Source organism: Saccopteryx bilineata, chromosome 2 (assembly GCF_036850765.1).
Source record: "Saccopteryx bilineata isolate mSacBil1 chromosome 2, mSacBil1_pri_phased_curated, whole genome shotgun sequence".
Lineage (NCBI taxonomy): Eukaryota > Metazoa > Chordata > Mammalia > Chiroptera > Emballonuridae > Saccopteryx > Saccopteryx bilineata.
The window spans coordinates 87,354,310-87,426,398 of record NC_089491.1 but is presented as its reverse complement, the minus strand read 5'-3'; positions in this window follow the sequence as shown (position 1 = coordinate 87,426,398).

Genomic DNA, 72,089 nt, shown 5'->3' with positions numbered 1-72,089 from the left:
GGGAAAATAAAAATTCTATTTATGTTACCTATTACAATTGACCTCAGATTACTAGAACTCAGTGTTACCCAAACTCTTATATGAATCATCATTGACCTATAAAATATTAATCAGTGTTCTGTGGAGAAAAATAGTTTCTGTAATAAAGTAATTTTGAAAAATGTTTGATTAAAATATATTAAAATTATGTTTCTTCTTCCTAACTTTTTACTAAGATATATATAGGATAGATATCAGATCCTGATGGAAGACGAAGACATATTTCTACATGCATAACTGCCCAAGAACGAGTTCAATGATGTTTCAACCCTACTACTAAATTAGAGAATATAAACTCGTAAAAAGAGAAAATTGTGAATGCGTAACTCTGGCAATAGCTGTTGCTGTGCCAAGCCCCCACCCATTAAAGCTTCTATGCTGCACAATTCCACGGTGCTATAATTTCTGTGAGTGATTCTCTCATTCCCAACCCTCAGTCATTCACATAGATTACATTTCATATCACTTCCTGTTTTTATGTAATACACCCAATGGGGTTCAATGAGGTATGCTACCTTTTTAACTGCAAATCCAGTGAAGATGACATTTATGACTCTCTCAGAAAGCTTAAAATGTGCTCCCTGATGTCTGGGGACTCTTAAGATTACTTTTTGACTCCTATGAATGAAAATGAAAATGGCTCATGGTAGCAAGGTAGTGGAGACTGTAGTGTGGTTGACTTGTAGATTCAGAGTTTATTAGGGCAATGAATATATGAGTGTTCCTGCAGGTAGATGTGACTATGTAGGAGAGTCAGGGTGAGTCCAGGCTAAGTATAGCCACCTGGTTAAGCAGAACAACCTAGAAGATGAACACAATTATGGGATATTTACAAACTGGAAAAGATGTCATAATTTAGTTTATTAGGATCTAATAAACTTTCAGAAATATTGCCACCCAAAAAAAAAAAAAATGCCCATGAGACTAAGAGCTGTAAAATTTCCCAACTCGAAGAACGTAAGCCAGGATTTTTTTTGTTTGTTTGTTTTTAACTTCTTTCTTATGCCCTTATTAACCTTCCATTCAATCCTAAATCCCAATGGGGTCAGAACCTGGGGCAGGGGAGAGCAGGAGAACAGTAAGTTCAAGGATATGACTGTACCTTGTCTTTTGGTTTAAAGCAAGCTTGGGTTGGGCTTGGCCAAAAGATATGTGTTAAACTCACTGTTTTGATCAATTATTTTGGAAAGACAACCTGGTTATTTATTGAAACTCTGTTTTTGACTTAAAGTAACTCTAGAATTATCTGATTGTTATTTAATAGTAGTTAATAGAGAAGGATCATGAAATTTCTGAGGTTTTCATTTATTTTCATAAATTTTAAGGGACAAATAGCACTGTGTTTGCACTCTGATTACATCATGACTGAAGCATGCTTAACATTCTTTTTAAAAATTTTATTTATTGAATTTACAGAGAAGAGTTGGGGCAGTGTGAAGCAAGAAGTATCAACTATAGTTGCTTCTCGTTAGTTTATCATTGCTGTTTATTGTATGTGCCTTGACCGGGCAAGCCTAAAGATTTGAACCTGTGACATTAGCATTGTAGGTTAATGCTTATCCATTGTGCTACCACAGGCCAGGGAGCATTTGTGATATATAAAATTAAACAAATTTTTATGTTTGGGTTTGTTTTTAATGATGATGTTTTCAGGGCCATTTATATGCTACTCAGCTTGGGAATTCTTAAGACAAAGATAGTAAATGGTGTGCCCCAACTTATTTGGTCCTAGATTCATTTGTTTATACTATACCTACTTACATCGAAAAGAGTGTAATACTGCAAAGTACTGAATTTTGGAATCTCTGTAGCATGCTAATATGTAAAGAATGAGTAATAAGCAATGCTGATCAGAGATTATAGACCAAAATTGTGGATAGCCTCTTTTAGTATTTTCTAAAAAGTGATAGTAGAGGATAAGAATACACTGAAGGAATATTATGCCTTAAAAGAAATATGTTATATTATAAGATGGAAAAAATTCTGAAAGTCCAAACATATATACATCCTCAGAAATCCATAAAGATTCAAGCAAGCATAGTATATGAAACAAGCCTGCGGAGGAACTGAAGAGAGTCTGTGTGTGCAGAGAATGCATGGGCTAAGATGCAAATAACAATAGTGAATTGAGCCTGACCTGTGGTGGCGCAGTGGACAAAGCATCGACCTGGAAATGCTGAGGTCGCCGATTTAAAACCCTGGGCTTGCCTGGTCAAGGCACATATGGGAGTTGATGCTTCCAGCTCCTCCCCACCTTCTCTCTCTCTCTCTCTCTCTCTCTCTCTCTCTCCTTTCTCTCTCCCTCTCTGTCTCTCTCTCTCTCCTCTCTAAAATGAGTAAAAAAAAAGTAAAAAAAAAAGAAATCTTAAAATAGTGAATTGAGGCTTCAACCATCTGTCATTCACTGGAAATTTTATTCAAATACTTATAAAAAATACAAATTCTTAACATTTTAAATTCAGTCTCCCAGAAATGAGAGGGACAAAAACTAATCAGCTAGCATGGAATTAATTGTTTTGGGTAGAAAAAAAAATTGGTTGCTAACTTAAAACAAAGGGAACTTTAGGGAAAAGGAATAATGTCATTTTATAGTTTAAGTGGTACTGAAAGAATAATCTGCAGAGTAAAGAGGTGTACCTTAGGTTTTAGGAAGATAGTTTTTAAATATGAAATAAATCAGAAGCATGAGCCAATGGCATGATAGTCTAGAATAGACAATGCCTAAATAGTCTACGTCTTTCCTAAATTAGAAAGAAATTCTTATCTAACCCTCCAAAAAATGGGATAAACCTGAAGAAATCTGTTGGTGACTGAGGAAGTTCTCTAATGACTATGGATTTAAATGAATAATAAATAAAATATAAATAGGAAGCATAGCTGTCTAGATAGTATAATATTCATACATTGGCAAAACTAACAGAAGAAAGTACAGACAAGCTAAGGTAATTACAAAACTGAACATAAGCAGTCCTGTCCAGTTGGCTTAGGCATAGAGCCTCAGCCCAGCATGCAGAAGTCCCAAGTTCTATTCCTGGCCAGGGCACACAAGAGAAGCACCCATCTGCTTCTTCACACCTCCCCTTCTCCTTTCTCTCTGTCTCTCTTCCCCTCCCACAGCAAAGGCTCTATTGGAGCAAAGTTGGTCCGGGCACTGAGGATGGCTCCATGACCTCCACCTCAGGCACTAAAATGACCCTGGTTGCAATGGAGCAATGCCCAAGCTGAGCAGAGCATCACCCCCTAGGGGGCATGTCGGGTGGATCTGGGTTGGGCACATGCAAGAATCTGTCTCTGCCTCCCTGCTTCTCACTTCAGAAAAATACAAACAAAAACACTAGTAAAATATAACTCTTAAAATTATGATTAAAAGCATGAAAGCTGGTTCTGGCTAGTTGGCTCAGTGGAAGAGTATAAGCTTGATGTGTGAATATCCCAGGTTCAATTTCCAGTCAGGGCACACAGGAGTATCACCCATCTGCTTTTCCGCCCTTCCCATCTCTTTTCTCTCTTTTTTCCCCTCCTGTATCCATGGCTCAATTGAAGTGAGTTGGCCTTCAGGCATTGAGGATGGCTCCATGGCCGCTGCTTCAGGTGCTCCAAATGGCTTAATTGCTGAGCAACAGAGCAACATCCCAGATGGGCAGTGCATCGCCTCCAAGTGGGATTCTCAGGTGGATGGCATCAGGGTACATGTCTTTGCTCTTCTCCCTGGATAAAAAACAATTAAAAAATTTTTTTAAAAGCATGAAAGCTAAAGGGATCACATAATCCAAGATTTTACTGTGCTTTAATGAATGTACATGGGGCAATTTCCAAAATCTGTATAGATCTTATAAATTAATGATACCTGTAATATTATTAAAATATGAATATTCTATTTTGATAATTGTACTGGGTATTATCAGAAAATGTTCTTTTTTATTAAGTTATAGGAGGGGCGCAGAAAGACAGACTACTGCACAATCAGTAGAGTAAAAAAACCAATTTATCATATGGGAAAAAACATTTGTAAATCATATATCAGATAAGTGCTAATATCTAAAATCTATTTTTAGAATTCCTACAATTAAACAACTATGAAACAAATAATTCAATTAAAAATAAGCAAAGAATTTTGAATAGATGTTTCTCCAAATAAGATATACAAATGGCCAACAAGTACACTGAAAGATGTTCAACATCATTAATCATTAGGTAAATAGAAATAAAAATCACAATTAGATGCCTTCTCTTACCCATTACAATGACTATCATTAAAAAATAAAATAAAGTAAAAAATATTGGTGAATATTTGGAGTAATTAGAACCCTTCAGTAATCTTGGTGGGAATGTAATGTAAAATGATGCAGTCACTATGAAAAACAGTATAACAGTTCCTGAAAAAGTTACAAGTAGAATTACCGTGGGATCTGGCAAGTCCACTTCTGAGTATATTCTCAGAAGTATTGAAAGTAAAAGACTCATTAAGAAATACTTGAACAAATACATTTATTTTAGAATTATTCACATTAGCCAAAGGTAGAAGCAACCCAACATTTATCAAAAGAAAATAGATAAACATATGTAGTATATACAAACAATGGATTATTATTCAGCTTTAAATAGGTAGAAAATCCTGTTATGTGCTAAAACGTGGATGAATCTTGAGGATAATATGCTAAGTGAAATAAGGTACAAATGCTATATGATTCCACTTACATCAGATCCCTACAGTAGTGAAATTCAGAGACAGAAAGTAGAATGGTAGTGCCAGGGGATGAAGGGAAAGAATATAAGAAGGGAGAGACATTGTTTTATGGTGATACAGTTAAGTTTTGTAAGATAAAAAGCATTCTGGCAGTCAGTTACACAAAAGTGTGAATGTACTTAGCACTATGTACTTAAAATGAGTACTGAACTGTGTACTTAAAAATGGTTAAGATCCAAAGTTTATTTTATCCAACTTAAAAACAAAACTAACTTTAAAAGAAAAAAATAGAAAATAAATTGATGAAACCATCAAGTTCTTTGGAAAACCTGTCTCATAGTTTTCTTTTTTTAAAATCCTTCCTTGTTTTGAATTTGGAGCTTGACTCTAACTTGATATAGTTACTTGGCATTAAATGAGCATTCCCAGTTACTACAGCAGTTAATCCTTAAATCTAACAATATTCTAAAAATCCTCAACCTTCCCTAATATATTCATTATCTGTGAAGATTGATGGACTTGCTTGTGTTAGTTTTCTATTCCGTATAACAAATCATCACAGAATAGTAGATGTAATACAATATACATATATTATCTCACAGATTCTCTGTATAAAAATGTGAGCACAGCTTAGCTGGGTCCTCTTCAAGGCTGCAATCAAGATGTAAGCCAGGACTTGGTTCTCGTTTGGGGGATGAATGGGGATGGATGCACTTCCAAGATCACTCAGATTATTGGCAAAATTATTTTCCCTCTGACCATATAACTCGTATTAGCTTGCTTCTTCAAATTCAACAAGGTGAACAAGTTGGCTAGTAATATAGTGTCTTTACAGCATGACTTAACCAGAAGAGTGACATCTTATCACACTTGTCATATTCTATTGTTAGAAGTAAGTCACAGGTCTCCCTCACAATCAGGGGAAAAGATGATAAAAAAGCAAGAACACCAGCAGTTGAAGTTGTAAAGTCTGATCATCACATACTTCTAACCATATTTTTTCTCTCATTTATATTATTGACGTAGTATGCAGAGTATTTCTAAGAGTAACACCTCTTGGATTACTAGAAAATTAATGGTCTGCTGTCTTCTCTTTCAGCTTTTCACATCAGATGACACACTTCAATATTTAATATAAACTTATGTTAATGGGATGAATTCAAATGTTATCTTTGATACAATCATAAAATTTTTAAAGTATTAGTTAAAATATTTTCTTGTTATAACATATCATCAATTCTTTTTGAATAGATTGACACCCAAAGAAGTAGAAAGTTTTCTTTTTCTCTCTTTTACCAATCCAGTCCTGGCTAATATCTTTAAAACTGAAGAGAATTACCAACATCATAGTCACAAATACATCAGTCATGTATTAGGAAGTATTCCTAGTTCTTTGCAGTTTCATGTATTTGGTTCTGTGCTGAAATCTCGCAAACTTTTTCATGAGTAAAGTCCACTTCCTTTTACCATTTAATTCTGTTATATATATAGGTGTCTAAATAAATGCAGTCTGTTACCACTGTACAAAAATGTGTATTTATGACAACTTTAGTCAGCTCAGAAGTGATTTTCCTGTGTTTTCCCAAATACTTCCAGTAGTTCTCTGGGAAAAATTCAAATTGTTACATTTCTACTTTCCTACATATTCCTAACAAGCTTCTACTTCTGGACAATTTTAAATGCAATGAGTAAGGTTACCATCTACATAACTTCTTGCAGGTCTAACTCAGAAGATTAATTCTGATATATTTGCCTCTAACACAGAACATATTTTTAAAAAGAGATCCTCTCTGTTCCTAGTTAGAACATCACCAGAAACAGTGGCTTTTATTTGATTTTTTTAAATTTCCATTTGTTTTTGGCTCTTGGAGCAATGTCATGTTTTTTTTCAGTATATAAAAAAAAGTATATAGCAAGTTCTACACAAAACAAACTTGAAATGTAGGATAGGACAAAACCAAGGGTAGAGGGGAAAGGCAATAGTAAAAGAAGAAATGAGATGTTGCAAAAGGCAGAGGGTGTCCTGTCCCCTCTCCACCAGGGAACCACTCTAACACTTAGGTGGCAGTGCATCCCCTTTCATACACACAGGACTGATACTCTTTTTTGGGTAAGAAAATGTGGAGATGGGGAGAGTCTTTCTGGAAGCTTGGAAACCAAAGCTGGTCACTTAATTCTCTCTATACTCCCTTCCCCATCCAGAGGGAAAAAAGCAATTCAATATGATGGGGCAGTACACTGAAAGAAGGAGCGGTTCAACTTGATAGAGTGGGCCAAATTCCCTCTCTGTTTTATCCAGATTCCATTTAGAACTGTGTGCTGAAACCAGCATCCTAAACCCATGTGTTAGCCAAGGGAGAAAGGAACCATGCAAATTCTAGCAGGTAAAAGTCTTTATAAGGACTGGGTGGAGTTTCCCATTCTAAAGCAGTAGGGAAGAGTAGAATTTAGGCTGTTAAAGTCCTATTTTCCAGATGTATGGCCAGTAGCCGTGGCCATCATGGCCAGGCAAATGCAGATTCTCATTAGATTCAGTCAGATGGTAAAGAAACAGTGGAGCTGAAAACTGGTGGGCTATACCTTTTATTCTAGCCTTGCATCTGGCCAGTGAGTAAACACAAACACACAGGGCACCAAAACCCACTCATTCAGCACTCACAAAGCTACTGACACATCCAAGTTTTCCTAGAATTGAAGGCCCCCACCAGTCTTATTCCCCTCTGATTCCCCATCTCCTTCTCTCTGCACGAACTCTGCCAAACTCTGCACAAACTGGCTTCTCCTTCAGCACCCTGCCATCTTGGCTGCTTCCTCTCACTCTGCTAAACATGGTCTCCTTCCTTTCCTCCTCCCCCTCCTCCTCCCCCTCCTCCTCCCCCTCCTCCTCCCCCTCCTCCTCCCCCTCCTCCTCCCCCTCCTCCTCCCCCCCCCTCCTCCTCCCCCCCCTCCTCCTCCTCCTCCTCCTCCTCCTCCTTCTCGTCCTTCTCCTCCTTCTTCAACTTTTTGGCATGAAAACCCCTCCTCCAGCACACATTAGCATACTAAAGCCCCTTTCCAAACAGAAAGGTAATTAGCCATTACACCTGGGCAGCATCATTCATGTGGGCAGCACCATTTTTAACAATAAGAGTTAGCAAAATCAAATAACACAAATTTTAGAAGCTTATTTGCCCAACACAGTTATTTTCCCTGCTTCACCTCAGTTTTGGGAAAGGCATTAACAGAATTATCTCAGTTTTATGTCTTCAAGCTGTGTTCTGAAACAGGTGCTTTTAAAACATCCTCACACAAAATATAATAGGATTTTAAAGTAGAATTATGAAAGAAAACTCACTTTGTCATTTAAACAAATGATACTGAGAGCCAAACTCACACTAGAAATGATTCTGTTTTGTGTTCCCTTCACTCAGAAATTAGTGTGGTTTTATTTTCATACATAATAACTTAATGGACATTTCATCAATTTCTAATTCCCTTTTGTTTCTTCTAAAAAATATCTGATAAAATTTTCACATAAAGTTTCACTATAATGTTTACCTCAGGTGTTAATTCAACCTTTTCTTTTAATATATAGGTAAGGTTATGAAAGTTAACATTTAATTTCTATTACTAAATGATTAAAAATTGATTATGCTACATCCAGGCATGTTTTATTTCATCTAGGAATGAATGTGGATTACAGAAGTTGCATATTTTTTCATTTCTTTAACAGGTAAGGAGAGGAGCTTCTAAGATTTTATGAAATTTATACAAAATTGTATGACTATTTAGATAGTGAGCTGGTATTTGAATCCAAATCTATGTGACCGCTTGTCCAATGAAATTGGCTCAGATTAATGAGCAACAGGTCGAGAGGACAGGGCTGCAGCACGGGGCAACACGGCGGGAAGGAGGATGCAAACAGAGAACTGGCAAAGTGCTCCAAGTCCCTCCAGCCTAAGAGTTGTCACATCAAGATTATCGACCCTTTTCAGACAAAGCCCTGGTCATTTCACAGGCGTCACTGCATGAACTCAGCAACACATCCACTCTCTTCAACCCGTCTCCAGTCTATGTGGCAACTGACCACACAATATTCAAGGGGAGCAATTGGGAGACATGCCTGGTATATAAAATTTTAACAAGTTCAGACCAGCTCTTACTTCTGTGCTCTGTCTTAAGTGCTCCTGAATTGAAAGCCAATTTATTTAAAATTAACTTACTGTTTAAAACTAATTTGATATCCTAATACCTTGATCATCTAAGACACTATGATGGACAAAAGAAATATCTATAAAGACAACACCTATTTCTGATATAACTGACCAGCACTATGTAAAGGACAGGCTGGAAATTAAAAGAGAATGGAGTTGAGTGTTTCGTGTCCTAAGTCCTCAGGTACATTTAAAAATTTCAATTTCATATTTCATGGAAGATAAACAATTCCTAACGCATTGTGGAAAATGTGTACGTGGGTGTTCATAGACAGACAGGTGTGAAATTCCATTTCTAAGGATTTACTATTCAATAGAAATTTTATATATACTATAGCAATTAATTTCACGGTAATACTAAAACACATTTAATGTTAGCTCCATTTTATAAAAAATAATACTGAAGTTCAAGGAAGTTAAATTCATGTTACAGGCCACAAAGGTGGTAAGTAACACATCTCATTCCAAATTCTGTACTCTTTTTCTTAGAGGTTTTACCAGTTGTGGCGATCATATACTTAATATTAAAATCATAATTTAATACAAGTTTTTTTAAAAAAATGTAGCCTGATAAATCTATCTGAAACAATCTGTAAAATTAAATATTTATTTCCAAGGAGACTCTGTTTATTTAGATAAACAGAAGTATGTAATTTTGACTTAATTAAAATATGTTGTGCGAGTAGAGTATCATTTTTAGTCACTTATCATGTGTATTTTTTAATCAGTTCACATTGTGGAAACTGGGTTCCCGCCCTTTCACAGAGAATAGGAGCCTTACTTCCTTGATGCCTATATTTCAAATGCATGGCTTCTAGGTCTTAGGAAAACATTTCTGGTAGTAAAACTGGCAAGAGGTTGAGAAAATATTTACGTCTCAAAGGGACAAAACAAAACTTTACAGTAGAAAGTTTTCTAAAGTAAATTCCCTAAGAAAAGAGAGGCCAAAGATCTATAGTAAAGAAGAAACCTGTTTAAAGTTTAGTCATTCTGGGGGTAATACTAAAGACATCTTTGTGAGACTACTCCATAGACTTGAAAAAAAAATGTTCTTTTTCTGGCCATTCAATTTCTGAGCTCTCTCTCTATGCTCTCTAACTGCTCTCTATGTTTGCAGACTGGCTTGTTTTGTTTTGTTTTCTTTAATGAGCTCATCATTTTCCAGTAGTATCTAATAAGAAATCAAGTCATACATTCAACATTGCTTCAAATTTTCATCTTCCCTCTTTTATGTAACTATAAATAAAACTACCAAATGACCTGCTACAATTTACGATGGATTGTTCTCCCACCTGCCCCAAAGTGTCTTTTGCTGCCTGCTTAATCCCAATGAAAATATCATATATTATAGATTTTTATTTTATGTCATTACCCCATTGCCAATTTCTTCATAGATTTTGCTTCATAAAGATCTAATATATCAATAAAATCTCAATGTCATATAACACTAAACATTTTTCTTACCCGTGACCTGTGGGTCTCCTTGGGCTATGGGATCAGCAGAAGTATATTAAATGCCAGAGGAACCTTTCTCATGACAATTCTAAGGACACAAAAGAGGAACCCAAAAGCTTAAGCATACTGGAGACCTCTGCTGTCATCAGTTTACTAAGATTCCATACCAAAGCAAGTTGTATGGACAAGCCTAAAGTCAAGGCAAAAGGAAGTCACTCTCTCCACCATGGATAAGGGGCAAGGAAGTGAATAATGAACATAAACAAGGACTTAATCTACAGGAGCTTTTTAGTTTCATCTTTATTTTCAGTTCAATATTTAAATACAAGAAAAAGGTATATTTCACAAGGCTGCTGTGGGACTTATATAAAATAGCATGTGTGAAGCATCTAATAATATTGGCGGATGTAGAATTTACTGAAATGGTAGTTTGTTTTTTGTACTGTTAAATGTCATTCATCATGGAAAAATTGGATACTTTACATTTTGTTTTATTTATTTATTTTTCAAGTACACATTACTTTCAATATCACCTTGTACTGGTTTCAGGTGTGCAAACTGGTGGTTAAACAATCATATATTTTATGAAGAGCTCCCCCTATATTTCTAGTACCCACCTGACACCACACATAGTTATCACAATATTATTGACTACATTCTCCATGCTGTGTTTTGCGTCCCCATGGCTAATTTGTCATTGCCAATTTGTACTTCTTAATCCCTTCACCTCTTTCATCCAGTGCCCCAATCCCCCTAACTACTGCCAAACACAAGTTTGCTCCCTGTGTCTATTGATCTCTTTCAATTATGTTTGTTTGTTTATATTGTTCCTTAGATTCCACACGTAAGTGAGAACATGATATTCGTCTTTCTCTAACTCATATGTTTCACTGATCATAATATATTGAAAGTCTACCCATGCTGTTGCAAGTGGTACAATATCATTTTTATGGTCAATTCATATTCCATTACATATATGTACTATGCCTCGCCCAATGATGGACACTTAAGTTGCTTCCATGTCATGGCTTTGTAAATAATGCTACAATAAATAGTGTAATGTCAACCATCTCCACCTTCACCAGAATGCCCTGCTATCTGTGTATTCACTATGGGAAGGTGTCTCTTGAGATCTTATTCCTATTTTTTAATTGTGTTTCTTGGCTTGTTTTCTTTTTCTTTAATTTGTATTTATTAATTTAAAAAAAGAAGGGAGAAAGAAAGAGGGAGACAGGAACATGTGCCTATCCCTGTATGTACCATGACCAAGATTGAACAAGCAACCTCTGGTAGAATGGTTTATCAACTGAAATATCTGTCAAAAGAAACATTACTTGCTTTCTTATTGTTGAGGATTAAGATTTATAGGTATTAATATAAAATGTTTTATACACATTATATTATATATACTTTATAATACATAAAACTATATATAATGTATAATATAATATATAAAACTATATATAATGTATAATATAAATATTTGAATACCACTTCTTTTCCAGCTTTGTGTTTTATAACACTGCTGTAAACACTTTGTCTAAGACTGTGGCTTATCTTTATATAAGTTAGAAGACTGACATCCACAAAAATGTTTTCCTCTCAACTCTCTCTCCTGCTCTCCCTACAATCTAAGGGTTTCTTTCTCTTTCTGCAGAGAACACTTGGGAAGTCCCCACCTCAAGGACCTATGTTCTCTACTCAAGAGAGAGGGCAGGCAAGAAATATTTTGCTGATTTCACCAAGCAGCCACAAATTAAGTAGAGTCCACATGACCTGACTATGAAGGAGATGAGGGTCCTCTCCTTTGTCCCCTCTAAGCAGAGCCCCCTCACAGAAGCTGACTGGGCTGGCTATGTGGACTTGCTGCTGGCACAGGGTCAGGACTGGGGTCAGTGCTGGAGGTCCCTGAGCGGTGCTCAGGCTCCTTCGGCCTGTCCCAAAACCTGCAACCTGGTGCTCTGATTTCCGGGTACCTACTGTGTCGTTCTTTGTAAGGTCCCTTCTTCTCACACAAGCTCAAGTGGATCTTGCTTTTACAACCGAGAACTTTGTCTATATAGAGCACATTCAAAGTGATGTCTGTGAGTGGCTAAGTTTCCATACATCTACTTTCCTGACTGACAGGAAGGGTCTCCATGCATGGTTGTTTGGGGCCCAGGTCAGAATGAGCAGGCCTGTCTCCTCCAGGGTCCTGGAGAGCAGGGTGAGGCTGCAGCTCAGTCCAGTTATGAAAATGCAGGGCTGGTTTGAGCTAAGGGAAGGAGGGCAGGTGTATAAGATGTTAGCAGAATAAATGAGAAATTTCAGCGGGGTATGTCTCTCCCAGGTATATATTCATCTCCTTGAATCCCAGCTCTTCCTCTTCTTCCCCTATGGTCTCAGCCCCAGGCATTAGCACCCCTGCTTTGACAAACAAGGTTCAAGGTGGACAAGGAGTCCTTATATGCACCCAACACCTTAAAAGGTGTTTACACTAAACGAAAGATCATCACTTCTGAGGATCTGTCCTAAATAAGTAGATTTATGGAAGCAGATGTTCCCTTAAGCATGATGATGGGAATGAAACATAGGAAATGGCCCTGTTTCCACACAGAAAATGAGATTCACCTCCAAGGCTGGAGATAAACTTCGGCAGAGGGTGCCACCCACACTCCCTGTGGAAACATCCAGCCTCTACCTGGGCTGTGAGCTGCCTGGTTCACAAGGCTTCTGACCCACCTGCTCAGCCTGTTCCTCTTAAGGGCAGGGTCTTCCCACGTAAAACCCCCTTACACATACACATACACTCACATGCAAAACTCTCCCCCCCTCCACACACACACGCCACACGTAGGGGACATAGACCTGCCCAGGTGAGATCAGAGTGGTGGCCTGGCCTGAATAAAACCGCTCCTGGGTCTACATGTGTTACCTCTGGGTTCTGCCGAGAAAAGGGCCACAGGCATCTGGATTGAGTCTGGAGCCAGCGGCAGACATGGTGGAAAAAACCATCACAGCTGTTTTGCAAGGTGGCACGGCCTCGAGACAGGGGCAGACAGCAAGGGAACATATCAACTCTGCTGAAGTCTCTGGGCAAGTGAGCTGGGTAGTGGCTGCCTGATTACCAGGGTCCGAGTTCTGTTAAGCTCTATCATCATGACTTGACGTCACTGCCTGGATTCTCTACCCCAAGTCTCCTCAAACAGATGTAGTGAGCACACTGTACGCAGAAGTGAAAAATACCTCAGAAAAAAATTACTAGACAAATGTCCAAGATTCTACTGCCTTGTTGTCTTCTAGGAGTTTATGGTTATTGTCTTACATTTAAGACTTTAATCCATTTTGTGTTCATTGTTCTGTACAGTGTAACGAGGCAGTGTAATTCCTTCTTTTGCATGTATATGTACAATTTTCTCCCCACCGTTTATGAATACAATGTCTTTACCCTATCATATTTTCTTGCCTTTTTTTGTCAAGTATTAATTGACCATATAGATGTGAGTTCATTTCTGGGTTCTCCATTCTGTTCTATCGATTGATAAGTCTGTTCTTATGCTAGTACCAAGCTGTTTTGATTACTATAGGCTTGCAATATATTGATAGTTTGAGATCAGGAAGTGTAATACCTCCAACTTTGTTCTTTCTCCAGATTGCTGAGACTATTTGGGGTCTTTTGTGATTCCATTTAAATTTTTGGATTGAAATTTTTATTCCTGTGAAATACTCCATTTGTATTTTGATAGAAATTTTGTTGAATATATATATATATATATATATATATATATATATAGTTTGTGTTGTATATATATTATAACAATTTTAATTTTTCTTGTTTATGAGCATGATATGTGTTTCCATTTGTTTGTATCTTCTTCAATTTCTTTTTTCAGTTTCTTATTCAGTAATTTTCAAGTACAGGTATTTTAGCTCTTTGCATATATTTATTTCTAGGTAGTCATAGTACTTACTTAATTTAAAAATTAATTTTCAATTCTCCAGAAATTTAAAAATATTTTGCATTAGAGTGACATCAGTTAATAAAATTATATAGCTTTCGGGTGTTCAATTTTATTTTCCTTCCTGAGGCATTGTAAATGGGATTGTTTTCAAAATTTTCCTTTCTGAGAGTTCATTATTGGTGTATGAAAAAGTATTTGATTTCTCAATATAAATTTTGTATCTCATTATTTTTCTGAATTCATTCATCTGTTTCAGCAGGTTTTTTGGGAGACAATTTAGGGTTCTGTATACAACATCATGAGATCTGCAAATAATTACAGTCTTACTACTTTCTTTCCAGTTTGGATAACTTTTATTTCTTCATTTTGTCTAATGCTGTGTGTAGGACTTCCAGTACTATGTTGAATAAGAGTGGTAAAAGTAGACATTCCTACTTTGTTTCTGGTAAAAAAAGGGAATTTTATTTTTTTTTAGTTTTTCCCCACTTAGTGTAATGTTAACTGTGGATTTTTCACATATGAATTTTTAGTATGAAGAGGTGCAGGATTTTGTCAAATACTTTTTCTGTATCTATTGATATGATCGTGTGATTTAAAATTATTATTATTATTATTATTTTTTACCAAGAAAGAGAGGGACAGACACAGGAAAGGAGAGAGATGAGAAGCATCATGCATAGTTGTAGCACTTTAGTTGTTTACTGATTGCTTTCTCATATGTGCTTTGATGGGGTGGGGCTCCAGCCAAGCCAGCACCCCCCTTGCTCAAGACAGTGTCCTTGGACTTCAAATAAGCGACCATTGGGCTCAAGCTAGTGACCATGGGGTCATGTCTATATTCCCTCACTTAAGCCTATGACCCCGTGCTTAAGCTTGATGAGCCCACTCTCAAGCTGGTGGTTTTGGGGGTTTCAAACTTGGATCCTCAGCATCTTAAGCAGGTGTTCTATATACTGTGCCACTGCTTGGTCAGCTTGATTTTAATCCTCATTTTGCTTATGTAGTATATCACATTAATTGATTTTCAGATATTTAACCAACCTTGCATCCCAGGAATAAATTCCACTTAATAATTATGTATGACATTTTCAACGTACTGATTGATTCAGTTTGTCAATATTTTGTTGAAGATTCTTACATGTGTTATTTTCAGAGATATTCACCTCTAGTTTTCTTTTTTTTATAGTATATCTGGTTTCAGAATTAGAATAATGCTGGCCTTGTTAAATAAGCTTTTTAATCAAGAGAAGTTTTACCTCCTGAACATTTTGGAATAGTTTGAGAAGGGTAGGTGTTCTTCTTTCAATGTTTGGTTAAATTCACCTGTGAAGTTGTCAGTCTAGGACGTTTGTTTCCTGGCAGTTTTTCTATGACTGCTTCAATTTCATTAGTTGTAATCAATCTCTTCATATTTCTGGGGTTTTTTTTTTCATTCTGTTTCTAGACTGTGTTTCTTAAAAATTATCCATTTTCTTCAGATTGTCCAATCTGTGGCCTAAAGTTGTTATATTTTCTTATGATCCTTTGTATTTAGTTATGTTAGTTATTATTTCTCTTCTTTCATTTTAATTACATTTATTTGGATCTTCTCTCTTTTATTATTGAAGTATCTGGTTAAAGGTTTATCAATCCTGTTCATCTTTTCAAAGAATCAGCTCTTGGTTACAGTGATCTTTTGTATTTTTTTAACTCTATTCCATGTACTTCTGCTCTTATTTTCTTTCTTCTACTCACTTTGGGCTCTGTTTGTTTTTCTTGTTCTAGTTCCTTTACGTGTGAAGTTAGGTTGTTTATTTGAGAATTCTCTTTCTTCCTGAGACAGGCCTTCCAGCCCTCTCCCCAAATCCACACAACCCACTTTCTCCCTGCATGACACCAGTCTGCTGTCAGCCGCCCTCTCTCTAGTGGAGCTCAGGGTAAATGTCACAAACATGATTTTGTATGCTGGCCCTTCGAGAGGATAAGCACCCAAGACTTATCAAACTCCCTTCCCTCCCTGGTGGACTAAATTCCCACTGATTTTCAAAGGCAGATATCACATGAAATCCTCTTCCTGATTCTGGTGCTCCAGGGTGGGGAACCCTTACAAGTAAGGGGTTGTGACCACTCACTCCTCGGAGTATAGCAGTACCTTTGCAGGTAAGATATCCCTGCAGATACTTAACCAACACATGTGGGAGTAGGGTCAACCCTTTTCATGTCTCTACCCCTCCTACCAGTTACGATGTGGCTTTTATATAAATCCTTGGTTGTACCTTTCTGTTTTTCTAGTCTTCATTTGGTTACTCAAATTAATTTTTCTATAATTTAGTTGTCATTTCCATTTGGTCCTGGGAGGTGGTGAGTGTAACTTCAACCTACTGAATGTCATGTTGGATACCCCACCATCTGTGTATCTTCTGTTGTGAAATGTCTTTCCAAAACATTATGCCCATTCTTTAATTGAGTTGGGTTGCTTTGCTTGTTTTCTTATTATTGAAGTTTAAGAGTATAAATATGTATGTATTTGTATACCATTTTTTTTCAGATCTGTGTTTTGAAAACACTTTGTCTGAGTCTGTGGCTTACCTGGCAGCCTCAGATAAAGTGGACTCCACTTGACCTGACTTTGAGAGTGATAAAGGTTTTCTTTCTCATTCCCACTGAGAAGACCTTTACCCACCTCCTCACAGAGACTGAATGTGCTGAGTATGTGGGCTGGGACCTGGCACAGCGTTGGGGCAGGGTTCAGTTCTGGAGGACATAGAGGTGTGGTTTTTGTTCCCTGGCCTGCCACAAAGCCTGCAGCCTAATGCTTTGACCTCCCAGGACCTACTATGAGGCACCTTTTAAGGTCCTTTCTACTCATACAAGCTCAAGTAGTTCCTTCTTCTAGATAGAGCATATTCAAGGTGATTTCTGTGACTGGCTGAGCCTCCATATACCTGTTTTCCTGACTGAGAGGAAGGGGCTCTGTGCTTGGAGAGAGAAGGAGAAGCTCAGAATGTGTAGACCTGTATCTTCCTCTGTTCCAGATGGCAGGGCCAGGCAGGGATGTGGGTGTGTTAGATGCTGGGTAGGGAAAAAGCAGAATAGATGGGACCTTCCAGATGAACATGTCACTCCTAGGTAACTTCATATTCTCCAATTCCAGTCTCTCTTCTTCCTGCTTTCCCTGAGGTCTCAGCCCCAGGTCTTGGCACCTCTGCTTTCCCAAACAAGGCTCAAGGTGGACAAGATGACCTCAGACGTAGGGTAGTGTACACAACAACTTAACAATCATTTTTAGATTAGACCAAAAATCTCGACATCTGGAAACCCCCTTAAATAAATAAAGATTTATGGACCAGATGTTCCGTAGCACAATGATAGAAGTGAAACATTGCAAATGGTCCAGGTTTCACATCAAGGGCTAAGGAAATTCTTATATGCGGTCACAGAAAATGTCAATGAGGAAGAGGACTGAAGTAGTGCCCTTCCTCAAGGAAATGCAGTTCTGGAAGAGCACACACTTATGAATCCTCCCCTCCCAACACCCACAGGTGCGCATACACAAATACACACACATGAACAGCCATAATATGCACCCACGTATGCCCACCTAGGCACTGAAACATAGGTGCACACATGTGCACATGCTGACACTACATGCACATGCAAGGATAGGACTGAAGTGTTGAGCATACCCTGGCAGTACTCTCCTCTCTGGAAGGACTTTGTTCTTTACTTGATTCTGAATTTCTTTAAAGGATAATTGTTGTCCTATAATAAAAATTTATTTCTCTTGTCTTAAATCCTTTAAGAACAAAAACTAAGTAATGTACTTTCTTCTATAAATGAGTAATAAATGAAAAACATTGAACATATGACTTGAATATTTTGAGAACTATCAAAGTCATGCATGTTTTACAAAAAAATTTAGACATTACCTCATGGAAAAGATAAGAAATTTGCAAGTCTCACCTTAAAGGTGACCATAGTGACTGGTCTGATGAGTGTCTCTCAGGGTCCACCTGTCTCATTCTGTCTCTTTTGTCTCTGTTACACTCATACTGATTTTCATGTGTGTGTGTCTGTCTGTGGAAACACATGTATGTGATATAACAGCTGGGATCCTTAATGCAGAGAGTTGGTCCTCGTGTTCCACATAAGAAGATATCTGAGGTTTTTATATGTCAGCAAGTAGAGACTCTGGCTCCAATTCATAGATTGATGGTTGCCAAAAATGAGTAGAGTTGGGAAAGAAAGTGAAAGAGGTGAAGGGATTAAGAAGTACAAATTAGTACTTGCAAAATAGTCATAGGGATTAAAGTACAGGTTGAAAAATACAGTCAATAATATTGTAGTAACTATTTACGGTGCCAGGTGGTTACTTGAAATATGAGGTGGACCACTCTGTAAAGTGTATGACTGTCTAACCACTATGATGACCACCGGAAACTAATACAAAATAATATTGTATGTAAACTATAATTTAAAAATAAAAAATTTTAAAGTATAAAAAATTCAATTATTGTAATCACTGGTAATAAGGGAATGCTAATGAAACTAATAATGTAATATTATTACATGAATTTTATTAGGGATAGTCAAAAACTTTGACAGTATCAAGATTTTTCAAAACATAAATCAGAGGACATTATTGTCATATGTAAAGATATTAAAATGCTTTAAAAAACAATCTAAGACAGTACACTTTTGTTTCTAAATGTATTCTTTGTCCAGAGAAATTTTACATATTTAAACCAGACATAGGTATTAGGATATCTATAACGGTATTTTTTTATCAGGGAAAAATTTGAAACAACATAAATGTTTATGATGGGAAAATAAAGATATTGCTTTATAGTCACAGAACATATAATATCAGAAATAAAATGAAAGAATTACCATATGTTAAAATTTAGAAGTGTAAACTGAGATCGCTAAAATACAGTGCTGGAGAAGAAAAACAAGTCACACATTACTCTCATTTCTTAAAGATGTAAACTTTAAGAAAAACATCATTCAACAGGTCTTGGAATTATCTTCCTTGAAGAGATATTAGGTCAGTGTTTACACTGTAACTTGCATGTTAACTATTGTCACCATGAGATCTATGTAATTTCATACATTTATGGTCTTGTATATAATTTTAAAAAATACAAAATAATGAAGAAAATCTACTTTTCTGAGGAAGAATAAAGATACAACATCTTTTTCATTTCCTTGAGGGTGCAAAATTATATTTGACCTATATTTAGAAAAGATAAGTGAAGAATACTTGGCAAATGCTTGTACAAAGCTAAACAAACCATAAATGTGATTGTGTCATGTAGAATCATAACATCTTTAAAAATTTTAATACACTGTGAATCTCTAATAAGATTTTACTATCAGTTAGTAATAATACCAAGGAACACATAAAAGTATGTTAATCTATTTACCCACACAATTTTGGCTTTCTTGCTGAAGGCAACTTCTCCCAAGTTCCCATACACTTAACCGTCATCAGAAATTCATTATGACTTTCCAAGTGCAAGTATAATCTTTACTTTTAAGTATCAAGGGAGAAATGTCTACTCTAATTAAGAGAACATAAAAGACAGCTTTTTACTGTGTGAGTAAGCTGAACTCATTGCTATTTAAAAATCACAGGCATTTTATTAGCAGTCCCAACTTGCAAAAGAACTGTGCATCACAATTTTATTCATAAGACATTTGAGAGCTAGAATGCTCCTTATAAATAGCAAAAATAGACCTTAAAAGATGATTTGGTTTATAGATATTTTATAAAGGGTCATTTAACCAACAGAATTCCTGAATTTAAACTTTATATTCGAATTTATATTTCTCTATAGAAATGGCTAACTGTCTTTTTACCTCTTAGGTGTTTTTTTTTTAAAATTTCTGTTGAACTCTATTATTCCACAATTTAAAAAAAATACTAATTTCCAAAGATAAGTTTCTACACATCAAGAAATTTCTCATTGTGCTTTAAGAATCTACATGTTCTACTGGTCTCCTCTTCACACTTTTCAGAAACTATCTCCTGTATCTTTTTCCAATCCACATGGGCTCATCCACTACCAAGAATATGCTTTAGCCCAGGGAAGATGCACCATGACCTTGGTCTTCTGTTATTTGAAATCTCACTGTTATGCTAAACATTTAAAACAACACACTTGGCATTTAAAATGTGAGACATTCAAAACAGTATCAGAGAACTCAATAGGATTAACAAATGTCTGTCATCCAGAGTATTACTATCTTATGAAGACACTGTACTTATTGAATGTTTCACTTTATCAACTTTTAGAAGTGTCATTGACTAGACTAATTCACTGCATTGATAGGCTCTCTTATAAACAGCAAACATTTGGAGGCAAAGTTCTCACATGGTCTAGTAAAAACATGTTTTTAACCACCCAGTCTGAATGAGATCACAGTGATAGTGGTATATTTGCAGTAGTTTATTTAAAAAGTGGTATATTCAGTGGTATACTTAAAAATATGGTCTTGTATGCCGGGTGGATTCCAGTCGGGCGCATGCGGGAGTCTGTCTGACTGTCTCTCCCCGTTTCCAGCTTCAGAAAAAGAAAAAGAGAAGAAAAAAAAAAAGGTCTTGTATTTTAAATACAGTGTCTGATTTCATTCTCACAAAAAACATAATGAAATAAGTTCTACGACTAAGTCATTTTGTAAATTAAAAAAAAATCTAAGATTTAAAGAGTTTAACTAGTCAGACTAAGATTATTTGGGAAAAAATGTAACTGAGCTGGAATTGAACCATGTTTGGCAAAACCCAGAGCATGATTTCTTAACAACTAGGCTATAACATTTTTTTTATTACTCAATGCTACATTGACAAACAATAAATAAATTTCCCTCAGAAAAACAGCATATAGTTCAAAAGAGGCTTTGTTCAAAATTCTATTAATATTGAAACTACTACTAATTAATTTTACCTAGGCATTTATATTTATTGAGAAATTTACTCTTCATACTAAGTCATTTGATGATTTTTAAAAATTCACCTTCGTTCTTTGAAAAAGTCTTCACTAAAATTTTCTGACACACAAAAAAATTTTCTTGACTTGAAATGTATTCTGACATTCTAATGTTGTTTAATTAGGCAAATATCTTTGTCTTCATATTCATGGATATCCCCAGTGCCAGGAAAGTGCATAGCACATAAAATGTTCTAATAAGTGTTTGATGAATGAATAAATTATTTGATTATTCATGTCAGTGAGAAGTTTGATTATTTTAAGTATAATATAATAATAAAATAATTATGTTATTATGCCCTTCCCTATCCTAAACTTATGTAACAACTTTGTTTAAAACTTTATTTTTCTGTGATTTGTTTTATTTTTTAATAATAAATATATTATTACAAGCTATAGATAAATATCTAATCAGCTTTAGAGAATATAAACATATATTTCATAAGCATTTTAAAATTTTATCTAAATCAGAGAAAGAGTACTGACCAGAATTTTCTACATTTTTCCTGGACTGAAGGAAGTTTTTATATATATATATGTTTTTTTTTGTTTGTTTGTTTGTTTTTTTTACAGAGAGAGCGAGTCAGAGAGAAGGATAGATAGGAACAGACAGACAGGAACTGAGAGAGATGAAAAGCATCAATCATTAGTTTTTTGTTTGGACATTGTTCATTGATTGCTTTCTCATATGTGCCTTGACCGTGAGGCTAGAGCAGACTGAGTAACCCCTTGCTTGAGCCAGCGACCTTGGGTCCAAGCTGGTGAGCTTTTGCTCAAACTGGATGAGCCTGCGCTCAAGCTGGCGACCTCAGGGTCTCAAACCTGGGCGGTCTGCATCCCAGTCCGACGCTCTATACACTGCGCCACCGCCTGGTCAGGCCAATATTTTTTTAGATTCACCAGCTGGGTTTAATCATTTGCTCATCTAACTACAATTTTCAGAATTCTACCATTTAATTCAACTGGAACTAGTAATTTGGGCTCCTTAGAAGTACAAGTTTAGCTTTTACTATTTTCTCTCACACCATGAACCTCAATTTTCACTTAACGTTGGTTGTTCTCTTTTCCATTCTAAAGTCCATTTTCTTACGCATTAGAGAGAAAAGCAAAATATGGTATATTAGACACTCAGAGAGGTGGGGGATTGGGAGAGAACAAATGTTAGAAGAATAAAGAAAGGATACATAATGGGAGAAGAAAGAATGAGATTGAGGGCCTTGCTTATAATCTGGGTGATATAAGGAATATAAACTTGTTTATAAGAAGATTTTGCTCATATTTATGACTCCATCATTTTTCTATGGGACCTTGATTTTGCCAACATCTCAAAGATTAAAAGTGTCAGTTTCACTGTTTTACCAGTTTTTGTTAGGATCAAAGCAAGTAATAGCCAAATGTAAATTGTGTAATGGATTGCAAATATAAAACAAGCATAATTATTTTATTATGTTAGATTGACTGGATGTGAATTATGATTTTGCTATTTTATAGAATACGTATTTTGGCTTGTTTCCTGTATTTAAAGAACAAAGAAAAGGCTTTGTAGGCTAAATGGTAAAATCCATATGAAAGGTTCTTAAAAAGTCCTGCAAATGTTGAGTAGAGTCATGATCTAACTTGATTTTTTCAACCAATATGCAAGTATGCAGACAGTGTCATTACTGTTTTACATTAATCAAAACAATGCTTATTAGATATAAGTTAAGAAATGGAATTTGATGCTTTAACATTTTTACCAACCAAGGTAAATACAGTCTGTAAAATATAAATATTTTATACTACCATTTAAACACTGTCCTACAAAGGGAAAGTAAAGAGATTTTTCAGATATGGAAGCAACCTAAGTGCCCATCATTAGGCAAGGGGTGGTACATATATGTAATGAAATATTTCTTGACTATAAAAATTGATATATTACCATTTGTGACAGCATGGATGGACCGTCAGTATATAATGATCAATGAAATAAATCAGAGAAAGACAAATTCCATGTTTTCACTTATATGTGGAATCTAAGGAACAATATAAATGAACAAATATAATTGAAAGAGACCAATAGACACAGGGAGCAAACTTGTGTTCGGCAGGAATTAGGAGGGTTGGGGCACTGGATGAAAGAGGTGAAGGGATTAAGAAGCGCAAAATGGCAATGACAAATTAGCCATGGGGACGCAAAGTACAGCATGGAGAATGTAGTCAATAATATTGTGATAACTATGTGTGGTGTCAGGTGGGTACTAGAAATATAGGGGGAGCTCTTCATAAAATATATGATTGTCTAACCACTAGTTTGCACACATAAAACCAATATAAAGTAATATTGAAAGTAATGTGAAATTAAAAAATAAATGATGAATAAAACAAAATTTAAAGTATCTTTTTTCCTTGATGAATGACATTGAACTTAGTACAAAAAACAAACTACCATTTCAGTAAATTCTACATCTGCCAATATCATTATTAGATCCTTCACACATGCTATTTTATAAGTCCCACAGCAGCCCTGTAAAATATACCTTTTTATTGTGTTTAAATATTGAACTAAAAAAAAAAAAGATGAAACAGAAAACCTCTGTAGATTAAGTCATTGTTTATGTTCTTTATTCACTTCCTTGCCCCTTATCCATGGTGGAGAGAGTGACTTCCTTTTGTCTTGACTTTAGGCTTGTCCATACAACTTGCTTTGACACGGAATATTAGTGAATTGATGACAGCAGAGGTTCCAAAATGCTTAAGCTTTTGGTTTCCCCTTTTGTGCTTTTATAATTGTCATGAGAAAGTTTCTTCTGGCATTTTAACACCCTTCAGCTGATCCCACAGGCCAAGGAGACCCACAGATCATAGATAAGAAAAATGTTTAATGTCATAAGACGTTGAGATTTTATGTTAGATCTTTATAAAGCAAAATCTGACTATGAAGAAATTGGTAATGGGGTGTGTAAGGCCAGTGGTCATGGTCATTCTGTGTAGGTTCTCATTGGATTTGGAAAGAGGGTAAAGAAACTGTGGAGCCAGAAAATGGTGGGCCATTCTGTTTATTAAAATCTCATAATGTGGACCAGCAAACAGGCAGGGAAGACCGCTTCCATCTCACTCAGGTCTCCCAAGCTCCAACTCATTCTCTGGCTTTATGGGAGTCATAGGACCCCACAAACCTCAACAGTGCTCCCAAGCCCCTCAGTACTCTCTCTCTCTCTCTGTAGGCTCTGCAGCCAAAACCAGCTTGGAAAAAAAAACAACAACCCTCCAGCAAACAGTAGCAAACAACACCCCTCCCAAGCAGGAAGGTAATCTGCAATTTGCAATCTGCCACCCTGCGGAAGCACGGCAGCTTCCATAGACTATACACACATGGCACTGCCCCAATACAAGTGAGCAAATCTAAAAAGTACTTGTTTAAAACTTGTTTTCCCAATAGGGTGATAACACAAAACAATATACAAATCTGTAATATGTGATATTTTCATTGGAATTAGGCAGGCAGCAAAGAGATCCTTTTGGGCATATGGGAGAACAATCCATAGTAAATCATTACTGGTAATCTGGTAATATTTTACTTAAAAGAGGGAAAATAAAAATTTGAAGCAACTGTTGAATGTATAACTTTTTTTCTTATTAGATACTATCGGAAAGTGATGAGCTCATTAAAGAACAAAACAAAACAAACCTGGCCAGTTTGCAAGTAAAATTTAGAAAGCATAGGGAGAGAGCTCAGAAATTGAAATAACTAGAAAAAGGAAAGGTTTTCTTCAAGTCAATGGAGTAGTCTCACAAAGATGTCCTTAGTGTTACCCTCCGCATGACTAAACTTTAGACAGGTGCCTCCTGCTTGCACTAAGAATGTGAGATTTTGAGATATTAAAAGACATTCAACAGGAGGCTAACCAAGAAACTTGCTCAATGCCTTTTTCAAAGACAGCCAAGGAGAGTGATGCAAAGGAGAAAATCCTAGAGGTCAAGGACAGTAGAGAACAAAGGACTAAACTAAACTGAGTCTTAGTCACGGAACAGTTTATGCCCTGAGGTATGGTTTTTTTTGGCAATATTTGCTTAATAAAAGCTGAGAATTGTTATAGCCCAGTTAACTGCTACTTGCCTCCTCTTTTTTCCACTTTGAGTAAGAATGTTTTATTGTAGTTTTTTGGCCCTTATTCCACCATGAAATGGGTACACAGGAGCGAAGGGGTGTAGGCAGTTTATGTAACTCTACATACAGATCTTTAGGCACTACATATGGACCTGATCAAGCCTTATTACTTGTCAAATTGAAGTTTGGGTATGTTTTGGAGATTTGAATATTTTTGACATGGGAAAATGGAGCAAATATTTTTGACCAGAAGGAAGCCCAAGCTGTGTCAGCTGTAAAGATATCCCATGCCAATCTCTTGACTATGGGGAGGGTGAATGTGAGGCTGAATATGTGCAGATACAAATGAATTTCATTTTGGGGTGATAGCTGTCCCTGGTAGAGGAGCTCAGGGATATTTTGTTAGTTTCAGTTTAACATATGTTTTTCTTAATAATATCTAAATTTTAACTTTTGCACACTAAGCAACAGAATCCCCAAGAGAAAAAGTAAATATTTAAATGTGAATTATTAATAAGTGACTAAAAATGTTACTTTACTTGCATAACATGTTTTAATTAGGTCAAAATTACATACTAATTTGTAGATCTAAATAAAGTGGAGTCTCCTTGGAAATAGGCATTTAATTTTACAGATTGTTTCAGATAGATTTATCTGGTTGCATTTTTTTAAAGAAACTGGTATTAAAATACAATTTTAATATTGAGGATATAATTGCCACAACTGGTAAAACCTCTGAGGAAAAGAGTACAGAATTTGGAATGAGATGTGTTACCACTTCTGTGGCCTGTAACATGTATTTAACTTCCTTGAACCTCAGTATCATTTTTTTTTATAAAAAGAAGTTGATATTAATGCCCTGTAGTGTTATTGTAAAATTAATTGCTATATTATATGTAAAGTTTCTATTGCACAGTAAGTCCTTAGAAACGGAATTTTACACCTGTGCATCTATGAACACCCACATACACATTTTCCTCAATGCATCAGGAGTTGTTTATCTTCCATGAAATATAAAGTTGGAATTTTTAAATGTACCTGAGAACTTAGGACACAAAACACTCAACTCCATGCACTTTTAATTTCCAGCCTGTCCTTTACATAGTCCTGTTCAGTTATATCAGAACTAGGTGTTGTCTTTATGGGTGTTCCTTTTGTTCACCATAGTGTGTTAGATGATCAAGGTATTAGATTATCAAATTAGTTTAAAACCGCAAGTTAATTTTAAATAAAATGGCTTTCAATTCAGGAGCACTTAAGACAGAGCACAGAGGTAAGAGCTCTTGGTCTGGAGAGACTTGGAGCAATTTGCCAGTTCTATGTTTGCATCCTCTTTTCTGCAGTGCTGCTCTGTGGTGCAGCTCTGCCCTCTCATCCTGTTGCTCACCAATCTGCGCCAATCTCATTGGACTATGGGGTCAGATAGAGTTGGATTCAAATGCCAGCTCTGTTATACAATTTTGTATAAATTACTTAACATCTTAGAAGCTTCTCTCCTGACTTATTAAAGAAATGGAATAATATGCAGCTTCCGAAATCCACATATCTTCCTAGATGAAATAAAACATGCTCGTGGTGTAGCATGACCAATTTTTAGTAGTCATTCAATAGAAATTAGTTAAATTTTAGCTTTCATAGTCTCATGTATTAAAAGAAAAAGTCTCTTTAACATCCAAGGTAAAAATTATGTCAAACTTATTGTGAAAAAATTTTCAGTTTCTGGAAGTAATAAGCAAAAGAGAATCAGGAATGGATGACATTTCCATTACTTTATTTTGTATGAAAATAGAACCAGTTTAATTTCTGAGTGAAGGGAACACACTTCTGAGACTATGACCCGCAGTATCATTTGTTTGGATGAAACAGTTTCCTTCCATAATTCTGCTTTAAAATCTTATTATAATTTGTGTGAAGATATTTTAAAAGCACTTGTTTCAGGCCCTGGCCGGTTGGCTCAGCGGTAGAGCGTTGGCCTGGTGTGCAGGAGTCCCGGGTTCGATTCCCGGCCAGGGAACACAGGAGAGGCGCCCATCTGCTTCTCCACCCTTCCCCCTCTCCTTCCTCTGTTCTCTGTCTTCTCTCTTCCCCTCCTGCAGCCGAGGCTCCATTGGAGCAAAGATGACCTGGGCGCTGAGGATGGCTCTGTGGCCTCTGCCTCAGGTGCTAGAATGGCTCTGGATGCAACAGACCAATGCCCCAGGTGAGCAGAGCATCGCCCCCTGGTGGGCATGCCGGTGGATCCAGGTCGGGCGCATGCGGGAGTCTGTCTGACTGCCTCCCCATTTCCAGCTTCGGAAAAATGAAAAAAAAAAAAAAAAAAGCACTTGTTTCAGGACACAGCTTGAAGAGAGACAGAAAACTGAGATAATATTGTTAACACCTCCCCCGAAGCTGAGGGAGAGGCAGGGGAAAATAATTGGAAACCAGGACTTTAGCAGCCTGAATCCCCTTCTCCACAACTGCTTCAGAATGGGAAACTCCACCTATTCTTTGTAGAGACTTACTTCTAGGATTTGCATGGTTCCTTTCCCCCTTGGCTAGCAGATGGACTTAGGGTGTTGTTTTCAAGCACACAGTTCTAAATGGGAACTGGATAAGACCCAACTTCTTAGAGAATTATCTAGAAACACAGAGAGGGAATTTGCCCCACTCTGTCAGGTGGAACCATTCCTTCTTTCACTGTACCGCCCTATCATATTGAATTGCTTTTTTTCCCTCTGGATGGGGAAGGGAGTATAGAGAGAATAAAGTGACCAGCTTTGGTTTCCAAGCTTCCAGAAAGACTCTCCCCATCTCCACATTTTCTTATCCAAAAAAGAGTATCAGTCCTGTGTGTGTATGAAAAGGGATGCACTGCCATCTAAATGTTAGAGTGTTTTCCTGGTAGAGAGGGGACAGGACACCTTCTGCCTTTTGGCCATATCTCATTTCTTCTTCTTTTTTTTTGGGGGGGGGGTATTTTTCTGAAGTGAGAAGCGGGGAGGCAGACCACCGACAGACTCCCGCATGCGCCTGACTGAGATCCACCCAGCATGCCCACTTGGGGGTGATGCTCTGCCCACCTGGGCCATTGCTCCGATGCCACAAGAGCCATTCTAGCACCTGAGGTAGAGGACATGGAGCCATCCTCAGCGCCCGGGCCACCTTTGCTCCAATGGAGCCTTGGCTGCGGAAGTGGAAGAGAGAGATAGAGAGAAAGAACAGGGAGAAGGGTGGAGTGGAGAAGCAGATGGGCACTTCTCCTCTGTGTCCTGGCCAGAAATCAAACCGGAAACTTCCACACGCCAGGCCAATGCTCTACCGCTGAGCCAGCCGACCAGGGCTCATTTCTTCTTTTGCTATATTGCCTTGCTCCGCTACCCTTAATTTTTTCTATTCTACATTTCAAGTTTCTGTTTTGTGTTGAACTTGCTGCTTTTTTACATATTGGATAAATAAATGACATTACCTCAAGAGTCAAAAATAAATGGGAATTAAAAGATTAAATAAAAACCACTGTTTCTGGTGATGATGTTGTAACTAGGAACAGATAGGGTCCCTTTTTAAAAATATGTTCTGTGTTAGAGAGAGAATATATCACAATTAATCTTCTGAGTTTGAGCTGCAAGAAGGTATGTACAGTAGATAGTTATCTTTCCCATTGATTTTAATTTTGTCCAGAAATATAAAGTTGTTGTAAATATGTATGAAAGTAGAAATGTTAAGATTTGAATTTTTTCCCAGAAAACTACTGAAAGTATTTGAGAAAACAGAGGAAAATTTCTTCTGATCTGATCAAAATTTTTATAAACACAAATTTTTGTAGAGTGGTAACAAACTGCATTTATTTAGACACTTATAAGAAAGGAATTAAATGGTAAAATAAAGTGGACTTTACTCATGAAAAAGTTCATGAGATTTCAGCACAGCACCAAAGAGATGAAATTACAAAGAATTAGGAAGACTTCCTACTGACACATGACTAATCTATTTGTGACTATGGTGATGGGGCTTCTCTTCAGTTGTAAAAATGTTAGCCAGGACTGGATTGGCAGAAGAAGGAAAAAGAAAAACTTCCTAATCCTTTGAGTGTCAATCTTTTCAAAAGAATTAATGATATGTTATAACAAAAAAAAATTAACTAAGATTGTTAAAAATTCATGATTATTTCAAAGATAACATTTGAATTCAGGCCATTAACATAAATTTATATTAAATATTAAAGTGTGTCATCTGATGTAAAAAGCTGAAAAGGAGAACAGCAGACCATTAATTTTCTAACAATCCAAGACGTGTTACTCTTAGGAATATTCTACACACTATGGTAATAATATCAATGAGAGAAAAATATGGTTAGAGATATGTGATGTTCAAAACTCACAACTCCACCTGATGGTGTCTTGCCTTTTTATCATCCTCTCCCGTGATTGTGAGGGAGACCTGTGACTTGCTTCTATCAAAAGAATAGAGCAAGTGTAATAAGATGTCACTCTTCTGATTAAGTCAGCTACATAACACACTATACTAGCCAACTTGCTTGCCTTGTTGAATTTGAAAAAGTAAACGAATATGAGTTGTATGGTCACAAGAAAAGGAATTTTGCCAGCAATCTGAGTGATCTTAGAAGTGCATCTTTCCCCATTCATCCCCCAAATGAGAACCAAGTCCTGGCTTACATCTTGATTGCAGCCTTGAAGAGGACCCAGCTGAGCTATGCCCTGATTTCTGGAACAAAGAATCTGTGAGTTAATACATGTATATTGTATTACATCTACCATTCTGTGATGATTTGTTACAAGAAATAGGAAACTAATATAGGCAAATTCATCAGTCTTTACAGATAATGAATATATTGAGGAAGGTAGAAGTTTTTGGAGGATTGTTATATTTAAGAATTACTAATACTTTTTTATCTGCTGTAGTAACTGAGAATGCTAACTTAATGCCAAATAACTATTTCATTAAATTCAGGCTCCAAATTTAAAACAAGGAAGGATAAAAAGAAAAATAAAACCATGAGACAGGTTTTCCAAAGAACTTGATGGTTTCACCAATTTGTTTTCTATTTTTTTCTTTTAAAGTTAGTTTTGTTTTTAATTGGGGTAAAATAAACTTCACGTCTTAACCATTTTTAAGTACACAGTGCAGTACTCATTTTAATTACATAGTGCTAAGTGCATTCACACTGTTGTGCAACTGACCTCCAGAACCCTTTTTGTCTTACAAAACTTAAACTCTATCACCATGAACCAATGTCTCTCTCTTCCTTCTTATATTCCCTTCATCCCCTGGCACTACCATTCTACTTTCTGTCTCTGAATTTCATTACTGTAAAGATCTGATATAAGTGGAATCATATAGCACTTATCTTTTTGTGACTGACTTACTTCACTTAGCATAATTTCCTCAAGATTCATCCACATTGTAGCACATAACAGGATTTTCTTTCTATTTAAAGCTGAATAATAATCCATTGTTTGTATATACCACATATGTTTATCTATTTTCTTTTGATAAACACTGGGTTTCTTCTACCTTTTGGCTATTGTGAATAATTCTAAAATAAATATAGTGTTCAAATATTTCTTAATAAATCTTTTATTTTCAATACTTTTGTGAATATATCCAGAAATGGACTTGCTAGATCACATGGTAATTCTAGTTGTAATTCTTTGAGAACTGCTATAGTGTTTTTCATAGTGACTGCACCATTTCACATTCCCATCAAGAATACACAAGGTTTCTAATTTCTTCAAATTGTCACCAACATTTTTTCTTTTATTTTATATTTTTATTTTCACCATTGTAATGGGTTTATAGAAAGTATTTAATTGTATCGCTGGCCGCATCCTCCACCACAAATAAAAAATAAAAAAAATAAAAAAGTGAAGTATTTAATTGTGACTTTGATTTCCATTTACCTAATGAGTAGTGATGTTGAACATCTTTCTATGTACTTGTTGGCCATTTTTGCATCTTGTTTGAAGGAACATCTATTCAAAATTTTTTGCTTATTTTTAATTGAGTTGTTTTTTTGCAGCTATTTAATTATAGGATTTCTAAAAATAGATTTTAGATATTTTCCCTTATCAGATATATAATTAATAAATGTTTTCTTTCATTTGGTAAATTGGCTTTTTTTTTTTTTTTTCATTTTTCTGAAGCTGGAAACAGGGAGAGACAGTCAGACAGACTCCCGCATGCGCCCGTCCGGGATCCACCCGGCACGCCCACCAGGGGCGACGCTCTGCCCACCAGGGGGCGATGCTCTGCCCATCCTGGGCGTCGCCATGTTGCGACCAGAGCCACTCTAGCGCCTGGGGCAGAGGCCACAGAGCCATCCCCAGCACCCGGGCCATCTTTGCTCCAATGGAGCCTTGGCTGTGGGAGGGGAAGAGAGAGACAGAGAGGGAAAGCGCGGCGGAGGGGTGGAGAAGCAAATGGGCGCTTCTCCTATGTGCCCTGGCTGGGAATCGAACCTGGGTCCTCCGCACGCTAGGCCGACGCTCTACCGCTGAGCCAACCAGCCAGGGCAGTAAATTGGCTTTTTACTCTACTGATTGTGTTCTTTGATGCACAACAGTATATTTGATGTAGATCAATTATTTATTTTTTGTTTGAATTGTTCTAGCTCTCTCTAATCACATTAGTAGTCTTGAGTGTTCTACTCAAGAAGTTCAACACAGAAGTAATGATTATGACAAAGTAAGTTTTAATATGTAAAAAGAGAAAGAATGCTGTAACTGAGCTTGGAAAAATAGATAGATGATAAATAAATGATGTATAGATAGATAGATAGATAGATAGATAGACAGATAGATGATAGAATACCAGGGGCCAAGATATTAAGCTTGAATAAGAAAAACTGTGCCCTTAAAAAGTATAGCCAATCAATTCTCATTCCTGGTTTTATTTATTTACTTGAATTTAAAATATTTGTTAAGATACAGAGGTGTTGTCTTTTTTTCCCCCTATTCTCTGAAATCTAAGAGCCTGATTTTTCAAGTTATCCTGCTACAATTTTTATTTATGATGCATGGATTGTTAATCAAGCACATAATAGAATCATAATTCCTACTATACTTTATTCAATATTACAAGCTATTTCTGTCTTTCCAAGGTGTAATTTTATTGAGGAAGCAAATAATGCTTCAAGATTTAAGTAATATCTATTGCTTAGTTCTTCTTTCTATTCACATATGGCTAGGCCTTCCAGTTGTCAGAAAGGCATGCCTTCATTCCTTTCTTCATGGGCTAAAAAGTGAATGCAGAAAGAGACTGTCAAATTATGCAGAAAAAAGAGTTATGGAGGATGTCTGACCCATTTACACGGGATACTACAGCAGGCTTTATACAACTTTTGTTATCAATATAAGCATTATTATCACACAATGAGATAGAAGAAAATAATTTTATCCGATGGAGTTATAAGCTCCAGTCCTTTTTTTTTTTTTTTTACTGGTTTATGTATTTACTGTACTATACTTTTAATCATTATTTTAGAGTGTACTCTTCCTATTTATAAAAGAATACTTGCTGTAAACAGTATGCCTTGTTCCACAGGCAGCAGTTTCACACATCTTATTAATCTAATCTTTGCCTTTCAGGTATATTTATGTAACTTTCTAGCAAATACACTGCTCAAACCCCATCAAAGCTCAGTGAAGGAAGATGGGCCTTATTTACAGTTTTCTGGAAGAAGATAGCAATTTACCTCCTAATTTTGGGGCTGACATATAGCTGGAGCTGGCCTATGGGAATATCTGAGCTCTTTCTTTGGGAGTATCATGCTAAAAAGCAAAGAACTTCCTAAGTATAAGAGACCATGTTGCCAGTTTTCAGGACAGATATTAACTATAGCAAAAGAGCCAGTACACAACATAGTAAATGATTTCACTGGTGAGGAGTTTATGCAAAGTAACTGTTTGGAAAACAATTAACTAGGAATTTTATATCAGGATTGGTATGATATTTGGCATAAAGACCATAACTACCTCTGAAGAAAATGACTTTCAAGAATATAGAGGAAGCTGATATTTCTAAAAAATATTTATAATCAGAACCAATATATTGGGGTACTAAAACAACAAAACCTCACTTTGTGACCTCAAGTAATTTTTTCCCTGGATTTCTGTTTTCTTATCTCTAAAACTGATGCTAAATAAATTAGTTAATTTTCTAGTTCTATTCTGTTTTGAAAATTTATTCAAAATCAATGGAAAAGCAGGTCACTGGTTGCCTGTATTAATTCATTATATTACACACCTCAACATATTATTACTGGAACAGGCTGGGATTCCTGTTGTCATCACACTTTTTTGCCAATTTCATGAGAGACAACAAATGAGTAGGTATAAGAGCATCTTTAAATCAAAATGAAACAACTTGAGAAGGCAGCGGACTCCTGTCCAGAAGAACTCCCTTAACACTTCCCAGATGCTTGCAGTTTTTATAAGGTGTTAGTGATAGTGTAAGCAGGGAAATGAAGTCTGTGCAGTTAGTCATATAACAATGTGTGGAAGGCAGGAGTCCAGATTACAGGGATGCCTCCCCAGAATGTCCTTCTGACCCTGGTACAGGTCTCTTTGGTATCCTTGATGTTGGTCCCAATGGCTGGGGTCTGGTGCTTCTGTGAACTTTCTGTAAGGAAACTTTCTGCAACAGAACTTTCTGCAAGAGTACTTTCTGTATTTCATAGGCAACAAAGTAAAGATGAAGGTGTGTGAACTAAGCTTCTAGTTATTAATCCCTTACAGGAAATTTTGTGACTAAGTCCTTACAAGAAATTATTGTAATTTAGCCCCTTATATAATCTCCTATTCGTAACGAAAAATTTACTATTATTGAAGCCAAATTTCTAACAACTAAAAAGTTACTATTATTGAAGCCAAATTTCTAACTTATGGGTTCCCATATCAATATGTTTTCTCTTATTTAAAATTCAAAGCATATTATAAATAAAAAAGATAATCATCATAACATCCTGCATATTGAATGTGGTATACATAAGTGTGGAAATGAGAGTATTACAGAAGGTAAGCTCCTCAAGTCTACATTTTACATAAGGCAAATTTCTGGCTATTTAAGGTTTTAACTCAAGAATTATGCATGACATGATTATGTTAATATTACAAAATTCTATGCTTTTGTATATTTTATTTGGGGTCTGATAAAATCTGCAACTCATATTCTGCATGCAATAATTCTATAAACTCTACTTTTTTCAAGGTCTTTAACAACAATCTTGACTACAACAGCAAAATATTTGAATTAAAATGTGTGATTTGTGAGTGGTCAGTATGGTAATGAAGTAAGGGTGGAGTGATATATGGTCTGTGTTATAATAAATGCAACTTTTGGTTTACTAGATAACCATTCCTCACCAAGAATCGAACTTATGTAGGAGTCATGACTTTTGAAAGCCAAAAATACAGAAATTCAGAGAAATGAGTCTTTTTTTTTTTTTTTAATAAATTTTTATTAATGGTAATGGGATGACATTAATAAATCAGGGTACATATATTCAAAGAAAACATGTCTAGGTTATTTTGTCATCAAATTATGTTGCAAACCCCTCGCCCAAAGTCAGATTGTCCTCCATCACCCTCTATCTAGTTCTCTGTGCCCCTCCCCCTCCCCCTAACTCTCTCCCTCCCTCCCTCCCATGTCCTCCCTCCCCCCCCACCCTTGGTAACCACCACACTCTTGTCCATGTCTCTTAGTCTCATTTTTATGTTCCACCAATGTATGGAATCATGTAGTTCTTGTTTTTTTCTGATTTGCTTATTTCACTCCTTATAATGTTATCAAGATCCCACCATTTTGCTGTAAATGATCTGATGTCATCATTTCTTATGGCTGAGTAGTATTCCATAGTGTATATGTGCCACATCTTCTTTATCCAGTCTTCTATTGAAGGGCTTTTTGGTTGTTTCCATGTCTTGGCCACTGTGAACAGTGCTGCAATGAACATGGGGCTACATGTGTCTTCACGTATCAATGTTTCTGAGGTTTTGGGGTATATACCCAGTAGAGGGATTGCTGGGTCATAAGGTAGTTCTATTTGCAGTTTTTTGAGGAACCACCATACTTTCCTCCATAATGGTTGTACTACTTTACAGTCCCACCAACAGTGAATGAGGGTTCCTTTTTCTCCACAGCCTCTCCAACATTTGCTATTACCCGTCTTGTTGATAATAGCTAATCTAACAGGGGTGAGGTGGTATCTCATTGTAGTTTTGATTTGCATTTCTCTAATAACTAATGAAGCTGAGCATCTTTTCATATATCTGTTGGCCATTTGTATCTCTTCCTGGGAGAAGTGTCTGTTCATGTCCTCTTCCCATTTTTTTATTGGATTGCTTGTTTGTTTGTTGTTGAGTTTTATGAGTTCTTTGTAAATTTTGTATATTAGGCCCTTATCTGAGCTGTCGTTTGAAAATATCAGTTCCCATATAGTTGGCTGTCTGTTTATTTTGATATCAGTTTCTCTTGCTGAGCAAAAACTTTTAATTCTGATGTAGTCCCATTCATTTATCTTTGCCTTCACTTCTCTTGCCATTGGAGTCAAGTTCATAAAATGTTCTTTAAAACCCAGGTCCATGATTTTAGTACCTATGTCGTCTTCTATGTACTTTATTGTTTCAGGTCTTATATTTAGGTCTTTGATCCATTTTGAATTAATTTTAGTACACGGGGACAGGCTGTAGTCGAGTTTCATTCTTTTGCATGTGGCTTTCCAGTTTTCCCAACACCATTTGTTGAAGAGGCTTTCTTTTCTCCATTGTGTGTTGTTGGCCCCTTTATCAAAGATTATTTGACCATATATATGTGGTTTTATTTCTGGGCTTTCTATTCTGTTCCATTGGTCTGAGTGTCTATTTTTCTGCCAATACCATGCTGTTTTGATTATCGTGGCCCTATAATATAGTTTAAAGTCAGGTATTGTAATGCCCCCAGCTTCATTCTTTTTCCTTAGGATTGTTTTGGCTATTCGGGGTTTTTTATAGTTCCATATAAATCTGATGATTTTTTGTTCCATTTCTTTAAAAAATGTCATAGGGATTTTGATGGGAATTGCATTAAATTTGTATATTGCTTTGGGTAATATGGCCATTTTGATTATATTTATTCTTCCTATCCAAGAACAAGGAATATTTTTCCATCTCATTGTATCTTTTTCGATTTCCCTTAACAATGCTTTGTAATTTTCATTATATAGGTCCTTTACGTTCTTTGTTATGTTTATTCCTAGGTATTTTATTTTTTTTGTTGCAATCGTGAAGGGGATTATTTTTTTGAGTTCGTTTTCTAATATTTCATTGTTGGCATATAGAAAGGCTATGGACTTTTGTATGTTAATTTTGTATCCTGCGACCTTACTGTATTGGTTTATTGTTTCTAATAATCTTTTTGTGGAGTCCTTCGGGTTTTCGATGTATAGGATCATATCATCAGCAAAAAGTGATAGCTTTACTTCTTCTTTTCCGATATGGATGCCTTTTATTTCTTTGTCTTGTCTGATTGCTCTGGCCAGAACTTCTAGCACCACGTTGAATAAGAGTGGAGAGAGTGGACAACCCTGTCTTGTTCCTGATTTAAGGTAGAAAGTCCTCAGTTTTATGCCGTTTAATAGGATGTTGGCTGATGGTTTATCATATATGGCCTTTATCATGTTGAGATATTTTCCTTCTATACCCATTTTGTTGAGAGTCTTAAACATAAAATTGTGTTGTATTTTATCAAAAGCCTTTTCTGCATCTATTGATAAGATCATGTGGTTTTTGTTCTTTGTTTTGTTGATATGGTGTATTACGTTAACCGTTTTGCGTATGTTGAACCATCCTTGAGATTCTGGGATGAATCCCACTTGATCATGATGTATTATTTTTTTAATATGTTGTTGTATTCGGTTTGCCAGTATTTTGTTTAGTATTTTAGCATCTGTATTCATTAGAGATATTGGTCTGTAGTTTTCTTTCTTTGTGCCATCCTTGCCAGGTTTTGGTATGAGGGTTATGTTGGCCTCATAAAATGTGTTTGGAAGTATTGCTTCTTCTTCAATTTTTTGGAAGACTTTGAGTAGAATAGGAACCAAGTCTTCTTTGAATGTTTGATAGAATTCACTAGTATAACCGTCTGGGCCTGGACTTTTATTTTGGGGGAGATTTTTAATAGTTTTTTCTATTTCCTCCCTGCTGATTGGTCTGTTTAGGCTTTCTGCTTCTTCATGACTCAGTCTAGGAAGGTCGTATTGTTCTAGGAATTTATCCATTTCTTCTAGATTGTTGTATTTGGTGGCATATAATTTTTCATAGTATTCTACAATAATTCTTTGTATTTCTATGATGTCTGTGGTGATCTCTCCTCTTTCATTTTGGATTTTATTTATTTGAGTCCTGTGTCTTTTTTCCTTGGTGAGTCTTGCCAAGGGTTTGTCAATTTTGTTGATCTTTTCAAAGAACCAGCTCCTTGTTTTATTAATTTTTTTCTATAGTTTTTCTGTTCTCTATTTCATTTATTTCTGCTCTGATTTTTATTATCTCCTTTCTTCGGCTGGTTTTGGGTTGTCTTTGTTCTTCTTTTTCTAGTTCCTTAAGGTGTGAAGTTAAGTGGTTTACTTCGGCTCTCTCTTGTTTGTTCATATAGGCCTGAAGTGATATGAACTTTCCTCTTATTACTGCTTTTGCTGCATCCCAGAGATTCTGATATGTCGTATTTTCATTTTCATTTGTCTGTATATATCTTTTGATTTCTGCACTTATTTCTTCTTTGACCCATTCATTTTTTAGAAGTATGTTGTTTAGTTTCCACATTTTTGTGGGTTTTTCCCCCTCTTTTTTGCAGTTGAATTCTAGTTTCAAGGCTTTATGATCAGAAAATATGCTTGGTACAATTTCAATTTTTCTAAATTTGCTGATATTGTCTTTGTGGCCCAACATATGGTCAATTCTTGAGAATGTTCCATGTACACTAGAGAAAAATGTATACTCTGTCGCTTTGGGATGAAGTGTCCTGTAGATGTCTGTCATATCCAGGTGTTCTAGTATTTCGTTTAAGGCCACTATATCTTTATTGATTCTCTGTTTGGATGACCGATCTAGAGCCGTCAGCGGTGTATTGAGGTCTCCAAGTATGATTGTATTTTTGTTAGTTTTTGTTTTAAGGTCAATAAGTAGCTGTCTTATATATTTTGGTGCTCCTTGGTTTGGTGCATATATATTAAGGATTGTTGTCTTCTTGATTCAACTTCCCCTTAATCATTATGAAATGACCATTTTTGTCTCTGAGTACTTTTTCTGTCTTGTAGTCAGCATTATTAGATATGAGTATTGCTACACCTGCTTTTTTTTGGGTGTTGTTTGCTTGGAGTATTGTTTTCCAGCCTTTCACTTTGAATTTGTTTTTATCCTTGTTGCTTAGATGTGTTTCTTGTAGGCAGCATATAGTTGGATTTTCTTTTTTAATCCATTCTGCTACTCTGTGTCTTTTTATTGGTAAGTTTAATCCATTTACATTTAGTGTAATTATTGACACTTGTGGGTTCCCTACTGCCATTTTATAAATTGCTTTCTGTTAGTTTTGTATCTAGTTTGATTCTTCTCTTTTGTTTTTCTATCATTTGTTTTTGTTTGTTTGTGTTCCATACTTCTTTCCTCTGTTGCTACCTTTTTTAAGTCAAGTGTTTTTGTGGTGGTTTTTTTAAGGGTGGTTACCATTAATTAATGAAAAGGGTACCTACCATATTCATTGTAGTACCCTATCTTATAAGTATTTCTGCACTTCATCATCCTTTGCTACTGTTAATCTCCATCCTCTCCCCCCTTTTTTTCCTTTGTTGTCACAGTTTAAGTTTGGTTTTATTGTGTTCTTGGTGGAGCTGTTATTTGTGGTGTTGTTTTCTTTTGTTCTTTGAATCTGGTTGGAAAACCCCCCTTAGTATTTCCTGGAGTGGGGGCTTTCTGTTGATAAATTCTCTCATCTTTTCTGTATTTGTGAATGTTTTTATATTTCCTTCATACTTGAAGGATAGCTTTGATGGGTATAGTATTCTTGGCTGAAAGTTCCTCTCTTTCAGGGCTTTAAATATTGGGGTCCACTCTCTTCTAGCTTGTAGAGTTTCTGCTGAGAAATCTGATGATAATCTAATAGGCCTTCCTTTATATGTTGTACTCTTCTTTTCCCTGGCTGCCTTGAGAATTTTTTCTTTGTCATTGGTTTGTGTCATCTTTATTATGATGTGCCTTGGAGTGGGTTTGTTGGGGTTAAGAAAACTTGGTGTTCTGTTTGCTTCTTGAATTTGAGGCTTTAGTTCCTTCCACAGGCTTGGGAAGTTCTCGTCTATTATTTGTTTGAGTATATTCTCCATTCCATTTTCTTTCTCTTCTCCCTCTGATATACCTATTATTCTTATGTTATTCTTTCTGATGGAGTCAGACAATTCCTGTAGGGCTTTCTCATTTTTTATTATTCTTGAGTCTCTTTCTTCTTCTCTCTGTTGTGCCTCAAGTTGTTTGTCTTCTATTTCACTAATCCTATCTTCAATCTGGGCTGTTCTGTTAGCTAAGCTTGTTACCTCGTTTTTCAGCTCGTGAATTGAGTTTTTCATTTCTGTTTGATTTGTTTTTATAGTTTCAATTTCCTTGGTAATATATTCTTTGTGTTCATTGAGTTGTTTTCTGATCTCCCTATATTGCCTTTCTGTGTTTTCTTGTATATCTCTGAGTATTTTTAAGATTTCTATTTTAAATTCTCTGTCGTTTAGCTCCAAGGCTTCCAATATGTTAAGTCTTTTCTCCATAGATTTTTCCACATCTATTTGTGTTACCTCTCTTTCTTTTGTATCCATAATATTCGATTTCCTCTTTCTTATCGGCATCTGAGGGTGGTCTTATTGATAGCACTAATTAGAATTAATAAAGAGTAAAAAGAAAAAAAAAAAAAAGGGTAGAACACCCCACAAAAAAAAACAGTAATAATTTATTATTTCCCCCTTTTTTCTCTCTTCTCTTTCCCTCCTCTCCCCTCCTCAGGGAAATATCGTGCCTATAATGGAGGGCCTGATTTGGGGTGAAGAGTTCAAGGGGCAAAAAAAGGGAGTAGGGACCTACTAAATGCAAAAAAAAAAAAAAAAAAAAAAAAAGGAAGAAAATCTTAGACAAGCATAAGATGATTTGCTTGTAAGTGATGGTCAACTAAGAGATATAATGAGAGGGATAAGAGGGAATCAGAAAAAAGGACCAAAAAAGAATAATAAAGAAGAAAAAATAAAAATAATATGTAAAAATCTGTTGTATTAAGTGGAGCGAAGACTAAATACAATGGAGACCTTGGGTTGGGAGGACCCAAAATGCCACAAAAATAAACAAACAAGAGAAAAAAAAATAAAAACAAAAGCAAAAAAGAGAAATAAAACCAAAAAAAAGCCTTGAGTCCCAAATTAACTAATTTGTTCGTGATTGAGGATTATATGGGAGGAAAGTAAAATGAGAAAAGAAAAAATGAATAGAAAGGAAAAAATAAGAAAAAGAGAAAAACTAAGGAAGAAATAAAATAGGAGGAGAAAAAAACAAAATAAAGCAAGACAAAAAAAAAAAAAAACAAAAGAGGAGAGAGTGAGAGTTAAGTGTTTTGGAGTATAACCTTAAAGGAGGGTGAGGATGAAGAAGAAAAATAAAATGCAACACTCATGGGTAGTGTAGTTCAAGAAAGGGGAAGCATAAGATGGGCAGAGAATAGAAGGACCGAGGTAGAGGAAATAAAGGCAAAAAGATAGAAGAAACAAGCAACAACAACAACAACAAAAAAAAATTAGTGGATCAAGTTGTAAAGTCTGTGGGTTTTTCTTGATTTTGAGAGGTTAACTTCTTCCTTTTTCTTTTCTCTCCCTCTTCCTAGTCGGTGACTCTGTACCCCAGGCTCTGCCCCTGTGTCACTCTTAGGTAGGGATTTGCAGTTGATGGGATTCTATGGCAATGTCATATAATTGGCTTTAGTCTTGCTGATAGTAAAGGCTTGTTGGCGTTTGCAGGGTCCAACGATGAGAGAGTTTGCTTTCCTGGATTCTCTCTCCTAGTCCCCCCTTTCTGAATTAGCAGCCTGGTGATCCAGCTATAAGGCTGCAACTGCTTCTGCCTGGGGAGTAAGAGGCTCAAAGAGCTGGGAAATCCCCACTCTATCCCCACTCAGTGCAAGGCTTTGGGAAAGGCTCTGAGAGTCAGGGCCTCCAGTGTAATCAGGCGGGGGTGGGAGTCAATTGTTGTCAAGGTGACTGTTCAGCGCCTATCATTTAGTTGGACCTCTCAACCCAGGCTTTCCACACTTTGTAGCCTGTTTTTGCAGGGAAGAAGAGGCACTAGTCTCTGCTTACGACTAGTGTAGTATAGACCTTATTATCTGCCAAGTCCTTCTTGTTAGCGTTTATCCCTGAATATGGAGGCTCTATCAATCAGAAGTTGCCCCCGCCCCTTTAGCGAGAGGCACTAAAAAATATCACGCCTCTTGTCTTGGATCGCTGAACTGAGAGAGATCTTATCAATTAGAACCGAGGGTGCGCAGATTTTATGGGTTAAGCTAATTTCAGTGATTGGGTCGCAGCTGTGTTTCCGAAGGTATTTTAGGCTGCCTGCGCACGCCCCTCCCCCAACGCTTGATTGTTAGCTTGAATGGCTGGGTGAGGTGCCCCGCCCACGGAGAGAATCTCCCAAGCCTCTCCCGATCGCCCCGCCGCTGGCGGCTGGACCGCACCAGGCGCAGGATAATGGAGCCCCCTGGGTGTGCGGGCCAGCAGGGTGCCCTGGGCGCGTGGAATGCCCAAGGCACGCGCGCCAATGGGGCGCTCAGGGCACCGGTGGCCGGCGACCCCCACTCGCAGTGTGCGGGCCGCTGGGAACGTCAGCAGTGCTCAACCGGACCGGGCGCGCGCGCGGCTCGTGGAGGCGGTTCGCGGGGGTTCGCGGCAGCTCGCGGGCTCGCGGCAGCTCACGGTCGGCCGCTCGCGGCGGCTTGCGGTTCCCAAGTATATGGGCTGACTCACCGCGGGCGCACTCCCTGGCGGCTTGAATGAGCGTCGCTGCGGTAGCTTCCTCCACACCCTCGTCTCTCAGATTCAAGTGATAACAGTCCTTTTGCTTTCAGTTTGTGTGGAACTCCGGAATGCTCCGAGGATAAATTTTTCTGTTTCTAGTTGATAAATTTGTTGTGATTTAGGGGAGAGCTGTCGGACGCGCTTCTCACGGCGCCATTTCCGTGACGTCACTCCAAATGAGTCTTTTTGATTGCACTTTTTAGCACTCATGTTGGCCCACAAGATTCCTAAAAATGTTGTGTACTAAGCACAATGTATGATAATATTGAAATCTTTTTTTTTATCCCTCTAACATTTCTTTTCTTTCTAGCTTTTCTTTCCCATTACTAGGTGTGCCGAGTTATTCATCAAATACTTATAAATTACAAATTATTGTACTGGTTATGTTATGAATAATTAAAGAGTGCGCTGGTAGAAACAAGTATAATGTTCAGAATTTTTCACTCAACTTTTACAGGCAATCTTACTATTAATTAATTCTAGAATTATGCAGACATTAGGAAGGTACATAATTATGGTAGTAATTTTCTATAATATTATAATGTCATATAAATGTTAGAATTGCTCTTCTGGAAAAAGAAAGCTATAAGTTTCCATTTAATCATCATTGAACGAATGATCCCAATTGCTCTCTCAAAATTCCTCCTTCAGAAATTAGCTAGGAAACACTGTGTACTACATAGCAACAAAAGTTTTTACATAAAGTGATTTGGATTAAAACACCTGCTTGTAAATAAGAGAAATAATACAAGAGATTTACAATGTATACTTTTTTTTTTATAATAATTTTATTTTTTTAATGGGGTAACATCAATAAATCAGGATACATATATTCAAAGATAACAAGTCCAGGTTATCTTGTCATTCAATTATGTTGCATATCCATCACCCAAAGTCAGATTGTCCTCTGTCACCTTCTATCTTGTTTTCTTTGTGCCCCTCCCCCTCCCCCTTTCCCTCTCCCATTCCCCCCTCCTCCCCCCCCCCCCCGTAACCACCACACTCTTATCAATGTCTCTTAGTTTCACTTTTAAGTCCCACCTATGTATGGAATAATGCAGTTCCTGTTTTTTTCTGATTTACTTATTTCACTTCGTATCATGTTATCAAGATCCCACCATTTACAATGTATTCTTGATGAAGAGAAGAGAGGAGATAAATCTGGGGATATGTTATACTTTGCATTATGTCATATACATGTAAATGGAAGGTCAAGGATTTGTTATTTTAAATGAATTCATTGGGAGGGATGTTTTGTATTATAGATAAGAATGGCCTTATTTTTTAAGTTTATATTTCCATACATCTTTTGATTAAAATATAGCACACTTGTATGAGATCTAAATGGAAAATTTGAGAAGAGTTTATATTTAGAGCACTGATGAATTAATCATTCATTCATTCATTTATATATTTCATATTTACATACCTGTATCTAGCATCTGTTCTATTCAAAATAGACCAGATCTTACTGCAAGAACAACTTCCAACTTACTAACTTCAAACAAAAACTGGCTTAGTTCTTACACAAGTTACACACTTGTGACAAGATGACTAGGACCTCTGCTCACTATCATGTCACCTTCCTTCTTCAACCCAGGCTGATGAACCAGTCACTGGCTGGACCATGCCAGACAATGGTAGAACAGAAAGACAGTATGCATTGTCTCTTAAAGCTTCCACCCAGAATCAATACATGTCACTGTGACACACATTATATTGGTCAATGCAAGGCACATTATGTGAGTTTAAAGTGCAATATGAGACATACAATAAACCTAACTGTCTATCCACATGTTTAAGCATTATTTTCTGTCCCTAAATTAGGCAGCCCATAAAACAAACAAAAATACTTTTGTTAACTTATTTCTGAAAAAAACTGTCCTTGAGAGATATGAGTGCTAATCAAAGATTCTATTGATCAAAACTCACATGTTACTGTCAACACTGGCTTCACAAACTTCCCTTTGTTTTGTTCACCAGCACAAAGATAGTATGTCATAAACTGTTTCTGGTCTCCATGAATTCCCATTTTGCAAGACACACCTTAAAATCAACAAGCATAGGCCCTAAAATACTAAAAAAATTTGCACCGATTCCCCTCTTCTGATAGAGTAATAAGACTCTCAGACCATTTCTTTCTTTCTTTCTCTCCTTCTTTCTCTTTCTTTCTTTCTTTCTTTCTTTCTTTCTTTCTTTCTTTCTTTCTTTCTTTCTTTCTTTCTTTCTTTCTTTCTTTCTTTCCTTCCTTCCTTCCTTCCTTCCTTCCTTCCTTCCTTCCTTCCTTCCTTCCTTCCTTTCTTCCTTCCTTCTTTTTCTCTTTCTTTCTCTTTCTTCCTTCCTTCCTTCCTTCCTTCCTTCCTTCCTTCCTTCCTTCCTTCCTTCCTTCTTTCTTTTTCTCTTTCTTTCTCTTTCTTTCTTTCTCTCTTTCTTTCTTTCTTTCTTTCTTTCTTTCTTTCTTTCTTTCTTTCTTTCTTTCTTTCTTTCTCTCTCTCTCTCTCTCTCTCTCTCTTTCTTTCTTTCTTTCTTTCTTTCTTTCTTTCTTTCTTTCTTCTTTCTTTTTATTTTAAGCGAGAGGCAGGAAGGCAGAGAGACAGACTCCCACATGCACCCCATACGGCATTCACCTGGCATGCCCACTAAGAGGAGATGCTCTGCCCTTCTCATGCTGCTTCTCCATTGCTCAGCACCTGAGCCCATTTAGCACGTGTGGTGAAGCCAAGGGACCATCCTCAGTGCTCAGGACCAACTCACTCAAACCATTCGAGCCATGGCTGCAGGAAGGGAAGAGAGAGTGAGAGAAGGAGGAGGGGGAGGGATGGAGAAGCAGATGGGTGCTTCTCCTGTGTGCCCTGACTGAATGCAAATCGAACCCAAAACTTCCACATGCCAGGCCAATGCTCTACAGCTGAGCCAACAAGCCAGGGCCAGTATTTTTTTTATTTATTGCAGTTAGTCAAAAAACTTTGCTTTGCTTGATCACTAAGTTTTTCTTTTTCTTTTCTTTTATTGGGGGAGGGGGGTAAACATTTGACATATGCCTACTTTAAACACGGAAAGAGATAGGAAACCAAGTACTACTGAACAGCACTAATAGAAATCATAGAATTTAAATGTCAGGTGTTGTGACAGATATTTGACATATAGAGTTGAATAACATTTGAGCCTTGGCATATGATGGTTGCTTCATAACGTTTGTTAAATGAATGAATGAAATATAAAAAGGAAGGGAAACATATATAAATCTTATAAAGATGATTATAGTAGTTAGCTTGATAAATAAAAAGGGTACATCAAACTTACTGCTATGTAACTAAATTCTTTAAGTGGATTTTCTTTTTTTATTTATTTTTTATTACTTTAATGGGGTGACATTAATCAATCAGGGTACATAGGTTCAGAGAAAACATCTCCAGGTTATTTTGACATTTGATTATGTTGCATACTCATCACTCAAAGTCAATAGTCTTCCATCACCATCTATCTGGTTTTCTTTCCTGCTCCTCCTCTCCCTCTACCCCCTTTCTTCCCCTCCCCACCCCCGGTAACCACCACACTCTTGTCCATGTCCCTGAGTCTCATTTTTATGTCCCACCTATGTATGGAATCATATAGTTCTTAGTTTTTTCTGATTTACTTATTTCACTCAGTATAATATTATCAAGGTCCATCCATGTTGTTTTAAATGATCTGATGTCATCATTTCTTATGGCTGAGTAGTATTTCATAGTATATATGTATCACATCCTCTTTATCCAATCATCTATTGAAGGGCTTTTTGGTTGTTTCCATGTCTTGGCCACTGTGAACAATGCTGCAATGAACATGGGGCTACATTTGTCTTTACATACCAGTGTTTTTGAGGTAAGGGAGTATATTCCCAGTCGAGGGATTGCTGAGTCATATGGTAGTTCTATTTTTAATTTTTTAGGAACCACCATACTTTCTTCCATAATGGTTACACTACTTTACATTTTCACTAACAGTAGATAAGCGTTCCTTTTTCTCCACAGCCTCTCCAACACTTGTTATTATTTGCCTTGTTGATAATAGCTAATCTAACAAGTGTGAGGTGGTATCTCATTGTAGTTTTGATTTGCATTTCTCTAATAGCTAATGAAGATGAGCATCTTTTCATATATCTGTTGGCCATGAAAAGTGTCTGTTCATGTCCTTTTCTCATTTTTTTATTGGATTGTTTGCTTGTTTGTAGTTGAATTTTATGAGTTCTTTGTATATTTTGGATATTAGGCCCTTATCTGAGCTGTTGTTTGAAAATATCATCTCTCATTTAGTTGGCTGTTTTGTTGTCAGTTTCTTTTGCTATGCAAAGGCTACTTAGTATAATGTAGTCCCATTCATTTGTCTTTGCCTTCACTTCTCTTGCATTTGGAGTCAAATTCATAAAGTGCTCTTTGTAACCAAGGTAAATGAGTTTAGTACCTATGTTCTCTCCTATGTAATTTATTGTTTCGGGTCTTTTTTTAAAATTTATTCATTTTAGAGAGGAGAGGGAGAGAGAGAGAGAGAGAGAGAGAGAGAGAGAGAGAGAGAGAGGAGAGACAGAGAGAGAGAAGGGGAGAGGAGCTGGAAGCATCAACTCCCATATGTGCCTTGACCAGGCAAGCCCAGGGTTTCGAACCGGCGACCTCAGCATTTCCAGGTAGAAGCTTTGTCCACTCACCACAGGTCAGGCCATGTTTCGGGTCTTATATTTAGGTCTTTGATCCATTTTGAATTAATTAATTAATTTTAGTACAAGGGGACAAGCTGTAGTCGAGTTTCATTCTTTTGCATGTGGTTTTCCAGTTTTCCCAGCACCATTTGTTGAAAAGGCTTTCTTTTCTCCATTGTGTGTTGTTGGCCCCTTTATCAAAAATTATTTGACCATATACATGTGGTTTTATTTCTGGGCTTTTTATTCTGTTCCATTGGTCTGAGTGTCTATTTTTCTGCCAATACCATGCTGTTTTGATTGTTGTGGCTCTATAATATAATTTGAATCCAGGTATTGTAATGCTTCCGGTTTCATTCTCTTCCCTTAGGATTGCTCTGGCTATTCGGGGTTTTTTATAGTTCCATATAAACCTGATGATTTTTTGTTCCATTTCTTTAAAAAATGACATTGGAATTTTGATGGGAATTGCATTAAATTTGTATATCACTTTGGGTAATATAGTCATTTTGACTATATTTATTCTTCCTATGCAAGAACAAGAAATATTTTTTTATGTCATTATATCTTTTTCGATTTTCCTTAACAATGTTTTGTAGTTTTCATTATATAGGTTCTTTACATTCTTTGTTATGTTTATTTCTAGGTATTTTATTTTTTTTTGTAGCAACCATGAAGGAGATTTTTTTTTAGCTTGTTTTCTGATGTTCTATTGTTGGTGTATAGGAAGACAATGGACTTTTGTATATTAATTTTGTATCTTGTGACCTTACTGTATTAGTTTATTGTTTCTAGTAGTCTTTTTGTCTTTTTGTGGAGTTTTTGATGTACAAGAACATATCATCTGCAAAAAGTGAAACCTTTACTTTTTCTTTCCCAATATGAATGCCTTTTATTTCCTTCTCTTGTCTCTTTTCTCTGGCTAGAACTTCCAGCACTACGTTGAGTAAGAATGGAGAGAGTAGAAAACCTTGTCTTGTTCCTGATTTTAGAGGAAAAGTCCTCAGTTTTATGCCATTTAGTATGATGCTAGTTGATGGTTTATCATAGATGGCATTTATTATGTTGAGATATTTTCCTTCTATACCCATTTTGTTAAGTGTTTTAAACATAAAATGATGCTGTATTTTATCGAATGCCTTTTCTGCATCTATTGATAAGATCATATGTTTTTTCTTCTTTGATTTGTTGATATGGTGTATTACGTTAACCATTTTATGTATGTTGAACCATCCTCGTGATTCTGGGATGAATCCCACTTGATCATAATGATTTTTTTAAATGTGTTGTTGTATTCAATTTGCTAGTATTTTGTTTAGTATTTTAGCATCTGTATTAATTAGAGATATTGGTCTGTAGTTTTCTTTTCTTGTGTTATCCTTGCCAGGTTTTGGTATGAGGGTTATGATGGCCTCATAAAATATGTTTGGCAGTATTGCTCTTTCTTCAATTTTTTTGGAAGTCTTTGAGTAGAATAGGAACCAAGTCTTCTTTGAATGTTTTATAGAATTCACTAATATAGCCTTCTGGCCCTGGACTTTTATTTTTGGGGAGGTTTTTGATAGTTTTTTCTATTTCCTCCCTACTTATGGGTCTTGAAGAAGCTTTCTGCTTCATCATGATTCAATCTAGGAAGATTATATTGTTCTATGAATTTATCCATTTCTTCTATATTGTTAAATTTGGTGGCATGTAGTTTTTCATAGTATTCTACAATAATTCTTTGTATATCTATGATATCTGTGATGATTTCTCCTCTTTATTTTGGATTTTCTTTATGAGTCCTTTCTCTTTTTTTCTTGGTGAGTCTTGCCAAGGGTTTGTCAATTTTGTTGATCTTTTCAAAGAACCAGCTCCTTGTTTTATTAATTTTTTCTATAGTTTTTCTGTTCTCTATTTTCTTTATTTGCGCTCTGATTTTTATTATTTCCTTTCTTCTGCTAGTTTTGGGTTGTCTTTGTTTTTCTTTTTCTAGTTCCTTAAGATGTGAAGTTAAGTGGTTTACTTGGGCTCTCTCTTGTTTGTTCATATAGGACTGTAGTGATATGAACTTCCCTCTTATTACTGCTTTTTCTGCATCCCAGAGATTCTGATATGTTGTATTGTTATTTTCGTTTGCCTATATGTATCTTTTGATCTCTGTGCTTATTTCTTCTTTGAACCACTCAATTTTTAAAAGTATGTTGTTTAGTTTCCACATTTTTGTGGTTTTTTTTACCTCTTTTTTGCAATTTAAGTCTAGTTTCAAGGCTTCATGATCAGAAAATAGGCTTGGTATAATTTCAGTCTTTCTTAATTTGCTGATGTTATTTTTGTGGCCCAACATACAGTCAATTCTTGAGAATGTTCCATGTACTCTAGAGAAAAATGTATATTCTTGCACTTTGTGATGAAATGTCCTGTATATGTCTATCATATCCAATTGTTCTAGTGTTTCATTTAAGGCCAATATTTCTTTATTGATTCTCTGTTTGGATGACTAATCTAGAGCCATCAGCAGTGTATTGAAATCTCCAAGTATGATTGTATTATTGTCGGTTTTTGTTTTTAGGTCAGACAGTAGCTGTCTTATATATTTTGGTGCTCCTTGGTTTGGTGCATATATATATATTAAGAAGTGTTATGTCTTCTTGATTCAATGTCCCCTTCATCATTATGAAATGACCGTTTTTGTCTGTGATTACCTTTGCTGTCTTGTAGTCAGCATTGTTAGATATGGATATTGCTACACCTGCTTTTTTTTTTTTTGATGTTATTTGCTTGGCGTATTGTTTTCCAGCCTTTCACTTTGAATTTTATTTTATCCTTGTAGCTTAGATGTGTTTCTTGTAGGCAGCATACAGTTGAATTTTTAATCCATTCTGCTACTCTGAGTCTTTTTATTGTTGAGTTCAATTCATTTATATTTAGTATAATTATTGACATTTGAGGGATTATTATTGCCATTTTATATATTGCTTTCTTAGAGTTTTGTGTCTTCTTTGATTTTTCTCTTTTATTTTTCTATCATTTTTTTTTGGTTTGGTTGTAATCCATACTTTTCTCTGTAACTTCATTTTTCAAATCATGTACCCTACAAAGAGGTGGCAGTTTCTCCTCCATATTGTTTGAAACAAAGAACTTCATAAGAACTTCAGAACTCAAAAAGAACACCTGGTACATACAAGAATAACATATTTGACTGTTTCTTAAATTTCCTTCTCTTCCATATCTATAAATCCATAAAAACATTATTTTTTTCATATTCTAACACATAATGCAGTATAGATATATGATACAATAAAGATTTTTAAATGAATGAATGTCAACCCCATTTATTTTTGTGGCGTGTGTTATGCTCACTATGTGCAAAAGTATCTGCTGTGTTAGAGACCCAAAGATGAATATCATATAATCACATGAAGCATCTTTGTAAAAAAGAAAGTCTGAATCAGAGGGAAAACCACCATGGATTCTGGAATGTTTGGATTAGCTGAGCCTGCCAATAACCTAAAGAAGCTAAGTATGTTCCTAAAGAAATAGTTCTATAACAAGCAACATGATATAATGGAGTGAGATCTGAACTTAGATTGTGTTTACAATACCAGCTCCTTCACTTGATTCTGTGTGTGATTTTTGCCAAGTTTCTGTCTATCCCAATTTGGTTTCTTAACATACAAAATGAGAGATAATATATGTCATGTGTGTTATGAACATGGAAATACATAATAATTGGAAAGAACTTAGTACCATCTGTATTTAAACCTAGGAAAGTAATTTTGAGTCCCCCTCTCCTGCATCTTCACCTCTTTACCTCTTCAACTCTTGTTTGTGGTCCTTTAACATCCTCTGACATTTTACATCCTGCAGTGAATTAATTATAATCCTCTATTGATTTGTCTACTTTTCTTTGCAACTTTTTGAACAAAGGATTATTTTTTTATCTTTAACATTTCAGACATTTAATGCAGAGTCTGATACATAGTCGATAGTAAATGTTAAAAAAATGGAAGAATATAAAAATATGTAGATGAATTAATGAGTGAATGAATGAATGAATAAAATGTGAAATTTAATCCTTGTCAACAAAATGCTCTGCTGGATCATCAATGTAAGAGTCATGGGCTCCTTTTATCTGTGTAGCTTTCTTGAGGCTAAACATGTAACTGATGTGCAGCAAAGGGTAAAAATTATCTCTAGAGCAGTTTTCCAAAGTTTCCTTGATGATAATTACTTGGGTCCTTATTAAACATACAGCTTTTTGTACCTTTTCCTTAAAGATTATAATTTCTGAGTCTGGAATGCCACTAAGGAACTGTTGCAGTGACAATAAACTACTTGGAGACCAGATGACATGCTTTCAGGGGTAGAAGGGAAGCAACAGCCCCAGTCAGCATACCGAAGAACTGAAGCCCTGTCCCCAGCCTTACTTAGATATTTATTATCCAATACAAATAACTCAAGGAAGCAGATAGCAGAAGTTTTCACAGGTGAAGTAAAGGACAAGGATCATGCTGACCTTAATCTCTGTACTAAGAGCCTAAATATTTTGTTGGTAAATCTTATCCTGCTGTTTTTCTGTTTCCAGCATGCACTATTTTCAGTTCAGAGTCAGAGAGCCCCCTGGACTCTCATACACTCTGAGCTTTTGCCTTAGAGTGCCTCACTGTCTCTGTCATCCTAACTCTGCATATCTTCATAGCATATTCCTACAAGGAACTTGTATTTCTAACAGACACTCCTAGGTAATATGTAACTTATGAAAATTTGGCAAACCCTTATCTAAAAGATAATGTAATAATAGTGACAACAAATGTAATATAGCACATATTAGCCTAAATTCTTTTATTCCAGTAATTTATTAATTTATAGATATTGACTCCCTTAATCTTTACAACAACCCTAATAAGAAGTTATTATTTCTACCTTGCATATGAGTAACGCTGGTGCATTGAGAGGTTAATGAACTAATTCCAGTCACAGAATTATATATATAAAGGCTGGGATTAGAAATCTAGAAATTTTATTTCAGAGTCTGTATTCTCAATATTTTATTACTCTGTCACGAACAATAAAAACTTTATATTTTTACAATGGTACACAATTTAAAAATGTGTTATTTTTACTACTTCTGAGAGCAAGCAATGCTCACAATGATCCTTTAAGGGAATTACCAGAGTAAGGTCACTTTGGGGTATGAATTTACAGTACAGAATGGGCAATCACTGACCAGACTCTTCAGGAAGCTACTGTATTAGTTTCCTATTGCTGCTGTGACAAATCACCACAAGCTTAGCGGCTAAAATCTTACAAATTTATTCTTTTATAGTTCTGGAGGTAGAATTTAAAAATGAATCTTAGGAGGCTACAATCAAGGTGTTTGCAGGGCTGATTCTTTCTGGATGCTCCGGAGTAGAATTCATTCCTCACCTCCTCTATCTTCTAGAGGCTGCTAGCATATCTTGGCTTACGGGTGCAGCTCTTTGACCTCTGCTTCCATTGTCATATTGCTTTATCCTCTTTTGTACATCCTCACTCCCTCTTATAAAAACTGTTATGATTACATTGAGTACACCCAAACAATCTAGAATAATCCTCCCATTTAAACATCCTTAACTTAAATCACCTCTGACAAGTTCCTTTTGCCACGTAGGGTGACATATGCACAAGTTCTGAGACCTGGGTAACTTTGTTGGCCAATTTTCAGCTTAGCACTATAGCAATAGAGGGGGTTAATGCAAAGAACAGTCCCTTAATCTAGATGTCAATGAGCCTCTTCCTTCATTATATATGTGCATCAAGGGATGGAGATTGGGTAAAACATATTTAAATATCTAGAATACTTAGGGGAACAAATTTACAGGTTTTGATTTAACCAAAAACCATCCCCATAAATCTCCAGGAAGAACATTACACCCAACTAATGTAAGTCAGTCCACAACAATTTTTCTTGCTTATGTGCTAGTGGTCCTATTATAATAATGTAAAAATGACCTAGGACTGAGAATAATCACTGCTATTCTGGAAACCTAAATCAAACTAATTTTTATATTCCAGAAGAGTTTACTGAGACGTTAGCAACAAACTAATGACAAATCACCCAAAATGTAAAATAATCATGTCACATTATTAGGTTTTGCAGGTGCTCATCATGACAGTCTGTTTGTATAACACAGAGGAAGTTCTGTAAAAAGGCTGCCATGTATTTTAATGATGAGTGCTCATCTGCTGTTGAAAATTCTGCAGCAACAAGTTTTAGGAAAAAACTGAGTCATAGGCAATATGAGAATTTGCGGGAGGTCATGAAGGACTAAAATTTGCAATAACTTGCATGTCTGTGTAAGAGAATAGGAAAAACAATGTTGACTGAAACAATTTAATTTTTTTTTTACAGAGATAGAGAGAGTCATAGAGAGGGATAGACAGACAGGAATGAAGAGAGATGAGAAGCATCAATCATTAGTTTTTCATTGTGACACCTTAGTTGTTCATTGATTGCTTTCTCATATGTGCCTTGACTGTGGGGCTACAGCAGACCAAGTAACCCATTGCTCAAGCCAGTGACCTTAGGTCCAAGCTGGTGAGCTCTGCTCAAACCAGATGAGCCCACAAGCAAATCACTTGAATATTTTATGCTTTAATCTCTCCATTTGTACAAGACAGATCTTATATACCTGCTATATCTTTACCTTCCAATGGTACTATAAAGACATAATATTACTTTTTATTTTTAAGGTATTGCAAAAGAAAATTGAACATATAGGAAATTAGTATAATATTTTCATGTCATATTCAACATATTTTAATAATATTTTTACCCTCAGGTTGACTAATACCATTCTGAGAAATTTATCTTAACAAATTATCCAAAAGATAGAACATGCATGGTCAAAGAACAAAGATATTCTTTTATGTATTATTTTTAATAAAATATATGAAAATAATCATATTATCTAACTATTGGCATTTGATTATATAAATAAAAATGTGTTTAAGTGTGAATACCTTTCTTAAAAGTGATGATGAAGAATGACACCATTGAAAAATACAGATTATTGTATGAAGTAAAAATGGAACCTTTTAACTAATACCTAAACTATGTTTTCCTTACAGAAAAAGGCAAAAGTAAAAATATAAAATGTGTTTGAGTGACAGATCAATCACATATTTTTAACATACTGAAATGTGATATAGATATTACATTTAAAAAATGTTTAAATTACAGTTTTAAAAGAAAAGAAATAAAGAGTTATGTGGGAACATGCTGGAATGTTGCCCAAAGATTTTTTTCTTACTGTCCATTATTTCCATTCCCTAGATGTAGCCGCAACTGCTATCTTCAATGGAAGCTTTCTCTGTAACTCACCAACTTTTTAAAGGTTTATCATTCACAGTGTTTTGATAGTGGAAGAACTCTATAGGGGCCTACAGGCTCTATCTAGCTGTCTCCTTTTCTAGCTGCCCCTGGGTCATCCACAGCACAGGCTGCATAATGCCAACAAGAAAATTAATGGAGCATTCACCTATAGCCTGATTCATTTCTAAGGGAGCCTGCCTCTGGGGAGCCAATAAAATCACAGAGAAAAGAGTGTGGAAATCTCATGGGAATGGAAAGACATGAAGACAGCTGGTGGACTTGGAAAATCCACATCCCTGTAGAAATCCATCATTCAGAAATAATGTGACCCATTTTTCTATTAATATGCACCTTATTGGACTGAAAGTGGAGGGAGCATCTTACCCTGTGAATGCAGCTATTTAAAAGGAGTGAACCAATCACTTAGTAAGTTATATAATGTCTAATCACTAGGTTTTACATGTGAAATTAATATCATATTGCATCTCATCTAATTGAAACTACAGAAAAATAAATAAGGATTTAAAAATAAATATAAAAGAGTGAACAAGACATTGTGCTCAGAATTTTGCATGCATGATCTTATTTAATTTTTACAACAACCTAAGAAATAGAAAATGCAATCTTCATTTTAGTAATGAGAAGAGTAAAGTTCTAAATAAGTTAATGACTTTGCCTGACCAGGCAGTGGCAAAGTGGATGGAGCATCAGACTGGGCTGAGATGTGAAGGACTCAGGTTTGAAACCTCGATGTTGCTGGCTTGAGTGCAGGCTCACCAGCTTGAGCACTGTGTCGCTGCAGCATGGGATCATAGACATGACTGCATGGTTGCATGGTGGCTGGCTTGAGCCCAAAGTCGCTGGCTTAAGCAAGGGGTCACTCACTTTGCTGGACCCCCCCATCAAGGGACATAGGAGAAAGCAATCAATGAACAACTAAGGCGCAGCCACAAAGAATTGATACTTCTCATTTCTTTCCCTTTCTGTATGTCTGTACCCATCTGTCCCTTTCTCTGTCTCTCTCTCTTTCTCTATCACACACAAAAAAAGTTAATGACTTTCCCAATAGAACACAGTCATACTAAAGAGTGTCTGAGCCTTTTGTGATTCCATTCAGTCTTCAGAGAGAGAGTGTATTCAGGATTATACAGAAAATACAGCAAAACAAACAAAATAAGACACCTTTTCTTCCATTCAGGAGAGCATAGTCATGCCATTGGAGCAATAAAAGAATGATTCAATCGTTCAGAGCTTTTATGTCAGCTGTTGCCATTTGTAAATTTGATACCCTATAAAAATACAAGCATTTTTTTTTGTTTTACCAAATTAGAAAATGTTGACATCCCATTTTACTTCTTTTTTTTTATAATAATTTTATTTTTTTAATGGGACCACATCAATAATTCGGGATACATATATTCAAAGATAACAAGTCCAGGTTATCTTGTCTTTCGATTATGTTGATACATTTTGCTTCTTTTAAACACCTGAAATAATCCTAAGGTAAAGAAAAACATCAAATGTAAGACCTCACCTCTGGATATTTTATTGTACAATGGCATGTCTTAGAGCATGTGTGAGCATTAAATATTCATAATATTGCTTAGCTTATAACTCAATGTTCTTTATGTATTCTTACTTTCAATTTGTCAATAGAAATGGGCATTTTTTTAAGTGAGATGAGGGGAAATAGACAGATTCCTGCATGCACCCTGACTAGGATCCACCAGGCAACTCTATCTTGGGCTGATGCTCGAATTAACCAAGCTATTTTTAGTACCTAAGGCTGATGCATTGGGACCAACAGAGCCATCCTCAGTCCTTGGGGCAAGGCTTGAACAAGTTGAGCCACGGCTGTGAGATGAAAAAAGAGAAATAAGGGAAAACAGAAAAGGGAAAGAAGCAGATGGCCACTTTTTTTGTGTGCCTTGACAGGGAATCAAACCCAGAATGTACATATGCTGGGTGATGCTCTATCCACCAAACCAACTGGTCAGGGCTGAAATTTGCAAATTTTTGCATTTAATTTTGGCTTTAATATCTGGATTATTATTTTTTTTGTCTAAAATTTTTTACTTTCTAAGCCAGACCCCTCAGATGAAGTAGGAGAGTAAGTTTCCCAACAAAATCACACTACTAATAAATTTATAGGGCCATAATTCTCAAAGAGAAGTCTAGTCTTTTTCAAATGCTACAGTATTCCTTCCATTCCACAGAATATCTCAAGCACATTATGGTGCAGATCTCACTTCCCTTGCTGGCCTTGGTATGTATGGTGTGTGAGTTCTTAGTTGTAAGCAAAGAATCTGACTCTGATCAATAAAATTTATTTTCAGGGATATTAGATAAATCAAAGAATCACTAGCAAGGCTGCAGGTTGACACCTAATTCATAGCCAGTCATGCCACAGAATTAGTCACCACCATTAAACTCTGAATGCCACAACTTGTACCTCCACTATCACTGCAGGCACTCACTACAAAACACTAGACATACCACCTTTGTCAATGGCCACTGCTGTCCTGAAAACTCAGATAGTTGCCTCTTCCACCAAAATTACTTCAACACTTCAATTTATCTGAAATTTCTTAATTCAAAGTCAAAATGGGTTCAAGAGTGTGTGATTGGTTGAACCCCATGTCTCATTACACACTCAAGTCGCTAGAGGTCTTGGGACATTCAGTATCTGATATTGTAAACCTCCATCATTATAGATATACTGCCACTGCCTTTCACCCGTTCTCAAAAATATCATTACCAGTCTGTCCATGGTAAATGTCAACTAAGCATCTGACTTTTTTCCCTCATTCTTTTAGCTTAAAATTTTTTAACTTTCTTTTTAAAATATAAAAAGTATTATTTAAAAAAGCTAATTCTTTTATTTTTTTTATTTTTTTTATTTTAATAATTTTATTTTTTAATGGGGTGACATCAATAAATCAGGATATATATATTCAAAGATAACAAGTCCAGGTTATCTTGTCGTTCAATTATGTTGCATACCCATCACCCAAAGTCAGATTGTCCTCTGTCACCTTCTATCTTGTTTTCTTTGTGCCCCTCCCCCTCCCCCTTTCCCTCTCCCATTCCCCCCTCCCCCCACACTCTTATCAATGTCTCTTAGTTTCACTTTTATGTCCCACCTACGTATGGAATAATGCAGTTCCTGTTTTTTTCTGATTTACTTATTTCGCTTCGTATCATGTTATCAAGATCCCACCATTTTGCTGTAAATGTTTTGATGTCATCATTTCTTATGGCTGAGTAGTATTCCATAGTGTATATGTGCCACATCTTCTTTATCCAGTCATCTATTGATGGGCTTTTTGGTTGTTTCCATGTCCTGGCCACTGTGAACAATGCTGCAATAAACATGGGGCTGCATGTGTCTTTACGTATCAATGTTTCTGAGTTTTGGGGGTATATACCCAGTAGAGGGATTGCTGGGTCATAAGGTAGTTCTATTTTCAGTTTTTTGAAGAACCACCATACTTTCTTCCATAATGGTTGTACTACTTTACATTCCCACCAACAGTGTATGAGGGTTCCTTTTTCTCCACAGCCTCTCCAACATTTGCTATTACCTTTATTTTTATTTAAGACTATTACTTAAAGAAGCTAAGTCCATTATTATCAACAGACCAGGTTCTTTGATCCTTTCAGTTTATCCAATTACCTCAAATAAAATCAAAGTTCTAAATAGATTAAATGTAAAAAAAATGTTGATTCAAGTTCAAGTGTAGAAAGCGAATACAGGAAAAGAAATGAACAGAGGAAATTAAAACTGTTTTTGTTGTTGACTTTGTTTCTTTTCCAGACTTGGGCAGTAAAGGTAGGAAAAGTGACTGAAAGGGAAAAAGAGGCAACATGAATGAGAGTTACTTAAATGATTCATTCCTTGTGAAAACATAGATTTCTTAGTGTCTATGCTGTCAGGCACAGCACTATATACTGTAGATACAAAAATCTGTAAAGCCTACTCACTTTTTATTATTATTATTATTATTATTATTATTGAGATCAGGGGAGGCAGAGAGACAGTCTCCCATATGCACCCAGACATATGCACCCAGACGTATGCACTTAGATAGGATCCTCCTGACAAGCCCCCTACCCCTGAGGCTGTGCCCCGCTAGAGCCCCTTGCTCAGTTGCTTGGCAACCAAGTTATTTTAGCACCTAAAGCAATGCCATGGAGCTGCCCTCAGTTCCTAGGGCCAATTTGCTTGAACGAATTGAGCCATGGCTGATGGAGGAGGAGGAGGACAGAGAAAAAGAGAGAGAGAAATAAAGGAAGGGGAAGCAGTGGAGAAACAGATGGTCACTTCTTCTGTGTGCCCTAATGGGAATTGAACCCAGGACATTCACATGCTCGGCCAATGCTCTACCACTGAGCCAATTGGCAAGGGCTTTTTTTTTTTCTCTTGCTTTTTTTTTAAAATTTAACATTTGCTCTCTTCATGTATTGGGTGCTCAGTACTTCTCAGATATTTCCTTGTTAGGGGCTAATTCTTAGGAAACCAAACTTACTCATTTTCTTCTAAAATATCTACCTGGCATGAAGTGAAACTAGATTGCACTGGTTTAGTCTATGTTTAATATTTAGAAATCATAATTTGAGCCATAAATTTTATTCTTTTCAAGTAATTCTCATAGCAGCCTTGAGTTGGGGAGCATTCAGATCCTTTCTTGGCTGTCACTGTCTTATTTAAGTGACCCTGAGCAAATGAGTTAAGCATCTCTGGGACTGGGTTTTTTCATCTCTAAAAGACGGATAAAAATATCAGCCACCTGTTGTGAAGATCAGGGAGCTAATACGTCTCAGAAGCTTTCAAAGTGCTAGTTCTACACCTTTTGCTATTTATATATTAAGAATAAAGACAAGTTGTCCTCCTTGCTTTCACCCAAATGCTGCATTCAAAGGAATTTTTTAAAAATAAAATATTTGATTTATACAAGACTTGAAGGTTATTTAGTATTAGTTGGGATTTCAAACTGTTTCTCTCTGTTGTACTCTTGGCATTGCCATTTTTTAAGTACAGCACTTCATTTGCATAGTAATTACAAAGTTTAACAAATATCATTAATGTCTGAAAGAAAGAGGTACATCCATTTATATTACTGACAGTATTATATTACACATTTGTAACTGCAATTAAAAAAAAATAGAACGCTATTTTATCCTAATGTGCTAAAGATTACCAGAACTCAGCATTATTTGTGCTTTAGGAAGATAAAATCTCTTTCTGTGCTCTCTAGTGACTTCTAAAACCCTATTCATAAATACTGATTAGGCCTTGTTTCACCATAGGATGCAGTGCTGTTGGCACAGCCCCCTACTCAGAGCCAAATTGGAAATGTTAGTATAGTAAATTAGGCTAAATATCCTAGTTGTACTGTACATGAAAGATCATCTTTAATAAATTAATGCTAATGTAACACTGGATCACATACGGCTATAAATGTCAACCTTTGGTCTTGATTCCAGGTTAAAAAATAATAATGAAAAATATTCAAGGAATGTATGCTATGTCAATGCAAAAGGACAAATAAAGAACAAATGTGAAAACAGCACCTGTTTCTTGAAATAATTTTGAATTTGAACAGAAACACACTATGTAAGTAGTGTGAGGGAAAGGGAAAAAAAGATCTCTAATTCTTCTCACTTATGTCTCTGTAGTGTTTATTTTGCTTTGTTTTTGTCTAGCTATGTTCCTTTGTGCATTCTACACTATGCATTTTTATCATTATTTCTTTCTTTCTTTTTTTTCTTAAGTGAGCAGTGGGAAGGCAGAGAAACAGACTCCCACATGCACCACATCTGGGACCTTGCTCTGTTGCTTGGCAACTGAGCTGTTTTAGTGCCTGAGGTGAGGCCATGGAGCCATCAGCACCAAGACAAACTTGCTCAAATGGAGCCATGGCTGCAGGTGGGGAAAAGAGAGCTAGAGAGAAAAAAGGGAAAGAGGAAAAGGTAGAGAAGTAGATGGTTGCTTCTCTTGTATGCCCTGAGTGTGAATTGAACCTGGATGCCTACATGCTAGGTTGATGCTAGACTGACACTCTACCACTGAGCAAACCAGCCAGGGTCAAGTCATCATTTCTTATGGCTGAGTAATATTTCAGTGTATATATGTACCACTTCTTCCTGATCCAGTCCTCTATTAAAGGACATTTTGGTTGGTTCCATGTCTTGGGCACCATAAATAGTGCTGTGATGAACAGGGGGTACATGTGTTTTTATATACCACAGTTTTCAAGTTTTTTAGGTAGAAACCCAATAGAGAGATTGTTGGGTCATGCGTTAGTTCTATTCTTAATTCTTTCACAAACCACCATACTTTCGTCCATAATGGCTGTACCAATTTACATTCCCATCAGCAGTGAATGAGGGTTCCTTTTTCCTCCACAACCTCTCCAACACTTATTGTTATCTGTCTTGTTGATAATAGTCAACTTAACCAGTTCTGAGGTGATATCTCATTGTAGTTTTGATTTGCATTTCTCTAATATCTAGTTAAGATGAGCATTTTTTAATATATCTATTGGCCATTTGTATGTCTTCTTGGGAGAAGTGTCTGTTCAGATCCTCTCCCCATTTTTTAATGGTTTGCTTGTTTGTTGCTGAGCTTTGTGAGTTCTTTATATATTTTAGATATTACATCCTTATCAGAGGTTTTGTTTGTAAATATCATCTCCAATTTTATTGGCTGCCTTTTTGTTTTGTTGTTGGTGTCTGTTGCTGTGCAGAAGCTTCTTAGTTTAATATAGTCCCATTCATTTTTTTCCCTTTACTTCCCTTGCCTTTGGGGTCAAATTCATAAACTGTTCTCTACAGCAAGGTGCATACGTTTAATAAGTATGTTTTCATATATGTAATTTATTGTTTCAAATCTTATATTTAGGTCTTTGATCAATTTTGAATTAATTTTTATGCAAGTGGAAAAGCTGAAGTCAAGATTCATTCTTTCACACATGGTTTTCCAACTTTCCCAGCACCATTTATAGAAGAAGCTTTCTTTTCTCCAAATTGTGTTTTTGGCTCCTTTGTTGAAGACTGTTTTTCCATATCTATGTGGTTCCATTATTGGGCTCTTGATTCTGTTTTCTTAGTCTGTATGTCTCTTTTTCTGCCAATATCATGCTGTTTTGATTACCGTGACTCTGTAGTATACTTTGAAGTCAAGTGATGGGATACATCTGGCTTTATTCATATTTCCAGGATTACTTTGGCTATTTGGAGTTTTTCACAATTTCATATAAATCTGGTGATTTTTTGTTCTATTTATTTAAAAAATGACATTGAAATTTTGATTGGGATTGCATTAAATTTGTATATTGCTTTGGGTTTTTGGCCATTTTAACTGTTGATTCTTCTAATCCATGAACTTGCAATAATTTTTCCATTTCATTTTGTCTTTTTCACTTTCTTTCAAAAATGTTTTGTAGTTTTCAGTATAGAGGTCACTTGCATTCATTGTAAAATTTATTTCTTGTTATTTTATTTTCTTAATTGTAAAAGGCATTTTTTTAGTTCATTTTCTGAAGTTTTATCATTGGGATATAGAAAAGCAATAGACTTTTGTATATTGATTTTGTATCCTGCCACTTTATACTATTAGTATATTGTTTCTAATAGTTTTGGGGCAGAATCTTTGGGGTTTTCTTATATACAGGATTATGTCATCTGCCAAAGGTGATATCTTTACTTCTTCTTTTTCATATGGATGCCTTCTATTTCTTTCTTTCGCCTGATTGCTTTGGCTAAAACTTCAAGAACTATTAATATATTGAATAAGAGTGGAGAGAGTGGGCAACCTTTTCTTTGTCTTAATTTTACAGAAAAAGCCTTCATTTTTTCATCATTTAGTATGATATTAGTTGACGGTTTGTCATATGTAGCCTTTATTATATTGAGGTACCCATTTTGTTGAGTGTTTTAAACTTAAATAAATGTTGTATTTTATTGACTGATTTTTCTTCATCTATTGATAGGATCATATGATTTTTGTTATTTGTTTTGTTGATGTGGTATATTACATTGATCAATTTGCATATGTTGAACCATTCTTGTGCTTCTGGAATAAATCTCACTTGATTGTGATGTATTATTTTTTAATATATTGTTGTATTTGATTTGTTCATATTTTATTTAAGATATTTGCGTCTATATTTATTAGAAAGGTTAGTCTGTAGTTTTCTTATTTTGTGTAGTCCTTGCCAGGTTTTCGTGTCAGGTTTATATTGCCTCAAAAAATTAGTTAGCGAGTATTGTATATTTTTCTATTTTTTGGAAGACTTTAAGAAAGATAGGTATGATATCTTTTTGAATGTTTGTTAGAATTCACTAGTGTAGCCATCTGGTCCTGGAATTTTATTTTTAAGGAGGTTTTAAATAGTTGTTTTTAGATCTTGGCTATTGTAAACAATGCTGCCATAAAATGGGGGTGCATTTCTTCTTTTGAATCAGTGATATGATATTCTTAGGATATATTCCTAAAAGTGGGATGGCTGGGTCAAATGGAAGTTCGACTTTTAATTTTTTTTTTAATTAATTTATTTATTTTTAATGGGGTGACATCAGTAAATCAAGATACATATATTCAAAGGTAATATGTCCAGGTTATCTTAAAGTTCAATTATGTTGCATACCCATCACCCAAAGTCAGATTGTCCTGTCACCCTCTATCTAGTTCTCTTTGTGCCCCTCCCCCTCCCCCTTCCCTCTCCCTCTCCCCCCTCCCCCCGTAACCACCACACTCTTGTCAATGTCTCTTGGTCTCAGTTTTATGTCCCATCTACGTATGGAAAAATGCAGTTCCTGGTTTTTTCTGATTTACTTATTTCACTCCGTATAATGTTATCAAGATCCCACCATTTTGCTATAAATGATCCGATGTCATCATTTCTTATGGCTGAGTAGTATTCCATAGTGTATATGTGCCACATCTTCTTTATCCAGTCATCTATTGATGGGCTTTTTGGTTGTTTCCATGTCCTGGCCACTGTGAACAATGCTGCAATGAACATGGGGCTGCATGTGTCTTTACAAGTCAATGTTTCTGAGTTTTTGGGATATATACCCAGTAGAGGGATTGCTGGGTCATAAGGTAGTTCTATTTTCAGTTTTTTGAGGAACCACCATACTTTCTTCCATAATGGTTGTACTACTTTACATTCCCACCAACAGTGGATGAGGGTTCCTTTTTCTCCACAACCTCTCCAACATTTGCTATTACCTGTCTTGTTAATAATAGCTAGTCTAACAGGTGTGAGGTGATATCTCATTGCAGTTTTGATTTGCATTTCTCTAATAACTAAAGAAGATGAGCATCTTTTCATATATCTGTTGGCCATTTGTATTTCTTCCTGGGAGAAGTGTCTGTTCATGTCCTCTTCCCATTTTTTTATTGGATTGTTTGTTTGTTTGTCATTGAGTTTTATGAGTTCTTTGTATATTTTGGATATTAGGCCCTTATCTGAGCAGGTGTTTAAAAATATCATTTCCCAATTAGTTGGCTTCGACTTTTAATTTTTTGAGGAATCTCTATACTGTTTTCAACAGTGGCTGCACCAGTCTGCATTCCCACCAGCAGTGCAGGAGGGTTCCCTTTTCTCCACATCCTCGCCAGCACTTATTCTGTATTGTTTTGTTGATGAGCACCATTCTGACTGGTGTGAGATGATATCCAAGTGTCTGTCAGTGGACATGTGGATTAAAAAGCAGTGTTACATATACACAATGGAATACTATGAGGCCATGAAAAAGAAAGAAATCTTACCTTTTGTGACAACATGGATAGACCTGCAAACTATTATGTTAAGTGAAATAAGCCAGGCAGAGAAAGAAGAATATCATATGACCTCACTCATTTGAGGAATCCAATGAACAATGTGCACTGAGGAATGCAATTGAGACAAAGGAGAGATCAAAGGGACCAGAGGAAAAGAGAATAGAGGGAAAGGGGATGATAGGATGGGATCAGAGAAGGAAAAGAGATTGGTGAAATTATATATACATAACACAGCATTAAGAGAGCAGAAAAGCAAATCCTGGAGGGAAGGGGAGATGGCGTTGTGGGTAGGGGGGGAAGGGGATGTTGAGGAAAACACGGGTGTGGGGAGGGGACATATTTGGTGGGGCACAAGAATCTATGTAAGCACAATAAATTAAAATCAATAAAAAATAAATAAATAATTGTTTTTATTTCCTTCTTGTCTTTGAGTTTACTTATGTTTGCTACTTCTTTATGACTCAGTCTAAGAAGACTTTATAGTTTTAATAACATTCATTTCTTCTAGTCTGTTAAATTTTGTGTCATATAATCTTTTATAGTACTCTAGTCTGTTCCTTTGTATATCTGTGTTGTAGTGGTAATTTCTTCTTTTTCATTTCAGATTTTGTTTATATCGATATGAGTTCTTTCTATTTTTCTCTTAGTGAGTGTAGCTGGGTGTTTGTCAATTTTATTGATCTTTTCAAAGAATCAGCTCTTTATTGTATTAATTTTTTCTATAGTTCTTTTTATTCTCTATTTCATTTAGTTCTGCTCTAATATTTACTTTTTCCCTCTTTTTGCTGAATTTGGGTTGCTTTTGTTCTTCTTTTTCTATTTCTTTAAGATATGATTTAGGTTGTTTACATGTGATCTCTTCTGTTTCTTGATATAAGCCTGTAATGAAATAAACTTCCTCTTATTACTGCTTTCATTGTATACCAGACATTTTGTTATCATTCTCCTTTGTCTGTATATATGTTATTTTTTTATTTTATTATTATTATTATTTTTTACTGAGACAGAAAGAGAGTCAGAGAGAGGGATAGACAGGGACAGACAGACAAGAATGGAGAGATGAGAAGCATCAATCATTAGTTTTTTGTTGTGTGTTGCGACGCCTTAGTTGTTCATTGATTGCTTTCTCATATGTGCCTTGACCACAGGCCTTCAGCAGACCAAGTAACCCATTGCTCAAGCCAGTGACTTTGGGTCCAAGCTGGTGAGCTTTTGCTCAAACCAGATGAGCCTGCACTCAAGCTGGTGACCTTGGGGTCTCAAACCTGGGTCCGACGCTTTATCCACTGCACCATTGCCTGGTCAGGCTGTCTGTATATATGTTTTGATCTGTTTTTCATTCTTCTTTAACACAGTCATTTTTTAGAACTATACTGTTTAGTTTTCAAATTTGTATGGGTTTATATACTTCCTTTTTGCAGTTGAATTCTAACTTCATAACCTGAAGTTCAGAAAATATGCTTGATATAATTTCAATCTTCCTGAATTTGTTGATGTTAGTTTTGTGGCCAGTATATTGTCTATCTTGAAAATGTCTCATGTACTTTGAAAAAGAATGTACAATCTGATGTTTGGGATGACATGTTCTATAAATATCTGTAAGAGCCTGATCAGGTGGTAGCACAGTAGATAAAAGCATTGGACTAGGAAAAGGAGGACTCAGGTTCAAAACCCCAAGGTTGCTAGCTTGAGCGCAGGCTCACCAGCTTGAGCCCAACATTGCTGGCTTGAGCAAAGGGTCACTAGGGCTGCTGTAGTCCCTCAGTCAAGGCACATATGAGAAAGCATTCAATGAACAACTAAGGTGCTGCAATGAAGAATTGATGCTTCTCATCTCTCCCCTTTCTGTTTGTTTGTCCCTATCTGTCCCTCTCTCTGTCTCTGTCACAAAAAAAAATCTGTAAGACTATGTTATAAAGATATGCAGAGTTAGGAAAACAGAAACAACAAAGCACCTAAGGGCAAAAACCCTGAGTAGATGAGAGTCCAGGGGCCTCTCTGATCCTGTATTGAAAACAGAAAAATATCAGGATAACATTTAGCAACAGAAAACTGTTTAGACTCTCGGAACAAAGATTAAAAGTTAGCATGTCCCTTGCCCTTTACTTCATCCCCTGAAAACTTCCACTGTCTGTTTCCTTGACCTATTTGTACTGGCAAATAAATATCCTAGTAAGGCTGGACACAGAGCTTCAGTCCTTCTTTCTGCTGACCAGAGCTGTTTACTCCCCTCGGTCCCTTGGAGCATGTCATCTGGTCTCCGGGTAATTTGTTGTCACTGTGACAAATGTCTATTATGTCCATTTGGTCTAGTGTATCATTTAAAGCTGATATATCTTTATTGATTTTCTGTTTGGATGGTCTATCTAAAGCTGTGAATGGTCTGTTGAGATTTCTAAGTATGATTGTGTTTTTTGTCTGTTTCTATTTTTAGATGAGTTAGTAGATGTCATATATTTTGGTGCTCCCTGATTCAATGCATATATATTAAGAAGTATTATATCTTCTTCATAAAATGTCCCTTTTATCATTATGAAATGTCCATCTTTGTCTCTGGTTACCTTTGTTGTCTTGAAGTCAGCATTGTCAGATATTAGTATGGCTACACCTGCTTTTCTTTGGGTATTATTTGATTCGAGAATTGTTTTCTCACCTTTCACTTTGAGTCTACTTCTGTCCTTGCACTTTAGATGTGTTTCTTAAAGGCATCATATAGTTGGGTTTTGTTTTTTTGATCCAATCTGCTACTCTGTGCCTCTTTATTGGTGAGTTCAGTTCATTTACAATTAGGGTAATTATTGATTCTTGAAGATTTTCTATAGCCATTTTATGTTTTATTTTCTGGTAAATCTGTGTCTTTTTGGTTCTTCTCTTTCACTTGTTCTTATTTAGTGATATTCCATACATCTAGCCCCTGTCTCTCTATCTTTTTTTTTTAAACTATGTGTTTCAGTAGTGGCTTCTTCGTGGATGGTTACCATTAGTTTCTAAGAGAAAAATTTTCATATATACAAAAGTCCTTTGTCTTGTGACTGCTTCTGCACTCCATCCTCCTTTGCTACTGCAGATCTTTATCCTCTCCACTTTTATGTTGTTGTCACAGATTATCTTTGGTATTATTGTAAACTTATTGTTGGAGATTTTACTTGTAGTTTTAACTTTTTTGTTCTTTGTACTTGATTGAATAACCTGCTTGAACATTTCCTGCAGTGGGGAGTTTCTGGTGATAAATTTTTCAGCTTCTGTATGTCTGCAAAGGTTTTTATTTTTCTTTTATATTTGAACAATAGCTTTGATGAAAATAGTATTCTTAGCTGGTATTTCTTTTTTTTTTCTTTTTTTCAGTACTTTGAATGTTTGGGTCTACTCTCTTCTGGCTGAGAAATTTGATGATAATCTCATGGGACATTCTTTATCTTTATGTTCTTCTTTTCCCTATCTGCTTTGAGGGTTCTTTCTATGTCATTAATTTTGGACAATTTTATTATGACGTGCCTTGGAGAAGATCTCTTTGGGTTGAGGTAACTTGGCATTCTGTTTGCTTCTTGTATTGGAGGATCTAACTCTTCCTATAGGCTTAGGAAGTTCCCATCAATTATTTGTTTGAATAGGCTCTCCATTCTCTTCTCCCTCTCTATTTCTTCTGATATACCATTGTTCTTATATAGCTATTTCTGATTGAGTCAGAAAATTATAGAGCACTATCATTTTTAAAAAAAAATTATGAATCTCTATCTTCTTCTCTCTGTAGCATCTCTGTTTTTTTGTCTTCAAAGTCACTGATTCTTTCATCTATCTTGCTATTCTATTAGCTAAACTTGCTACCTCAGGTTTAAATTCATGTATTGAGTTCTTCATTTCTGGTTTTAATGTTTCTATCTCCTTGGTGAAGTACTCATTTTTTTCATGAATTTGTTTTTTGAGCTCATTATATTGCCTATCAATGTTTTCTTGCATCTCACTGAGTATTTTTTGAACTTCAATTTTGAATACTCTATTGTTTAACTTCACGATTACCATGTGATTAAGCTTGCTTTCTGGATATTTTCTTTTCTTTCTGAACTATTATCTTTTTTTGTAGACACAGTACTTGATTTCTTTTTCCTTGATATCATTTGGGCATGGTGTTGTTAAGAACTCTAACAAAAAACAACTAAAAAATGAAAAATAAAAATAAAAAATACAGTAAAATACATAATTTGACAAATAATGACAAATTGCCTGACCAGGTAGTGGCACAGTGGATAGAGCATCAGACTGGATTTCGGAGGAACAAGGTTCAAAACTTTGAGTTTGCTGGCTTCAGCCTGGGGCTCTTCTGGCTTGAGCACTGGCTCACCAGCTTGAGTGTGAGGTCATTGGCTTTATCATGGGATCACAGAAATGACCCCATGGTTGCTGGCTTGAAGCCCAAAGTTGCTGACTTGAGCTCAAGGTCGCTGGCTTGAGCAAGGGGTTATGTGCTGTGCTGTAGCCCCAGGTCAAGGTACATATATTATAGAAAGCAATCAATGAACAACTAAGGAGCTGCAACAAAGAATAGATGCTTCTCATCTATCTCCTTTGCTGTCTGTCCCTCTGTCTCTCTTTTTCTCTGTCTCTGTCACACAAAAATAGTAATAATGACAAGTAAAAAAGAGAAAATACAAAATATAAAGTGCAAAAACCAAAAAAATTTAAAGAAAGACAAAACACTGACAAAAATTAAGAATTAAAAAAATATAAAAGTTAAAGAGAATAAAATTCAAAAGGAACAAAAAAGATTTCATTTTTAACAAGGTTTTCTGTTTTCTTTAAGTAGGTGTCACTGTATTACAAGTTTTAGCTTTGTGAAATTCCTTGGTTGACTTCTGCTGAATGTAGCTGTTGCAGTGATATTGGTGGGACTGCAGTCACATGGCTGGGTGAGGTGTGTTGTAAGGACTTTATTCTTTTAGTAATGGTGATCTCAAGCCTCCTTGTGATCCTCCACATGTGTCAACAGACCAGGGGACCAGACACAGAACACTTCTGTTCTTCAGAGGAGAATGTTGCTCTAGAGAGTTAGCTGTGGGTTTCTTTGCCACTCTCAGTACCCAACAAAGTGAGGGAGACAAGTTCTGGGAGGCTGGGGCATACATACTTTGGTTTTCTCTATCTCTGCACCCAGTGTGAGCTGCCAGACCACAGGAACACTTGCCGTGACCCTTTGTTTTGCCACTTCTTGGTCTAGTATCTCCTCCTTAGTCCCTCAATTTCACCACTCCTTCTGGGCAAAAGAAGACCCAGTCACTCTGTGCTTCCCCCCTGTCTGGATTCCTAGGAGACAAAACCTAAACAGCCTGATCTTCCATTCTCTCTGGAGCACCAGCAAAATAAAACAAGAACAATAAAAACAGTCACCCCTGGCTTCTACCCTCTCCAGAGCCCCAGTGGACAAAATCCGAAACAGTCCAGACCTCTCTCTTCTCTGGAGCTAAACATGAGAGTGTCTTATCTTTCTCCATCCCTTCTCAACCCTTTCCACCTTTAGTTTATTTGGTATGCAGATCTTTCAGACCAGCCTGAGAGCCCAGCTGGGGTTGCTTCTCTGAATTATAGTTGTTCAATTTGTTGAAATTTCAAGGAGAGAGATCAGAGGTATGTCTTATGATGCCATTACTCTGATGTCATCTCTAAATATTTTAACCCATCTATTTATTTACTACCCTTGAGTTTTGGCTGGTTTATTTTACTAAGTTGATACAGTAAAGTGAAATTAAGAATTATCATAGATCCCTGACTTCCAGCCAAATATCAGCATGTGTACAAATCATTTCCACTTCTCCAGTCTCAGTTTCTTTTTCTGTAATATAAGAAGAATATCTATTGTATAGACTCATTGATCTCACAGACTCAAAGAATTCAGTACAGTGTCTGTGATATAAAGGGAGCCCAGTAAACAAATGATATCACCATCATTATTTGTAAATACATGGAGTCATTTTGAGTTTTAGTCCTTAAGAATTTTATATTTTCTCCACAGCTTTAGGATGAAACACTGAGCTCACTTTTGATGACTGATTGTTGTCTTAATAAAAAATGATCACTTGTGATTGATATATCCTTAGCCTTAAATTTTCCATACATAAAATTGATTGTTTTGTTTTTGTGCTCCATCATAGACTTACACACTGAAACTTTCAGAAAAATATTTTTTATTTTTCAAGTTTATTTTCTAAAACTATTAAAACACTGCAGTAATTGTTTCTATTGTGAAAGTTATGTTTTTCTTTAAAATAAAATGTGTGTTTTAATTTTACCCTTACAGTCAAAATTATATGGTTTATAATAGGAAGATATAAACAGAGATTTAAAGCATTATACTAAAGAAGTTCCTCTGCTATATTCATCCAATAGTAGCATTATATTGATAAATGCTGTGAAAAGCTTCTATAGTCTTGAATATAATAAGTCTATTAATAGTTTTTGATGTTTTGATTCCCCCTATTTTGTACCAGGCAATGTTTTATCCTCCAAAATACTTCCAGTCTTTACTACACTCTTTTAATAAAAATGATTATATTCTTATTTCAATATTAAAAAAAGGAACTTCTAAAATTTAAATAACTCACCAAGTCACATAGATGATAGGGGTCATTACTTCCATTTAAATCTAGGCTTTTTTGTCTCATATACCTACATCCTTTTTATTGTACCAGTTTGTGTCTTAATATTGAATTACAGGAATGCTTTGCTTAGCAGTATTGATTGTTAAAATATAACATTTCCTTTAGTGTGAAAAAATGGAATTTTTAGGGGAAGGTAATTCAGAGGTTATTTCTAAATGCATAAGAAAATTTTGTTTTAATCTCCTGGTAGGCAATATGAGTCTAGAAGGAATGGATAGATCATTTTATGATTCATTTCCAAGAAATGACAATAACACAGAGATTCTCTAAGTGCATTGAGTTAGAGGACTTTAAAGAAGTTTATAGCACGTGGATGTAAATGGAACCTGGTATTATTTTGACATGTGGGTTCAGGTCAGGTAAATCAGGACTAGCCATATAACCATGTGGATTAAGAGAATGTGAAATATATTATAGTTTCTGCATGGAAATGATAGAGAGATATATACTAGAATTTATATAAGCATAGCTCAAAAATGAGCAAGTTAGCCATGATAGGTGGCAAGTTATTTGTGTTTTCAAGACATTGCCAAGAACAAAGTAGATTCTTAGTGAAATGAGAAAGGACTTGATGTCACAAGAGTCCAACAGTGGGATTAGGCTTTATGGTGCTTCAAATGTGAGGAATCACTGGAAACAGGAATCTGTTTAGAATTTATGGAAGGATTTAGGGAAGGACAGGACTTTCAATTAGATATTATTATTTTCCCAAAGGGACAAAATAAAAGTATAATATAAAATTTAAAGGTTAAGCATTAATCAGGAAATAGGATACAGTGGATTTTAAGCAAAAATGAACAGAAATAGACAATGAAAAAATAAAAAACTATGTGACTTCAAAAGAATATTATAATAAATAAAAATATAATTTATTAGGAAATTGAAGATTATTTTGAAAGATGCTATTATAAAATATCAATATTATTTGTTTGATAAAATTTCTGCAAAGCTCTTAAATTGAATATTTACAAGTCTTTAAGAGTAAGCATTCAAAGAACATTAATCCAACAAATAGTACTAAATACCACTATATACTTAATGAGCATTGATTGCTTAATTAATGTCAATTGTTTCAATATTTATCATTCTTTCCTCCCAAAAGCACTAGTTTTTTCAGGTCTTTATCCCATCTACAATTCTAGGAAATATGCTGACCAAACATATTATGGAATCTTTTTGGTTCAGGGATAGATTTGTGAA